The 71,799-nt window shown below is 41.0% G+C and overlaps 3 protein-coding genes across 3 annotated transcripts; 1 reads left to right on the forward strand and 2 right to left on the reverse strand.

Moving 5' to 3' along the window:
• Positions 1–12,872: 12,872 nt before the first annotated feature.
• On the reverse strand, positions 12,873–44,835 carry LOC101170271 (tumor necrosis factor receptor superfamily member 16). The gene is made up of 6 exons (XM_011477846.3): positions 44,258–44,835; positions 42,150–42,312; positions 32,299–32,661; positions 22,607–22,835; positions 19,692–19,891; positions 12,873–16,153 (listed from the first exon to the last, which is right to left on the reverse strand). The coding sequence occupies exons 1-6, from the start codon at positions 44,390–44,392 to the stop codon at positions 16,101–16,103; spliced, it is 1,143 nt and encodes a 380-aa protein (XP_011476148.2). The 5' UTR covers positions 44,393–44,835; the 3' UTR covers positions 12,873–16,100.
• Positions 44,836–60,241: 15,406 nt separating this feature from the next.
• On the reverse strand, positions 60,242–67,226 carry LOC105354517 (GTPase IMAP family member 8). Its single transcript, XM_011477847.3, has 5 exons — positions 66,479–67,226; positions 65,678–66,364; positions 63,653–64,366; positions 62,911–63,567; positions 60,242–61,317 (listed from the first exon to the last, which is right to left on the reverse strand). The coding sequence occupies exons 1-5, from the start codon at positions 66,501–66,503 to the stop codon at positions 60,620–60,622; spliced, it is 2,781 nt and encodes a 926-aa protein (XP_011476149.1). The 5' UTR covers positions 66,504–67,226; the 3' UTR covers positions 60,242–60,619.
• A 927-nt stretch (positions 67,227–68,153) lies between these two features.
• Positions 68,154–69,461, forward strand: mien1 (migration and invasion enhancer 1). The gene is made up of 4 exons (XM_004071195.3): positions 68,154–68,289; positions 68,472–68,569; positions 68,661–68,737; positions 68,817–69,461. The coding sequence occupies exons 1-4, from the start codon at positions 68,261–68,263 to the stop codon at positions 68,898–68,900; spliced, it is 288 nt and encodes a 95-aa protein (XP_004071243.2). The 5' UTR covers positions 68,154–68,260; the 3' UTR covers positions 68,901–69,461.
• The last annotated feature ends 2,338 nt before the right edge of the window (positions 69,462–71,799 follow it).

Raw genomic sequence — 71,799 nt, forward strand, 5'->3', positions numbered from 1 at the left:
CTCCTCTTGTTTGAGTTTGGTGAGGGTGCCTTCTTTGCAAGTGCTCTGTTATTTTTGGGTTAGAAAAACAGTGGGGCGATTCGCAACCGTTTCCTGATGGCATTCGGTGCTGCCGTGTCAGAAGCGGTGTCTCCACGTATGTGCCTTGCATAAGCTCTGGTGATATCACTCTGCAGTAACACGTCTGTATGATGGGGGTGGGGAGAGAAAGACCATTTGGAAACTATTAGATTTCCAGCTGTTACACATAATTCATGTTCAAGAGATCCCACAAAAACCTGACTTCAACAGGTTTTCTTACGGAACAGATGTTTTTACCTGTTCATGCATAGTCATGTCATTGTGAAATCCATGCACCATGTCCTCCCCCCCCATTAGTTATCATACAGTAATAACAGTCTGGTCGTGGAGGTCCCTGCAGGTTAATGTTGCCCTGTGGTAAGTCAGGGGTCTTCAGTTACTCTCAGATTTTCGCATAGAGGCCTCTGGGAAGCAGTACAAGCAGAGCTCTTCAGGGATCCAGTGACTCTTTGAGAAAACAGGGTGTAAAAATGGATGGGAACACTAACCTCACCAGGCACATGTGTTGATAAGACCTCTAAAGGAAGAGCTTGGAGAGGGAACCAGCAGGGAAGGGAGAATCTGAGATGTGGGCGAAAAACTGGAAAACGTTGGAGGTTACAGATAGTTTAAGTTGCAGGTCGGTCATACTCTGACAGCCTATCCCTTCGTCCCGCCTTAAATTAGCAGCTGTGTGACCCACTCACCACGGCTCTGATTGATGACCTCAACTGGGAGTTAACATGATGCCCTTTGTGTCAGCCTTTCCAGCTACACTGAGCTTTCGTATTGTCCTCTTTGCTCGAATACCTCACCTGCCTGCCAAACATGACCCACTGCTCCCTGATCTCTGTCAGCCTCTGTCACACAGCATGGGATGCTTCTCCTGGCCAAAAGCCAGTGCTGAAGGTCTTAATTTGATGAAGACATCCTGTGTTAGATTCTTCAGTGAGGGAGAGGCCGCCTCTGCGAGGCCTCGTTGGCTCCCAACGCACCCTTGTGGTGTTAATGACTGCTGGAGCTCTGATTGATGACTGAATCTTTACTCCGCTGCTCTAAAGTTCGTGATCTACTGTATACCGGCGTCCTCTGAGACGACCTCATTTCCTGCCCAGTCACAGGGGCTTCGTTTTTCGTAAAGACATTGGGAAAAATGTTCTGTCCTTTCGTTCTAGTGCTTACTTTCTGGCCCTCCTTGTTGTAATCGCCACTTTATCCCCCATTAAGGGGACTCAGCCGTTAGTCAGCAGAGGATTTGAAGTTTCGTATGCATTCCGATCATTTGAGTGAAATCCAACATTACTTCAGGGTAACTTTTGAGAAGAATAAAAGCTATTGTGGTTGGTGTGTGGTTTCATCCAGGAGAGGCAATTATCCATTAGATGTTTCTGATCTGTTGGATGTTCTCTAAATGGTTGGTTAAAATGCATGTGATGTATTTTTGTTTTTCCCAGCGTCTCCGTACAATGACTGATATTGCTTCATGACCTGGCCACAATTTCAGATCAATTAGGTTTAAGTGGAGCACTCTGCTTTCTGCCCTAAGTGGGGCTTCCTCTTTAAATATAATGGCAATTATTCTATGAATGGCATTTATTATACTTTTTATTCTTTTACATTTAAATAAATTGATTTAAATTTCAGAGGCAATTTGGATCTGCCATGAGATTATTCATAGATAGTTGTGATTTTATGTCTGAAAAAAATTATGCGATTGCATTTTTACCTCAGTTCCTCCATTTTTTTCCTCCATTTTTCTCTGAAGGCAGCGAGTGTGATTGTTTTTGTCAAAACACTGAGGTGAGTCAAATTATTTCAGGCATCAGAGAATCAAAAATGGTTTCGTGAAAGTTTTAAATTGGCACTGAAAGCCACAAAAGAAAAGATGACTCACCTTATAGAGGACTCCTGTCGGTGAAAACCTTTAAAATATTTTCATACTCTGAACCTTTTTTTAAATGTGAATTATTCAGAGCACTGCGGCAGCCTGGCGATATGTCTAGCGTCTACCTCACCTTCACCCAACAGCAGCCAAGTTAGGCTCCGGCAAAACCGTGACCACAAAAGGGATTAGATAGGATAAGAAAATGGATAGAATTATTTTTGATGAAGAAAAAAAAAAAGATCATTCTATTCATGTTAAATTTTGCAGACACACACATATCTAATTTCCCAAATTGTCCAGATTTTGGGCGCCCAATTCAATTGTTCCATTTGATTGCAAGAAAGAAAACAGTTGGCTAATCAATTTATTAATTTAGTTTATTCAATATTGTTATGAGGAGCCAGTTTAGCTCGTGCTGGTTTGCGGCGCCTTCCATCCATGAAACCAGGGTTCGACTCCGGGCTGCTCCCTGTTCCCGTCTCTACCTCTGTGCCGGTCCCAAGCCCGGTTTGAGAAGGTTGCGTCAGGAAGGGTATCCGGCGTAAAACATTGCCAAGTTTACCATGCGACTTGTTCGCTGTGGCGACCCCTGATGGGAGAAGCCGAAAGAGGAAGAAGATTCAATATTGTTATGACCAAAATTAAGACATTTATAAGATTTTTCTAATGTGAGCAATTTTTTTTTTCTTGTAAATGTGATTTTTCTCTAATGTCATAATTAAAATTGCACAGGTATTGCACTTTTTTGTAAACATTGAAAATGAAATCCTTCTTTTCTTGATACTTTTGTTTGAAATAGATTTATTTAAATTGCAGGAATTTGATAAACTGCTTAGACTTTGACACTTTTTGTGGATTTATGATGTCTTTTTACAAATAAAAAATGAGTTCAAAATTGTTAAAATATCATAAGTCACACACAAAAGGTAGCTTTGAGAAGTTTTAGGAAGATGGCAAATAATTTTTTTTGGAACTTACTGTAAAAAAATACTTGTACTGTAAACCCATCATCAACATTTTCGATTGAAAACAAATTGTTACTAAAACCTTGTACAAAATAACCTGAGTTATACTATTTTTTGTAGTAAGTGCAAAGCTTTTTAAAACAAAGATGACTTTTTTTCATTTTCAGAATTAGGTTTATTTAAAATAATTATGTTAAGACCCACTTAAATTGTTAATTCTTTATCCTAAAAAAAAAGGAAAATCTTAAGAATTGACACAAGTGAGGAGAAAATTTCCTGGTTTTTAAAAAGATACTGGAACTTGAAGCTTTGAGATTGTGTTGAAAGCGCACAGACGGGAAGTTTCCAGAACATATCCTCCAAACATTCTCCCCCCATGCCATCAGTGGCACCCACCTCCACAACCTGCACTCATGTGTTTGCTCCTCTAAACTGCAGTGGTGCCTCTCACATGTATGGGGTGCATGATCTGCTTAAAATGATTATGAACCAGTTCTATGTGTTACATATTCTTCAAACTGCAAACAACCTCTGTTTAAAGGTCAACACGTATCACCATTCATTCATTCATTTGGTCACACAGGCTAAAACTGCACATAAGGTCCCAAAATGCTTCCTGAATCTACAGCACTGATATACGAAAGATCTGACAAAGTTTCCAATACTATAGGCAGAAAGTAAATACATAGTTTTGCTCAAATGTATTTGCACTTTGTTTTGGGTTTAGCTGCAGAAAACGGGGTGTAAAAAGAATTGCAAGAATTGCTCCAGAACATTTTTTTAGAATAAGGTCCAAAGCTATGGCTCAGCTTACTTCTACTTTACATGCTGTCTGTTTTTGCTTCATTGGGCCAATGTTGGACCCAAGCACAGATCGGTCTCAGCCTCTGTCTCTTGAATGTTTAGTCCTTCAGTAGCTGTGCTGACGTTCCAACCACGTCTCTTCTCACCTACTATCTAGAAGTCTAACTTAGTTTACTTTAAGGTATCTTCTGAGCTGACGATCTTCTTCCAATCAAACCAATAGGTAAAGGGCTTTTTCTCACTCACTTTTTATTAGTTTTCTTTTCCATTTTCTAATACAAGAACAACCCTGAAACAGTCTGACATGAAACAAAACACCAAAGGGGGAAGATGAAATTAATGAAATGTAAAAAAAAATAATAATAATAATATATTTTTTTAGAAAGGGTACTGGTGACAACAAACGATCCACTCCAAGTTGGACATTGAAAGCTACACAAGGTTGTTATGCGACACAAGTGTAAAGGATACCAAAACCAGGGTAATCGGACAATAACAATCATCAGGCATCTTTTTATGCTTCCAACAACTTTTAAAATTTTTCCAGAGATCATTTTTCAAATTTGTTGTTCACCTTTTGGCAAATCCCTTTGGGGGTCGCCACAGAAACTCAGCTTTCACTGAATTGTACAGGTGGACTGGCAGAGATTTTGTTCTATATGGTCCTTCTGACACAACCCCATTTTTATCGGGGCTGGGGACTGGCACAGGCAGACCAACACTTGGGCCTCTTGTGGTTTCAGTGTTGGGCAGTGGCAAAAAGGACCTTACCCAAGGACCCACACTGGATGGCGCTCATTAAACCTGCTGGGAATCGAACCCTGGTTTTCCCATGTGCCAGGCTTAACCAACCCAGATATCCAACCACTAGAGATTCTTCTCGGTGCTACATCTAGAAAAATATGTGGGAGACCATAAGGGTCATGAGACGGTGAAAAATGTGTCCTCTGGTTTGAAAACTTATTCTAGTCCTCTTCCAACATTCACTTTGATGTTTAAAGCAACATAAAAATAAATTTTAGTTGTAGTTTGCATCTATGACTTTTCGTTTGATCACATGTACAAATCAAATAAAACTTGTCAGAATTTATCAAATTGACCAAAAAAATTAATTTTGATCACGCAGACTTTCAGAGGAAAATAAAGTGTGAAGAACTTTGATGATTTAGGGGGTTTCTCTTTTTTTCCTATTTCCTTTCTAAAAAATAATGCAAAGGTCAAAGGAGGTCATTCCTAAAAGGAATAAGAGAACAGCCATCTCAACGAAGCAGGTGAAACAAGTCCCATCTTCTTTTCCATGAAGTTTAAAAATATTATAATTGGACACATTTTGTGAAAATGCATTTATTAAAAATTAAAGGGTTCATTTTTTGTCATAAGTCTTTTTTCTGTTAATAAAAAATGAGTCATTCAAGGATTTAGTGGACATAAAATTGGTTGAGAAAAATTCTAATTAACGAAAGTCTTTTCCTTTCTGCTTCTATAATGGATGTCGTTCCCAACTGAGATTAGCTAAAGTAGAAAAGACAAATTGAAAAAAAGTCTCTCCTCTGTGATGCAGCTTTGATGTTCTTTTGAAACAGCCTCTATTCTAGCAAAAGCAGGTGATGATGCCTTATCAGAAAACGGATTTTTAGGTGTATTTGCTGATGTATTTTTGCTGTATGCTTTGTGGCAGCTTTGAAGCCGTAGATGCTCAGTATCTCCAGCATAAAGGGGATGACCGACCCACAGTCTGCAGTGGCTTTCATCTATTTTTCTATTGCAAAAAAACATAATTTTCTCAATTTCCTGCATTCCTGTTCTTTGTTCAGCAGGTTCTTTCTTCCTAAGTGGCCCAGAAATCCTTTCCGCACACAGGGATTCCATTTTTCCCCTTAATGCATCTGCTGGTGATAGTCCTGTGGTGCATCTGCTGCTGCAAAAGAACAAAAAAAAGGACAAACTGTGAACGAAATCTCAGCGAGAATCCATGACGAACTGCAGGCTGCAAAGGAATGAGCAAATCCTGAAAGTTGGATTGTTTTGAGTAATGAAAACCAGGAGATGGAGTTCAGCGCAGTGGTTTAAAATGTCAGGCTGCTGTGATGCTCCTGATGGCTTTCTGTTTTACTCATGAGCCCTGAAGTGAGCTGGAAGCAGCTCTTTGTAAAGAAAGACTTCCTCTCTCCTTGCAAAAGTTTAAATAAATGTTTACCTTTCTTCTATTTTCCCAGTCAGTCCTTTTGTCCATGATGAAAAGCAAAGATGATTAGAGGTTAAAAAAGGGTATTCGCTTGTAATCAAAGGAGAAGGTGTATTTTTAAAAATTAACACAGCTTGCCTTGTGATTGCTTTCATCTGCCAGTGATTAAAAGCGTCATTTGAGAAGAGCCATCTCAGTGAAGCACAAACAATTCATCTATGGCGTCAAAAAAACTGGTGGAAGTAGGAAACTTTCACAGCGTGGCTGTTCAGATGGAATGTTTTTACTCTCTAAATGTTCTAACTTGTGGAATACTTTCTTTTACTTGTCCCTGAGCAAGTAAAAGAAAAAAAAGAGAAAGCACATTGGCAACAGAAATGTCCCCCGTCTTGCTCTCTGATGCTGCTGTTTGATATCTTCACGGTAGTATTTCAAAGTAACTCAAGACTTATTTACAGGCAGAATCATTTTCAATCCTTTTTTACTTATACGTTTCTCTAATTATATTATAAGTACAGATCAAATCAATTACAATAATGTCAAGCATGAAAAGTTCTGCTTTATCCACATATGTTTTTTAGGGAATTTCTTTTAAAGCACACTAAATTACTATAATTAGTGTAACACAAACTGCAAAAAACTTAGGCCAACACACAAATATTAAAGAGCTGTAGCCTTTCGTCTCTCTGATTTCTTATAATCAAATCTGCGTGGATGCGTTGAATTCAGCACAGTTTTAATGCCAAAGATGAACCTGATTTCTCGTTGGTTTTGTTGGTGACAGATCAGCTTTTTTGGGCTTTCCCCCACACGATTGCTGCCCTCCCTGCTTCTCATGAAGTTGGGGCCCGGGCCCCCAGCTTCGATTAAAACCTCCCCACTTTCTGTCTCCCTGTCAGTTTAGGGTGTCAGCATTTTACAGCCAGATACCTGGGTTCAAGTGCTGATTAGACCTTTATTTACACTTCTTCTGTGGTAAAAGCCTGAAAGAGAAGTTCAAATTATTCATCCCTGTCTTGATTTGAAGTGACAGGCCGGCTTTGTTTGGAGGCAAACTGAATCCCCAGAGTCTGACACTGGCGTTCCGTTAGTCACCTCAGCTGTCCACGCTGCTTTGCAAGGGTGGAGGATTTAATCAAACCACATCCACGCTTCAGTTGCCGCATTAGAACGGTGCAGAGAGATATTATTGTTGTTTTAGTCAATACAACAGCACACTGCCACATGAAATGGAGATTTTTACGTCAGCTGTAATCCATCTTGCTGGTCACTGGAGGCAAAAAAATATCTAAAAATAAAAGGTGCTTACTGTCTTGATGTGAAAATACTTGCAGCTTGATTTATGGATTTATTAATGAAATGCTGTTCAAAAGCAGGAGGCTGGGGTTTCCTGACAGAAACTACATTTTCTGTTGTTTTCTCTGTGCTTTCACACCCTGCATGAGAACAAACGATGAACCTGAGTCATCGATGAAGGTCTGTTGTTTTGGTGGGAAGTCGTTTCGTGGTGAGATTCTATTTTTCTTCCATTTCTTTTTCTGTTTTTGCCGTTTTATTCATAAAACTGCATGAGATGGGATGGGGTGGTCCTTGCATCTGGGTGCAGGCAGATGGAGGGGCGGCTCTGGTTTGGTTGAAGTCCTCATTCACTCCTGATCTGCTGGAGGTTTTCCTCATGAGTGTGACTCAGAACGCAGAAGTGGGCTTCAGATCTGATATTTCTCACCATGTAGAGACTCGTAAGAACTCCGATAAGATCAGACATTTGTTGAATTGCAAGGTTTTATTTAGATTTGCCTGTCACTATGGAAGCGATTATGTAGCATAAATAAAAAGCAAAGTCAAAACCAAAAATGCTTTTTCATTTTCAAAATTAAAAAGCATTTTTTGACTCAAAAATATAATGAAAAAGCAAACCACCAAAATGCTTTTTCATTTCCTTCCTCAACACAGCTTATTCTGTCACTTAATTAAAATTAAAATGAAAATGGTATTTGACATTTCATTTTCAAGACGTTCTCTGGTAAATGTGTAGCATAATTCATTTAGAAATGTCTAATTTGACATTCAAAATGGATTAATTGAAATGCTTTTTAATTTTCAAAATGAAGCTGCATTTTTTGACTCAAAATTAAAAAGAAAAAGCAATATTTCAAAATGCTTTTTCATTTCCTTCCTCAACCCAGCTTTTTCTGTCACTTAATTAAAATGATAAATAAAATGGTATTTGACATTTCATTTTCAAAAAGGTTCCTGGTTCATGTGTAGCATAATTCATTTAGAAATGTCTAATTTGACAATTAAAATGGATTAACAGAAATGCTTTTTAATTTTCAAAATGTAGCTGCATTTTTTGACTCAAAATTAAAAAGAAAAAGCAATATTTCAAAATGCTTTTTCATTTTATACTTAAAACCGCTTATTCTGTGTCATAATTAAAACGAAAATGCAAAGAGGGGATTGCATTTGCATTTTAACATCCACCCTGGGAAACTTGTAGCAATATTCATTTCTTATAAGCATTAGCAAAGGGGAGGCGGGGCGATGACGTCACTGCTTTCTCCTTGTGTACGGCCGCTGTCGCTGAGAGACCTGGTGTGTCTGTGTTCGCATTGAGATCACCTAAAACCGGGTCCTGTTCACAAACCGCTGGACCTGGACTGCTCAAACCTGGATTCCTGGATCTTAATGCGAGAAATGCGGCAGAATGTTCCTTTAGCTCCCTCGCGAATCAGAAGCTGTGAATCGCAACCCAACTTCTTCCATCAACAGACAGCAGATTTCTCGATGCTAAACGTTGCTGGTTGGACCAAAACACTCACTCAGCGCGTAGCTGCAGGAGACTATCTTCATAATGTGCTTTTATTACAGTTATGCTAATATTTTACGGCCTGCTCTGCTCGATAATATGTTTTTAAATCCGTGCGGTCAGACGACGCTAAAGTTGGCTTACGATTCACAGCTTCTGATTCGCGAGGGCACTAAAGGAACATTCTGCTGTATTTTTCACATTAAGATTACGTAAAACCGGGTCCTGTTCAAAAACCGCTGGACCTGGCCCGCTCAAACCTGGATTCCTGGATCTTAATAAATCAAACAGCAAATTCACCGCAAAGCTGCAGATAAATGTGTAAATATGTGGGAATCAGTCTTTATTTTGTTCTGGACACCACTGGAAACACAAATTCATATGATGGTTTCTCAGATCGCAGCAGCATTTCCGCCTTCAGCGATCGTCGGGAGCTTCGCGCTCCGCTATGCGAAGGCAGCTGGCGGTCCGAAGAACAAAAGCTTGTCCGCGGTGCGTCCGGAGGAGGACCGCAGAAGAAGGACATGCTGCTATGTAGTCCTGAGAAGCTGTGGAAACTCATCAGAAGTTCACAATCATCACAAAACCCTCGTCTCTGCCGCTAACACAGTCTGCTCCTGGTGCGTGTGTGTGCGTCAGTCAGCAGCCGGACACACGGAGAAAGCAGTGACGTCATCGCCCCGCCTCCCCTCTGCTAATGCTTATTCGAAATGAAAATTGTGACAAGGTGCGCGGGGTGGATGTTAAGATGCAAATGCAATCCCCTCTTTGCATTTTCGTTTTAATTATGACACAGAATAAGCGGTTTTAGGTATAAAATGAAAAAGCATTTAGAAATATTGCTTTTTCTTTTTAATTTTGAGTCAAAAAATGCAGCTACATTTTGAAAATTAAAAAGCATTTCTGTTAATCCATTTTAATTGTCAAATTAGACATTTCTAAATGAATTATGCTACACATTTACCAGGGACCTTTTTGAAAATGAAATGTCAAATACTATTTTATTTATCATTTTAATTAAGTGACAGAAAAAGCTGTGTTGAAGTATAAAATGATAAAGCATTTTGAAGTATTGCTTTTTCTTTTTAATTTTGAGTCAAAAAATGCAGCTTCATTTTGAAAATTAAAAAGCATTTCTATTAATCCATTTTGAATGTCAAATTAGACATTTCTAAATGAATTATGCTACACATTTACCATGGAACGTCTTGAAAATGAAATGTCAAATACCATTTTATTTATCATTTTAATTAAGTGACAGAATAAGCTGTGTTGAGGAAGGAAATGAAAAAGCATTTTGGTGGTTTGCTTTTTCATTTTATTTTTGAGTCAAAAAATGCTTTTTAATTTTGAAAATGAAAAAGCATTTCTGGTTTTGACTTTGCTTTTTATTAATGCTACATAATCGCTTCCATACGTCACTGCGTGCATCCGTGTTTTGAGTTTCACGCTAACTTCTCTTGTATGTTTGGGACGTTTTTTCGTTTTGTTTTTTTTGTACATAAACCTGGTTTCCTCAGACAGCAGAGTCCTGCATTCTTCACTGTGAGGGAAAACAGTTTAAAAATATCCTCCTTCACGCTAAAAACTCACATTGCTCACAGATGTAGAGGCAGCTGAGGGAAGCCAAAGCGCTGCCGTCCAGATGTTTCAGTCAAGAAAAGGTTTTTCAATCCAAAACCGAATGGCAGATTCTAACACTTGAAGTCATAAAAATAATAATACATTGTTTACAAATCTGCTGCATTTTTTACCTCATCCTGAACAATCGGATTAAAAGAAATTTGATCTAATTTTATCATCACACAGTGCAATCCAACACCAGAGTTTGCACAGAGTTCCAATACACACTGACAAAACATTATTCTTTTTTAATGTTCATCTTGGTTATATATACACAAAGATTTATTTGCAGAAAAGACTAAATGTATAATTTTTTTAGATAAACTTTGCTGTGATTGTCAGAAAATAAGTCAAAACCTAACTGTGCAGGTTATGTTTTGCTGCACAGCATCATATTTCTGTAGATGCTTTGACAATATCTTTCTTTTTTTAATTTTCCCTGTTTTCTAGAAGACTCATCTTCTGTTTTAAAGATGCAGGACCCATTCTGTTCATTAATAAGTCAGAACAACCTTTCTCTACAGCTTTCCTTCATTTTACGGTAAATCTTAGCAGTAAAAATCTTCTTTTTTTTTGTTATTTGTAGCATATTTAACACTTCCTTTATTTCATTTAATGGGGGAACATTAAGCACATTCCTGCTCCTCTAAAGTTACTTTGAATGTTTGTTAGTTCAGTCACGATCATTATTTTAATCATTGTTTGACTTGTGCTTTGGTTTAATGAGGCCATGGATCTATTGGATTCCTTCTCTTTGTGTTTCCTCTTACAGATTTTACTGAATCCGTCAAACGCTTCTTTGGAGTTTCAGTCTTGATTATATTTTACAAAAAGAAAAGTGTTTTTGATTTGTGCCTTTCTGTGTTGATTAAATGGAAATTCTGCAGTCCATCTGTAAACCCATATTGGTCTGTTTAGCTTTTCATGTACAAATAGGTTGAACAGGAAAAAAACAGAAAAAATTCAGCCAATTTTTTTTTTTGTAAAACCACTTTAGCAACATGTGTGGGGAAACTGCCAAAAGCGTGTTATGAGGCTCTTTCTCTGAGAATATATTCATTCATTTGAGACATTTGAGAAAAAGTCCAACTGGACTCACCTTATAAAAGTCGTGATAAGACTGCAGAGAACCGCATTCTTGATCTGTTGGAACGTTCCACATGGTCCTGCTTTGTACTGTGGTTTGTTTGGCTGCCGCTCCACAACCTCATTCTTTGTGGTTTAAGCATTTTCCTCTAGTTTAAAATAAAAAAAAAAAACTTGCACCAGTTTCTGTGTAAATAAGAAAAATAAAATCCTTAAAATCCTCCACACACTGAATAATAATAATAATAATAATAATAATAATAATAATAATAATAATAATAATAATGCTGTTTGAGTTGTTTTTGAACACATTTTTCTAAGGACACCAGCTTCATGTTGCTGAAGTTGTTTTCAGGCTGATGAGTGAGTGAAGCTTTCTGCTGGTGATGCAGCTCATGAAGTTTAAAGTCCTCATGTACTAAATCAGTTATTGCAGTGATTAATTAGAGACCCAACATAGACATGACAGCTCAAAGAGGCTATAACAGACCTGAATATGATCAAACTTAAGAAATGATTTTTGTCTTCAGTCTCCTGTCCAGCAGTTTCTAGATGTTCTTGGTAATTCTGTCTGCATATCACAACAGGAGTTACTAATTTACTTATTTTGTCTTATGACAGATGTTCCAGTACTTTGGGCTTTATGTGTTGTTTTTTGTAATAAACCTATCTTAGACAAGAACAAATTTGGCGTTTTTACACCTTTTTAATGATTAAAGCTAATCCAAGTCATAATTGTTATTATTTTATGTATAATTGCTGTTGTCACATCATGAATTTTTGCATGCACTTGTTTTGAGTTGAAGCTTTAACTTTCAGGGGATAGACGGAAAGGAAAATGACGTCATCATTTTTATGTGAAATAAAGAGAAAAAGTTCCAACAGTTACTGTAAACACAAATTCCATCAGTCTTCTGTTTTAAGCTTGACAGCTGATACGACAAGAGTACTTGCTTCAGATAGTTTTTTTTAAGTACACATTCAGATAGTTGTGTTTTGGTGTTTTTAACATGTTCTTATAGCATTTTTCATGAAGGAGGACATATATAAAGAAAATTAAGCTTAAAATTGCCTTTTGAGTATTTCTTTGTGAATCAGGAGCAGATGAAAAATTGCAGTTTGAAAATAAGCATAGATATTGCATCGGATGGGCCAAAAGCTCCCTGGTCAGAGCTTTTAGCAACGTGGAGGAGAAGAGGGAGCGGGGTTGCTCGTTGCAAACGTTTTCGCGCACAACTCAATGGTGAATCTCTACTCAACTACTGCCACTCTGCAGACACTCTATCCTAGAAAACAACACTTTTTGGACAAAAAGAGCAAAATCATAATTAAAAAATCACTGGGAATGCTTTGAAAATAGATCAAAAGATGATCAGAGTGGGACTTTGAGGCAAAGAAAGAAAAAGACCAAAAGTCAAGTAATACAATTGCATCTTTTTTTTTTTTAATTATTGATGTTCATTTCACTTTCACACATTTCTGTCTTTTTTTTAACATTTTATAGTTTATTTCGTATCAACTCTAAGAATGCATTTAACATTAGTAGATAACTACAGTTGACATTCAGCTTCTATGGGGACCAGGTCCTGAAGAGTCTGTATCAAGTAAAATCCCACGTTGACAGTGAAACTCCCCAAAGGCTTCACTGTGCTGCACACTACACGTCCTGCTGCCTGAAAGCTACTGTACATGCAACACATCTGTACAGTTGAGCTGATCTCTATTGACATATAGCTCATGTAGGTTTAGAAGTACCTGATGGCATGTAAATGTTTTACAACGCTACATGAGCTTTTATTTATAGCATGTTACATACAGTATGTGTTCTCTGGCATTCAGGTTTTAATGTAAAGCTTCCTGCATGGTTTCTGCATTCATTTGTGCAAACTATTCTTACTAGCGTCTGGTCATTTGAAGCTTCTCAAATGTGTGCATGTATAAGTCCCGGCTCAAAAGAAGAATCGCCGTTTTACTTCTTGCAGATGAATGCAGAAACCATGATTTCAACACAAGACTTTACATGGGAACCTCTTTTTTACAGCTTGCATGAGTCTCCAAAGGTTTAGTTGTGACTTCAGTTCACGAAAAGCCTTCATTGCATTAAAAAATATTCTGTTAAGACACAAAACACGTGGTAAAAAAAAAAAAAAAAAAAAAAAAAAAAAAGAGCATAAACTTCTGAACTCAAAAACTCTGGGTAATGCAGGCACTTGAACTGTGGTACACTCTTTGAGTGAATTCATATTATCTCCTATAAGTGCTACAAAATAACATCAGTTAGAAAGTAGTACAATTCATAGTATAAACATACAGCAAAGAAAGAAAAAAAAGAGAAAATGCTAAAGAATAAAGTCAGACGTAGTTTGTGAACGCGTCTTGCATATTTCCTGTTTGTTGCCAGGCGTCACATTCTCATAGTTTCTGTCTTCACAAGCTGGAGGAGAAGTAGAGGACCTCAGCGCAGGGCGGATGAGCGCGCTGCTGGAGGGCTGATTGGGCCTCAGGGGGGAGATGGAGTTGAGGCATTTCAGGGTTTTTTTCTTTCTCTCCCTTCAATTCAACTCTGGTCACTCACAGTTGAGTCTGCTTTAATGTCACAGCCAGGATCAGGATGAATCACACTGGCTCACTCGGGAGAAGAGTGAATCATACACTCGTCTTTGTGCGCCCGGTCACGTGTCCCCACCACAACAGCCTCGGAGCTGTTAGCATCCGCAGAGCCGCGCTTCCATTTATCACACTGGAGCGATTGATGAATCACAGCGAAAGAAATCGCCAAGCTTCGGTGGCCGTGTGATCGATGCAATGCAACGCAATGACTCATATTCCCTGCAACTTCCTGTCTGTGGAGACTTTTTCTGCTTAACACTGAACTTTAAAGAACTTCAAACAAGTGAAAGTGTCTTTTGAAGTATTCACACCCTCATACAGAGTCCTACTGACTATAATTTCAGGCCAATTTCACTGTTCAACCAATCAGATAGCGAACACAAAGCTGCAAAAGTCGTAAAACATCCACATCTCAGCAAATCTTGGGAAAATGTTGCGTTCAATCTTTACAGCAGACTTCTGAATCGATCCATTCCTGAATGATGCATGAACATTGACTCTCTGTATTTAGAAACAACATCTTCTTAAATATTTTTGTAAATATAAGCAGAGCACGTCTGTCCCATCTGAGCTGGACCACCACAGAACCAACCCCTGGTCAGTTTTAGCCACTAAATGTAACATAAAAAATCCCTTTCTAAAGGAGCAACCTTTTTCTCAACTATCCGTCAGGTCAGAGGTTTTCTAGAAATAAGAATCGTAGAACCTTCTTTAAAACTTTTAGATTAAAGTTTGATAATTCAACATTTACATGATGTTTCAGGTCATGAGGGAATTCAAGCCTGAGAACTTCCTTCTTTCCCCCTCCGTCAAAGTCTTTCCATTTTGCAGTTTAAATTAGCAGCTGGAAGGTGTCTTCTACTAGAAAGCTGCCCTCAAGCTTAAGAAGTGACTGCTTTAAATCTCCATAGCGATGGAAATGCCAGTCCCCCCATCCAGGCTGTGACGTCTGCAGCATCCATCCTGCTGGAAGTGGACAGGAGGGTGAAGGAAGCTTGAGCCCATGAGGTTATGTGATTACCTTTGTGTGAGGACGTTTCCCTAATGGGCTCGTTGTTGACATGAGTGCCAGTGACAAAGCCTTACAGTCAGAGGACACTCTGTAAAACAAAGTTGGTGGGAGGGAGTGTATGCATGTAAAAATGTTTTTATCTCCAGAGGGGAGTCCCTTTTTTTCCACTTAAAAGATGGGATTCCTTCAGGCAGATTTTACTCTTTTCTTCAGTCCAAAATGAATTTACACACCTGTGATGACATCCCAGCTCAGATCAATTCCCTTTTTTCTCCTCACACACCTGAGGTTCTCCTCTCCAGCATCCAAAAAGAAACGTGGACTAAAAACTCAAGCGACAAAGCAAAAGCAAAAAAATAAAGCAAACATCTAGCTGAGTCACCTTAAGTCCAGGAAGCTGTTAAAATAGAAACTGTGGAGGCACTCTGAAGAGATTAGTGGAGTTGAAGAGGATCCAGTTCCTGATTATCAATCAGAAAAAGTTGGGACTGAGTCCGACTCCCCTGCAGCATTTCTGTGCTGCTCTGACAGTTGGTGATTTGCAATGCGCCTCACAAAGAGGGACCAGGATTATCTGAGAGCAGGACACCAAAGAGGAGAATATGAAAGGGGCTGCTTCGGACTCTTTGATGCTGGGAAAAAAGTAAATACAGACATCAGAGTCTGTCTTTTTTGCCTTTCAGGCGCTCGTGAGCCACAGCAGCTGATCATACGACTGAAAGTAAAATAGGAAACTTCAAAAAGGGAGGAAGATTCTAAAGTGGCAGCGAATGAGAGTCGCATGTCAACAAACTGGGATTTTCCCTTAAAATGAACTGGCATGTGTCCGTTATTACCTGTCTGTGGTTCAGTGATCAGTATTGCCATTGGTTTTGTTTCCAGGCAAAAGACAGAGGTGGACTCAGAGTGTCGGATGAGTCACACTGTGGCCCAAACGGAAGGTCCACAAAAGTCTGTTTTTAAAGTCTCTCTGTGGCGCCCCCATGTCTCCACTTTGGTCCTTGGTAAAGTCCTCACATCTCTGTTGCCAAGTCCTCAGCCCCGACACCTCCTCTTCCTCTTCAGACATTGGGGGGAGGTGAATTCGGCTGGGAGCTGCCGTCCACCCTGACCACTGCAGAGACAGGAGACACAAACGGGAATCATTTTCACTGAAACCAGCAGCTTCTCGTGATAGCTTTCTTCCAAAAGTTCATCTTTGTGAGAATAAAAAGACAGTCCTTCCTGTAGGGGGCCCTGTGGGGCCACTCTCCATCTGACCTGGAGTTATTAGAATGGATGCTGTTTTCCCTCAAACCTCTTAACCTGCTGTCAATTGAGGAGAGCCATGGAAACGGCTGTGGAATGCATTTATGAGAAGACACTTAAGTCCTGTGGGTGTTTTCCAGCCTTGATCAATGCAACCAAGCCTGGGAGTGCAACAGGGTTTATCACGCAGCTTTAGGTGGATAAAAGGAGTTTTTTTGTGTCGCAAGCCTCATCGCAGACCTCAGAATTCACATTAATGATCCAAGCTTTACTGTTTCCTCTGTGCGCCTGCACTGAATCTGTCCGGCGACATGCGTGGTCTGCAGCGCTCCTCTCTCTTCCTCATTTCGTAAACAGTCACGACCAATGACACAGAGCAGAGACGGAGCCATCCACACACATCCGCCCGTGCACAGTGGCTCACACCTGTACCGCTGCTTCAGCCCAACCCCTCCCGGGATGAGATTGCACCTCATTTCAGAGGCAGCACTGCTAATAAGAACCATATGGCCAGCTGATGTTTTATGGGGTCCGACCTCGTTGTAAGAATCAATGGAAGCTCTCTTTCCCTGAACCACAGCAATCAGGTCTCCTGTGAAATGTGAACTACCAATCAGACCCGAGCTTTGTCACAGACTCTTTTTCCTCCTTCTTTTATTCTCATCTATTAGCACATTTGCAGCATGATTGGATCATCAATATGGACCTGGAATTTGCTGCTTCAAGAGAAATACTGAGCAGTTTTGTGATTGTGGCAATAACTGGAAGAATAAAATTTCAGCTTATTTCAATTTTTAATAGCAAATTTTACTGGAGACATGAAAAAAACCTGTTACATCCGCCAAGTCAACCCAAATGTGCCGCACGTGTATTTTCATAATATTGAAAAACCTGTCAATTAAGTGGGTTTTCAATCATTTTATTAAAACTCATAAATTGATCCAAACAGTGTGTTGTAATGTTTAATTTTTAAATTTTAAAAGGAATTAGGTAGAGACAAATGTAAGATCGTAAGGAATAGAAAATAAGCGGCTTCATCCTGTTTGGTTCTGGTTTCAGGTTCTACCAGCTGACTGTTTTCTGCAGATCTCAGAGGTTTTGAGACCCACCAGAACATCTGAACAGTAAAAGCCTTTCTATTAGGCTAGGATTTGAAAGCAGAAGCAATGCTATCTAAATTCTTGTCAAGACTCAAGATTTTTTCAGTAGGACTGGTGAAAGTTTAGGAAACAATATAAATGTATTTTATTTTGGCTGAGCCGCGTTGTCATGTCGCCCGAAGCGTACTGCCATCAGACCAACCTTCCAATCCAAACTCCAAACTCATCTGTTTAAATCTGCACTTTCCCTCTGATTTTACTGTTCACTTTCTGTCACCAGCTATTCGTTGGGCTTTTATTGTATACCGGTATTTTCTGGTGATATTATTGACTCCTCTCTTGTACAGTGTCCTTGAGTTTCTTGAAAGGCCAATGTAAATAAAACAGGTTGTTTTCATTAATATTGCTTAACATCATTGCCGCTTAAATTACGTTCAATGTAAACAAAGCTTTATGATGGAACAGTTTCAAATATCCCAACTGTGTTCAAATGCACTCTTGTTCAGTTTTTGTTGCTGCAGTGCTGTAAAAATCACAAGAGTAGAGGAAATGTTTGCCGTCATGAGTCAGTTCTGCCTCAGTAATCTATCAGGTGACTCAGCTCCTCTGTAAGTGTAGCTCTGTAATGTGACACGAGAGCTGCTGCTACTAGAAGAGACCAGCAGAGCCATCAAAGTTTGTGGTCGTTTAATCGAGTTTGATGTAGGACTTGGAGATGTCAGCCATGTTTATTTTGAGTTCACTTTTGCTGTTTTGCGGTCGTCGATTTGGTTACTTTGGAAGACCTAACTTCAAATCCAGCCCTCTCAGAGTCTAGACTTGAACCCCAAAGACTCCTTTGTGGAATTCTATAACAGTTTGGGTTTTTTGAGCGAGTCAGGTTTTTTACATCCCTTTGCGTGTTTGTGAGGGGGGAGCAGGAAGCCGCGGCGGTTGTGTGCGAGCTCCAGAGATAGATGGTTCTTTGATGAGCTGACAAAGACGAACCCCTCTTCATGAAGGAGCTCCCATCCCTCACAAGCCACTCTGGAACCCCCCCTTCAACGCTCTAAGCTTTCGTTTGTCAGTCTCTGTTCCTCAAATTTAGTTTCTAAAAGCATGCTTGACTTGTTTTCGGTTGAAATTCGCTCTCGTAAGTTTAGGCGCCAGTAATGCAGGGTCCACTTGGAAGCAGGAAGCTCCCTGCCATTTCATTGCATTACAGTGCACGACACCCCCCCACCCCCCCTCCACCCCCCGTCATGCACATCTAATGGGGAGCGGAACCGACAACCTCCAAGCAGATTTGTTGCCTGTTCTAATGGTTTTCACGCTGACTGGCTGTACTAATGCCAATTATAAGGAGCTAAACACGGATGCTAAACCGGGTCTGCAGAACGGTCCTGGATCCCGTCCTGCAACACCTCCTAATGAGCCAACGAGTTAGGAAAGCGACAGAGTTAACCAGGAAGTTCCTCTCTCCCTGAACCGGCGCCAGGTTCCTCCTACAAAAGACATTCTGTCTTTCCCTCATCAGCCGGCTTTGCATTTGTGGATGGGACGAATGCAAATAGGTGCTCAGATTAACCTCAAAATAAGCCTTTCCCAAGCCTCATTAGGACGTTCAGAACTGCAGGGCTGGCATGGACTGCTCAAGAGGAAACTACCCCACCAGTTGGCACATCTTTACCCCCGTCTAACCCTTTCTTAGACAAAATCAGAAATATAAATAAGAAATACTGTGATGTCTAATTAGTGAGCGTAAAATGCTTTGAATGGGATTTCAATTTTTGGTTTTCTCTCTACGCACTGAGCTCCTGCAGATTTTTAGCAAAACTGAAGCAAAGTTCCTATGATTCCTACACAAAGACCCGACTTCCTTCAGCTTGTTTTCAGCCATAACCTGCTTACTTCAGGTGCCTCACAAGGATGCAAGCATCAGTCTTTCTGTCAACTGATCGTTTTTCAATCTCAAAGCAAAAAGAAAAACAAACGTTTGTTTTGTTTCAGGGGGAAAAACTGGCAAAGGATCTGTGAAAACCAAATCTCAGTAGGATATCATGTTGTAATCAGTCAGGATGTTCTTTGGCAGTTTGAATATCACTGTGAGCAGAAAGCAATATGTGGTGGTGAGAACTCTGTCATGTCATGCCAGGCTGCAATGCAGCTTAAAGCTACTTGGTGCAAAAAATACCTTTTTCACTAAAGAAAAACCAAAGTTTCGGTCAAAGGAAATTTAAAAAGATAGTTTTAGTTTTAGGTTGGTTTTTTTTGCTCATTTTATTTACCTTTTTTGCTTCAATATTCTCATGAAAGGAATCGTACCTATCTGTTCCTGGGTGTGTGAGCGTGACGGCTGAGGTTGGACTTCAGCCTGACCGTGCTGCTGCTGCTCCTGCAGGCTCTGAGTGTCCACTGAGATGCCGCTGTCGCTGTGCAGCTTTTCCCCCTCCGGCGTCACCATCTGGTTGTTTGTCGCTGCACGATTGTTAGCTGCCTGTTTGTTCTGCTTGCAGCTATTCCACCTGAGAAGAAGCAGGAATAATTTACCAGTATTTTATTAATCTGCAAAAAAAAAAGAAAAATCCAGTCTGTTTTATTGTTATTAAATGTTTATGTCTTGTAAAAAAAAAAGCAATATTCAAGTAGACTTAAATAAGCATCTATTGGCAAAGTGACTGCAACTGACTAAAATACAGCTCTTCCTTAACATTCCTTTTTTTTTAAGTTAATGCTGTTCAAGCCATCTAGTTGTGCCAAAAGAAAGTACACCTTTTTTCTTGCTTTAAAATTAAAGTAAAAACATCTAATTAGTGACATAACAAATAAAAATCTTGTTCATCCATTTGCCACCTTAACATGATTCATCGTCAATGTGTCATGACAACTCAAAATATTAAAAAGGTTAAACTACTAAAAAGGAAAATAGTAAAGTATAAAATAAGTGACATAGTAAATAAAATAAAAGACAAAACTAATATTATCGTTGCTTATTTATTTTTTTCTAAGCTTTGGTATATATATATATACACACATATACCTTATGCGTGGGTATAACAGTGTGCATCGTATGTATGGAGTCTGTTTGTATTTTATCCCACTTGGTTTTTATGAGGTGTTGATGTGATCAGAGTATTTATATCACAGGAATCAGAATAGAATTTAATGAAATGCATAAAAGTCGCCGCCGTTTGACCACAAATGAAAACCTGGACCTAAATCAGATTCTGCGTGAAAATAATAACGGTGCAGTTTTAAAAATATATTGTTAGTCTTCTTGCCAGCATAAAAAGTCAAATAAAATTAAAGCTGCCTGTGGTTTTGCCCTCACGGTCCCCTCCGGACCCGCCTCCCTGGCTGAGCTGCTGCTACTGGCCCCTCACTCTCCCCCTTTGCCCCTGCTACCCTGCTCAGAGCTGCATGTGAAAAATTGATGGAAAAAAACACTCTTTTTTCCATAGTAACCACTTTGTTTTTTGACCGCCTACTGGTGACCAACAAATGTCTTTACTTTTTAAAATAATCTGCAAAAGTAAACTTTTAAATTTCCTTGGTAACAGGAAATGTAATTAAACATTACAACACACTGTTTGGATCAATTTATGAGCTATGGAAAACAAAAATTGAAAACCCCGATAAATTAACAGGTTTTTCAATATTCTGAAAATACATGTGCGGCACATTTATGTTGACCTGGCGGATGTAACAAGTTTTTTTTTATGTCTTCAGTAAAATTTGCTATTAAAAATACTCGGGCAAAAAAAAAAAAAATGGACGAGCAACAACACTTTTTTGAGCTTGTTACGCTAGCGCCATTCAAAAAACTACGACTTCTAAATCCAGGGGATAGATTAAAATCCCTCGGAGGAGTTTAAATTTGTAGCTGGTACTAAAAGTGCTTTGTTTTGTTTTTTTATTTAAGATTGTGTCCTTCCAGAGGTCAAAGGTCTAAGAAACGTTAGTTGTTGTTGGAGACTTAAGCTGTTGAGTGGTGTTTGAAATTTTGTAAAGATTACTCAAACAAGTTTTCTTTTTTTCTTTTTTGTGAAAATCACCAAATTCGACTCATTATCAAAAAATGGCCATCAAGCTAAGGACCATCCTATAAAAGCTTCCTGTGAATATCCCTAACACCTGTGTTTGGGTTTTGTTAGTGGATTTTGAAATGATTCTTCTTTTTTTTTTTTTGAGCTTCATAATAGAGTTTGGCCCCATTCTTTTTTTGACGATTTATCTGCTGTGATGTCATCATTTTTTGGGGGGCAGGGTCTTCACTATCCCCCAAATTCTTTTACATCAGGTACTAGGTGCGTGGAAATTCTGGTGAGTTTGTGAGTATGTGGCGAGGGTCCAAGAAGAATTGGGAAAACAATCTGGTCCTTGCAGTCCAGAACTGTTACTTAACATAACATTCTATTTGATTTTGGGTTTTGATTGGCGGAATATGATTTTTAGTTTGACATGTTTGCAACGGACTAGAATGAGGAATGTTGGTGGTCTCAAACAGTAATCATTAGGAAGTTCCATGTTTTCTATTTTTTTTCACCCTCTGTCTTCTGTTTAGGAGAAGCAGCCCAACATGACACTGTGTGGAAAGAAAAAATCCTGCTGCTGTTGCCGCCGTTTATCAGCACAACGCTGTGTATTAAGCTCATCAGAAGCAGTTTAAAATAAACTCTGCCAACCCTGGAACATAATTGTCCATTACTGTGGTACATTGCAAACATTGTGATGAGTGTCAGGTTGTAGCAGGAAAAATGCTGGTCGTTTGAGTTGTTGAGGTGTTTCTGTTATTGCTCTTCCTGTTAAACATGAATGATTTTCCTTTAAGACTTGCAGAAAGTCACATCATTTTTATTGTGCTGATGCCTGGCAAGAAGAACATGTGGATTATTAGCCAGATGTGAGTGTGACTGAGCTGATAAGTCTGCTTCTCAAATTTCCTTGGTCGGCGCTCTTCAAACAATCAATGCCACTAATGAGCTTGTTTACTTGCTTTAAATGTGTTTAGCTGCTGTTTGTATCTGTCTGTGGGAGTGTGTGTTCTCACTAATGTGTTTTTGTCGCATTAAATGTGGTTGTTTTTCCTTTAAGGTCTCACGATGGTGTGTTTTTAAAGGCGTTGAAGTATTTTATTTTATTTTTTTGGTGACATATGAGCCAAAGTGGCTTCGGAAAATCTTTTTGTTCTTCCTTCTTGGAGTAGATCAACAGCCACATGTGCTCCATTTTCAGCTGACCTCTTGAAGACGATGTAAGCCATCAACCCCACCACCACAGCGGCCAGGATGGAGCAGTAGATGGGAATGAGGTTTTCATTGAAGCCGTGGCCCAGGAAGTGAGGCGAGCCGGCCCTGGGTGTAGTGGTCTCGCTGCTTGGCCATGGGTTGTCCAGGTTGGGGAAGTCTTCAGATGGGAAGGTATCTGTCATGTCAGAGGTTGGAATGACATCTGTGGGGGCGTTGGGATCTGTAGGACGACAAAATGAAATATTTTAGAGTTAAATTAAAAAAATAAAAAACATTTGACCTGCTCAGAACAGCCTAAAGGTCCCCCTGACTCACATGTTCTGTCAACAACACCCACACGGAGAGCTGCAACAACAGTGTCTTTAAAAACACTGCTTATCTGAATTTTCCTTCATTTGCAACAAAATATAAAATTCATAAAGCACTTAAGCAGACCTAATTATTTCTTTGTAAAAACGTCAAAGTAAAAGAAGTAAAAACAAGTCTTGTGAAATATGAATTGCTACTGAGGTCATTGTTTTTTTCAGAAAGCTAATTAAACATTTTTTGCTGCTTGTTTTCTCATATCCATCTGTTTTTAGGATCCTTCTGTTTTATTAAATTTTGATGTAAAACTAAGGTGCCAAAAGTTAAAAAGTAAACTAAATAGATGCCATAAACAAGACAAAAATCAGAGAAGGACCAAGAGGAAAACCCAGGTGTATGATATGAGAGCTCAAATGTCTCTTATGCAGAGTAATAACTTCTGGAAGACTTTGAAACCCCCAAAAAGAACTGCATTTGTCTTGTTCAGATTCAGATATGTCACTTTGATGATTTAAACCAAACATGTTTGCATGATTTATTAAAAAAAACAATAACAATAATCATAACGGCTTCAAAGCAGGCAAAAAAACTAAAGGAGGGTCCATCAGGTTGACTCATTATCTGAAGTTATACAATGGTACTGGTGAATACTTGATTGGCTGCAGGATGTCCATTAAAAAATGATAACGGACACCTTAAAAAAAGGTTCCCGTCACACAGCCTGTCAGATTCCACAGTTTATCACAACAGCCAGACAGTAGAAAAGATCTCTGTCCTTCAAATGTCTCTTTGTCCTCTGTCAAATGTTACCGTCAACCGTAATGTTGTCTTCCATTGGGAATTGTTTGCTGTCTGCCTTTCTGTCTTGCAGAAGAAGAGTAAATATGTGTTTAAGATTAATTCTATTATAAATTAATTTTAAAAATAATTTGTTGGTCCACATTTAATGATCAGAGTTAATGTTGGATATTTCTTCAGAAAAAGCGATCTAGAAAATGACTTGTGGACTTTGTTTCTTTGACACAAACTTGTATCACTCAGCATGACATTCAGTATTTACACACCTTTTCTCCACTAGTGGCTGCAGTAGACGGAGAGGCAGGTTCTGTAGCCGTTACCGTGACAACAGGTCATACCATGTATTAAAAAGTCTCCTTCTTGTAAAAAGATATTTAAATGTATAAAAAAACAAGTACTGATAGTTTATTTCATATGTATTTCTTTCATAAGTGACCATGGTACAATTGAGATAATGCGTCGTCCATTAATTTCTGATAATGGACATCTCGTCAGGCATTGTCCCTATTTGAACTTGGAGTTGATCTCAGAATGAAGTTAATGCAGCCCCATTTACCACATCTATGTAGAACCTCTGGATAAAAACAATCTCCTTACGAGGAATCTTTATTTGCAGAGCTCTTGTTTTCTAGGGTGTGGTTACCAGATAGCCTGCACACATGCTGCAGCTGTTTCTGACAGACAGATGGGTTCTGCCTGGATCGCTGTGTGCAACAAAGGAAGAATGTATGATCCTTAACCAGCGAGGCAAAGTTCTGCTGCTTATTTCTCACCACATCCTTTGTGTGGGTGATGTGTGCTCATTGCGATCATTAAGAACATCTTGAGGAACAGGATCTGCTGCTTTAGTGAGGTCACCTTTTGCAGCTCAGCTCTTGCCGAGGACAGAATGATGATAGTTCTCTGTGCTACTGGTGGGTCTGGTTTCCATCACGGCAAAAGGACGTACAGACATTGTTTTTTCATACATCTGCAGATTTCCTGTTGGTTTGTGCTTCATTAATGACCATTTCCCATCCTGCATCAGCAACGCGTCTTTTCTGATGAACTGTTTAAATCACCCAATCCATCAGACCTCGCTTTTGTAACGCTGCTGTTCTAGGGAGCAGTTACTAGTTACGTCATTATTCTGTGAGATGATTAGAAACGAGCCGAACAGCCCACGGATCCCTCATCCTCTTAGGATTCGACCAAGCAGCCAAAAAACTCCTCTGAGCACAGAAATGTGCAGCTCGGTTCGGATCCTGAAACTCTCAGCAGAACCTCAGGCTGCTGCTCATTAGCTTTGTCGCAGGATTAACCTCACGGGGACCCCTGGAGCTTCTTTTAAGGCCAGAGACGAGGGGCCTCAACCCCAAATTCCTTTGGGATTGTTTCTAAATATTAGCATTTTTGAGGGCTGTGCACAACTTTCCCAAATCAGCACTTAATCCATGCTTTACAGCACTATAATGTGCAGTTATGAGCAGACATATTTCAATTATGAATGTTGATTAGGACTGTTCCCATGAAGACCCCATGCTGTTTAACTGCAGCAGTTTTAATATTATGTATGCAAAAAAGATTATAGTGAGAAGTCAGAGCAGAGATGGACTTATTGCTTCATTAATAATATATATGTGTGTGTATATAGCTGTCTGTCTGTCTGTCTGTTCATTAGGATGCTTACACAATTTACTAATTCAGAATTTAACTCACCATAACTCAGATTAGAAACGCCTCAGCGTTCTCTCAATTAAAAGTCACTGAGAGAACAAACGTTTCGTATGAACTGATTAAAAAAGATGTTCAGGCATTTAGGTTAATAACTGAAATCTAAAAAACTGGTGTTAAAACTCAAAATAAACACCCGACTTTAAATTATCCAATTATCTTAAGTTTGATACTTCCTTGTATCGAAAACTGCTGATTTTATTGTATTATGCTTTACTCATTCTTTGATTGCTTGAACCATTTCAAAATCAAATTTAAAAAAAAGTGAGTGATGATTTCTGCAAATCAAACCTTGATTTTTTTTTCTGTTTCAAATTTTCTGTTTTTAAGTTTCTAAACTGAAATTTTCACTTTCAAATCTTTTTTTCCAGTTTCAAATCAGAAATCTTCAGTTTCGACTTTAGGCCCCTTTCTGGCACGTTGGGGTGGGGCTTAGAAGACGGAACAATCAGAATGATGTTGGTGGGAGTTTCAGGCTTGGTACATTCACTGACAGTGGAAACCAGGCAATTACTAGTCAACTGTCACTGTCTTAATCCTGCTAGACCTGAGCGCTGCCTTTGATACTGTTGATCATGGGATCCTTTTGCACAGACTCCAAGACTTTGTTGGCATCTCTGGATCTGCCCTGAGTTGGCTCAAGTCTTATCTAGAAGACAGGAAATATTTTGTTGAAATTGGGAGTTGTGTCTCAGACTACATGGCCTTGACTTGTGGTGTGCCCCAGGGATCGATCCTGGGACCCCTTCTGTTCAACCTCTATATGCTGCCACTAGGGCAGTTAATACGCAGTAATAACATATCTTATCACAACTATGCAGATGATACTCAGCTCTATGTGTCACTGACAACAGGTGAATATGGGCCGGTGGATTCACTCAGCCACTGCCTCCAACAGATCAGTGCGTGGATGCAGAACAACTTTCTCCAGCTAAACTCAAACAAGACCGAAGTTATTATTTTTGGCCCACAGAAACAAAGAGAAAGTGTCAGCAGCTACCGTCATTCTCTGTCTCTTAAACCCTCAAATCAAGTCAGAAATCTAGGGGTAATCATGGACTCTGACCTAAACTTTAACAGCCATATCAAGTCAGTAACATCAGCGGCATTTTACCATCTGAAAAACATTGCCAAAATCAAAAACATAATCTCAAAGCGAGACCTGGAGATACTTATTCATGCATTTGTCTCCAGTAGGTTAGACTACTGTAACGGCCTGCTCACCGGCCTCTCCAAACGAGCTGTAAAACAGCTTCAGTACATCCAGAATGCTGCTGCTCGAGTCCTGACCAGAACCAGGAAGTATGATCACATTAGTCCTGTGCTCAGGTCTCTGCACTGGCTCCCTGTACCTCAAAGAATAGACTTCAAAGCAGCTCTGCTTGTGTACAAGTCTCTCCATGGCCGCGCACCAAAGTACATCTCTGACATGTTAGTGCCATATGAACCATCTCGTACTCTGAGGAACTAAACAAGGGGAATCAGCGTTTCAATATTCTGCTGCTAAAATCTGGAACAGCCTCCCTGAAGTCGTAAGACAGGCCTCCTCTGTGTTCATGTTCAAATCTAGAATTAAAACATTTCTGTTTAGCCGTGTGTATGACTGAAAGGTCCTATCTGCACTTTTCTTTCTTTTCCTTCCTTTATTTTTAAATCAATTTTCAAATTTTTCTTTTCTTTTAAAGTAAATTTTACGTTGATTATTTCTATGATGTATTGTGATTTTAATGCATTTTTCTGTTTTGTGAAGCACCTTGAATTACTTTGTGTATGAATTGTGCTATACAAATAAACTTGCCTTGCCTTGCCTTACTACCAGAAAATGAAAACACGATAAACCCGTTTCACCCGATAATCCAGAACGAATACGGTTCCTGTTCAGACTATGGAAACTCGGAAATGAACCCAGAACAACTGGAAAGATGGGTCAGAGCGGTGGTCTTGGTTCTTTTCCATTCAGACTGAGCTTGCTTCATTTTTAAGTTCCTCAGTCTGAATAGGCTCTGTGCTCAGGATTGGAACAACTGTGAAAGTGAATATTTGAGTTTTGAAACTTAAAAACAGAAAATTTGAAACAGAAAAGAAATCAAGGTTATATTTGACTTGCAGAAATCATCATTCTCTTTTGCAAAGTTGGTTTTTCTTTTTCATTTGTTTTGAGTTTTAACACTAGTTTCTCAGTTTTAAGTTGTTGTGTTTAGGATTTCAAAACTGTTGGCCCCAATTTGGCTCCATGATAATTGTTGTTTTTTTTCTCAACAGTTTGAAGCATCCTCCTCCTAGATTTGCACCTCCACCCTCATGCATTAGGGGAAAATAAAATTCCATGTGTGGTGCTCCCAGCACCTCAGATATCACATTTTAATAATTTAACAGCCTATCCAGAAACGATGTCCTGATTATTCTGAACAATCCTCAAAGTTTTTTGACGGTTTGATCTGAGCTGCTCTGAAACAAAGAAAAAGGAGTTGCCGAGGATTTCTGGGGAAAATTCTGTAAATAATTGAAAAAACTTACTTTGAAATGGTCACAAACTTTTGTTTTAAAAGATTCTGTAGTTAAACAGAAGAATCCCTCATCATCAGTTGGGGCTTCTACTGAAGTAGGAGAGTCAGGAAGTCTAGTTTTCTCTGGATGCAGTGCAATGAAGAGTGAACATTTTGCTGTGCTTCAAACTAAAAGCACTCAGTGTTAAAAAAAAAAAAAAAAAAAAAAGCACATCATGAATTAATTGCTGAAGGCTAAAACAGACATAAAGAACAAAGTGGAGCGTTGCAGCCAACGGCACTTTTCTCACGTGGCAGATAGTCAAGTTTCTCCACATTGATCCTCTGCATAATTGAAAAACAGTAACTCATTTAAAAAAGGCCAGAGGGATCTTCCGCTTATGTGGACATTCTGGAGACGTCTGTTTGTTTTAAAGGGTCCGCGTGGCGATGACAAAGCAGTCCTGCCTCTCGTTGGAGTCTTGGTTTACCGTAACGTTAGAAAGCATCTTTCAGAAAGATCCCGCACATGTGCACGCCATACATAGAAACACGCAGACTGGAGACACGGAGCTATTTAAAGCAGCACTATTGATTCAGATCTGTCTAAAAGGAGGAAACGTCGGGAGAACGCTGGAACATCGGCGTCTGTATTACATGCGTTTCTTGACCTTCCCTCTGATGTAGTCAGGTTTCCTCTGCTCCGCCATACATCATTCGCCCCATGCAGGCCTCACTAATGGTATTAGCAATGCAATATGAGCTTGCAAATGGAATAAAGTGTGAATGGAAGGTGTGGGGAAAAAAAGAGTTTACATGTGCAGATGGTCAATCTAAGAAGGCGCTGGATTATCGGTCATCCCACAGCTTTATTGGTGCTCTGTGAAGCTCTTCCTCCACAGATGTACTGTATATTTCCATCAGTCGGTCCCACCTCAACAAAAGCTGTAAATTGACCTTCTCAGTCCTAGCTGACGGTTCTCCTGAGGGTAGCCTTCATATAAACTTGACTCAACACCGAATGCAACACCTCTATTGTCTCTGGTTTCGGGCCTGAAACGCAGCCGGCTGTCTGGCGCACCTGAGCTGCAACAGAATATGAGCTAAAAGGTGAAGGTGGACCTTTAACTGTTCCACTCAGGGTTTGAAAAAAAACAGAAAAGCAAGCCCCGACCTTTACGAGAGCGGACAAGGATATGTTTGATGGCAGGGTGAGGACATGACGAGGAGGTCAGAGGAAAAGTTTTCATTTTTATGAGCCACTCAGGTCTTCGCATGGACGCCAAACCCCCCCCCGTCCCAAGCGCACCCGCTTATGGTTCAGGGTGGAGATGAGCGACTATCATGCGCAGCACATGCACAATGACCTCTTTATCAGCCGCCAAACACTCTCCCTCTGTCTCAGCTCGGCTTCTATCTCCACTGCCTGTCGCACACATCCATCACACACACACGTCCTGCCAATTATTCAAGTGAGCGCTCTGTCTTCTGTTGAGGGGAGTTAATAGGAAGAGCGCTGGGGGGTGGGGTTGAGCAAAAAGCGAGGGGGGGGGGGGGGTTCAGAGGAACAGAGGAGCTGCTGTAAAGTGCTCTGATTAGCACTAGTAATTATGCCGCAGTGACGGAGGCGTTGAAAGCACACTGGGCACCTTCCGCCACCTCCACCCGCCCGTCCACTTATGTGTGTGTGTGTGTGTGTGGGGGGGGGGGGGTGATGAGCACCGTCTGACCAGACAGGAGTGATGTCTGTGTTTTTAATCTTTGCCTCTCTGGCTGCAGCAGACAAACACGTGCTAAACATTTCCAGCTGAAGCGGAGCGTGAACAGCACCTCCTGGATAAACAGCGACGAGGCCAAAGCGGACAGTAACCTGAAGATGAAGGAAAAGACGGGAAGGATTTTCAGCATCACATCAAAGATGCTTTAGAGCTGCCTGGATTTCAAGAAAAATCTGGAAGAATTAGACTAGGCGGGAGGAGGCACTGCATCGATCTTACGTTCTCATAAAAAATTGTTTTGTGCATCTAAAGCTTGTCAGCGTGTGTGCATCTTGCAGTCATGTGTGGGAGCTCATAGAGGTCACTCAGCGAAACCTGAGCGTGAGCAGAAGAAATCCCAGGACTCATATCGACCCCTCAGCATAGAATACCAGCACAGCACATATGCTGCAGCTCTCTGTCTGTTTGCACCGCTCTGTCCCTGTCATTGTATCTCGTAATTGACACTTGCTGACAGCTGGATATGAACTGGGGATTTGGGGAATTGTAAACTCCCCCAATCAAAATCTAAACTAAAGTGGGCTGAAAAAAGAAATGCTAATAAAAAAAAAAAAGTCTAAGTGGGAGAAATGCAGAATCCCAGGGAGGAACATTTTTGTTCTGCAGAAAACAAACCGATATGAACATCCATCAGAGACCACCATGGAAGCCTGGAAACATCACCACTCCACCACTCCATATGTCAGCAAAGCCATTACTGCACACCCAGTGGTGCTATCAGACAGCGCTCTCCGTTCATAAAGTCACTGATGACGCTGTCCCCAATCTGCAGCATTACTGCTTCTGTGTTTCTGTGTCTCAGGACAAGGCGGGTCAAAGTTGAGCTCCTTGGGTGGGCTCTGGAAGAGCAGCAAACAGCTGTGTTGTTGGTGCAGTGAGCAGATATCCGTGAACATCTTGCGGTTATTTCAGAAAGCATTTACTGTATGAACATCATCTGGCGAGTCGCAATGTAAAACGCAGTCAAGAATGAAAATGAGCCACATTTCCGAGAGCCTTGTTTATGTTCACAGCTACTTTGGTGGTGATTTTCTGATGAAGTTGCACCTCTGAGGGGGTTTGGCTGCACGCAAGGAAAAGTTGTTGAGTCATTAATGATTTTATTTGTTGTTTTTCTCTTTCATCAATCACTCCAAGTCGTATCACTCAACAGTTCGTGGCGTTCAACACCCAGAGAGGCTCCTGGAAGCTAACACAAGCATTGGCAGATCTTTTTATGGTTGAATACCGTAACAGACTCACATGGAAGCTAATGTGTGAGGCCTTGAAACCCATGGAATAATATGGCATTTTTCTCTTTATGAAAAGTGAGTGTAAAATGTAGATTTTTACAGGACTGTCAGTCTGATCTCAGGGTCACTCTTTGGCAAAAGAGGCTTCTGAAGATGAGCGTTGAACATTTCCCACTGTGTTTTTTTTTTTGTTATGGCTTCAAGGGCAGATTTTTATCTTGGATATCCAGAGAGATGCCAAACAAAGCGAGGATCAGATCAATTTCATGCCTGGCCTGACCCAAAAAGATTTACAGCTTCCTTGGGCCCTCCACTGTCCGACATGAGCAACTCAGGCGTGTTCGCTGGCCGAGCGCGTTATTGATCGTCTCTGTGTTGACTCTGCAGCAGGCTGTGACCTTTTAATGCTAAAACTTTCAACTCCTGGTTGTTTGAAAGTCTGACCAGCTTGACCTTTAGCCTCCCCGGTCACCCCCCCAGTGACTTATGTATAACGCCTCAAAGCCAGCTTGAAATAACTTGAATACAGTGTGCAGTTGGTGGTGCTGAAGCTGCTGGGGTCTCCGCTGAAGGTTCCTGCACGCCTAATTTCTGCTCTTGGTGCAAACAAACTCATGCTCGGTTCAGGTATTTAAACACTGATGCAGACCAAACAACAACATTCACCATCTTTGGCAGCAGAGACACATCACTCTTTTCAGGACATAGTTTGCAGTTGTTTGGATTAAATAAACTTAGAATTTGTAGCTGATGAAATCTTTTCAACTTTTGAGTGCTTTGTTGTCGTTAAATAAAAAAAAAAATTTGTTCACAAATAATGACGGAAATGAGCCTGAACCTAATCCAGCTCACAGAACTCATAACCTCTTTAAACCGCTTTGCAAATTCAAAGTAAAACTGCCAGAATTCTTTTTTTTACTGTTAAAATATTTTGTTATTTAACCCTGAATTGTCCAGTTGAGCCTGATGTAATTAATGCAAAGATAAGTGCACTTCTCTGCCCCTAGTTTAGTTCAAAAATTGCGTCCCACCTCTGCATCAGCGGGTTAGGTTGATATTTCAGACAAACTGTGCATTTTGTGGTACAGGCGGCAAATTTGGCATGGATGTACCTTAGGATCCCCTCTTCCAGAAAAGCGCATTAGCCACCAGAAAAATCCCAAATGGCAGCCATTCGTAAAGATGCTGCCCATACACTTGATTATTGCATAAATATTCATTGTCAATCTGTTTGCTGTTTTTGAACAAATCAAAGGGGTGGATAATTTCTTTCAACACTAAATCGGTGACTGTCATGTTAAAACGATTAAAAATTCCTGCAAAGGTCACTTGAACGGGCATCGAAGTGACTAAAAGTGCTGCAGACTTACTAAAGCACACAGCGTCTGTGGTGGGTGTGCACTCAGACTCCAGTGTCTCCAGGTCCTCCTCACAGATGGTGCAGGGCAGGCAGGGTTCCACTGAACTGTCCTGATCGGAGTACGTCTCATCCACGCAGTCCTCACAGACCGTGTCCTGGTCATGATCACACTGGGAGTACACGCCCTGACCCCTCGGGCACACCGTGCACCTCTCACAGCGATCGGACAGCGGGTTAAAGTAGAAGTTGTAGTCGCACTGACATTTTGCGTCACTGATGTCGGTGCAGGGCGCCACCATCCGCATCAAACCGACACACTGAGTGCATGGCATGCACTTCTCTGTGAGGCTGTAGCTCTCTGAGAAGGTCTCACCTGCAGAAAACAAGATCAGGAAAGCCGGTGTTAGAGAGAAGATGACACATTGAAGGAAATCCATAGACCAACTACGATGAAAAGGATGTCTTTGGCTTTTAACATTTTTCTGAGGATGGAGGACATATTAAAAAATTAGCTCACAATTGCATTTCTCAATACTTATTTATTCAAAATGTTGTGAATCAGTGGCGTTGCTGTGCGCCAACTGTTTCACCCACAACTCAGAGCTGAATTTCCAGTGAACTACTGCCGCTCTGCAGACACTATGTCCAAGAAAACAATACAGGTTTTGGGATTTTGGCTAAAAACAGAATAATCTTAATTAAAAGACCACTAGGAACACTTTGAAACTAGATCAAAAAATGTTGGGAGTGGGACTGTATTGTGAGCAATGATGATAATCCTGTTTATTGGTTGTTCATTAGGAGGCAGCACTGACTTTTGCTCCTGTATGAGTGCCGTACTCTCACTGAGGCGTGAGCTGAAAGCTTGTTTTCCTCATAACTTTATTGATTTCTGTGTTTGTGCGGCGCTAAGTAAACTGCTGTGATCTGAGAGAAGCGTTTGTGCACTCTCAAGACTTTTTACATTTTCAACTGCTGCTGGGTGTGATATATGTTTATCCTGCAGCAGAAACAACGAAACTCTAACTAAGAAGGAATATTCTTGTTTATTCTGTTGAAATGGACACTTTTAACGTTTTCAGACAAGCTGTTGTTTTCAGAAAATATCAGACTCACCTTTAAACTTTATTGTTTCTGGATATCTGTAAGAACTATGATATTCTGGAACAGATCCTTTAATGAATATGACAAAAAGATCCAAAATTAGTGCATCTAGTAGGTCTGGACCCTCTGCCAGCTTCAACTTGGCTATAACCCTGATGGTTAATCAGTGATGGCACCTCATGAAAGATCCTCAATCTCAAAAGCAGATATCTTCTGACAGGCACAAATAATTTTGCAGAATTTCATTAAATGTATTTAAAGATTTCCATCTCAGCCAAACTATATCTGACTGAAGCTGTCTGCAGTCCAGGACAGCAGCCCTTCCTTGACCAAAAGAGTGAGTCACCTCTAAATTCTGACAGCTTGTTTCCTGAACCTCCTCAAGAAGTGATGAACTCTGCAAACAGCCGGTTCATTTTCGAGCTGAGCATTAGACACAGAGCATTTTATAGATTTTTTTCGTAGGGGTTTTGGGGGCAATAGAGATTTAGCCTCTGACTTTGTCCAGATGAGCTAAAAGCGTTTGGTGTCCAGTTGCTTGCTTCCTTTCAATTACTGCAGGCTCTTTAAATTTGCTCTCCAGGAACATTTTGTGTCAAGAGGTTTTGGAAGAGATGACCTCAAATTAGCTTATTCCTGCACTAAGAGCTCCTTGGGGCGAAACACATTGTATTGAGGCTGCGTTTTCATCTAGAATTATTGTCAGATATAATTGGAAGCCCTCTGAATCACGCATGCTGAGATAGTCTGTGCATGCGTGTTGGTAGCAGTTGACGGGGTGAAAAGAAACAGATTCATGGCAGCATCACTATTCTCCAAAATCCAACTTTCATTTTCTGTGACGAGCTGCACGGGAGAGCGTCACCTTTCAGGTTTTGCACGGAAAACCGAGTAAATCATGGCATGAAACCAAAGCTGGTGTTAAAGCTTCCCAGCAGGAGATGAAAGCACAAGAGGGTTTGCAACTGCATTGCTTTTGATGGCATGCAGTAATTTCTTGCAGGCTTGTTGTGTGAAAAGGTTTTGTTTCATAATTTACTGCTGGAATTCTAAATAAAGCTGTATAGCTGTATACGCTTGGGCTCCATTGAGCAACTCTTATCTGTTTCTCCACATGTTTCTGAGTTTTCTCCATCCGTCAGAGCTGCAATGTCCTGGGACGCGCGTCTGCATTGTATGTAAACAGTTGCACCAACCAAAATGCTTAACACCTTGTAAACAGCTGTAGAGCCAAGCAGCCGACGTTGAGGCCTGTCAAATCCTACAGGCAGCCTGAGCGCAGCAGATGGAGCCGACGATATGGAGACAGGTAGGAAGGAGGCAGGACAAGCGGCTGGCAGATGCTCGATGTGCTCGAGTGGATCTAGAGTGTTTGTCGCGGCGTAATTGAAGCAACAGCCTCTGAGGGTGGTCTGTCGAAATCTAATCTAAAAAAGCTAATTTTGTAATCAAAGAGTTAAGGGAGGGCAGTCGAGCCACTGGAAGGGGAAATGGATCAACAAGCGTCTTTTTTTTTTGTGTTGTTTTTTGTAGGTTCTCCTTCCTCCAAAGCCATCAGATGCAACTTTTTCTAAACTACCCTCTGGCGGCAAAGGTGGGGAAGGACTGACTGAACACCTAAGACTTAAACAATCGACCTTCAAGGTAGTGCGAATTTAAAATATGTGAGCATGAAAGTCTCTGTTTTCTCCGATCCACTGCAATAGAAATCTTATTTTTGGTGTTTTTAACGTTGTGGCATTTTTCTCACAATGGAGGAGTCATATGGTACCAATTTTGTCTCTCTTTGGATGTTCTTACAATACTTTTAGCATGTGTTTAACAAATAACACACATATTTACTTGCAACCAACACACAGAACATCATTCCAACTGTCATCAAGTAACACGTGACCAATTTGAAGGTAAATAAGATCAAATAAAAAATCAACAGCAATCTTTGATAACATTTTGTCAGCCAAACAAAAAAACATTTCCTGTTTTAAACCAAACTAAAAAAAAAAAACATTTCCTGTTTTAAACCAAACTAAAAAAAGAACATTTCCTGTTTTAAACCAAACTAAAAAAAGAACATTTCCAGTTATCTCTTCTTACACACGGTAAGTACCATGACACACATAAACTTACCGTGTACCGGTATGTTCAAGGGACTATACGTTTTGTGTACTTGCTCTCTCCCTACACATGGTAAGTACCATGAAACGTGTAATACAGAGCTACAAAAGTAAGACAAATAGCAACCACCACTATGTGAGCAGCACATGGGTACAACGCAAGTACAATGTAAATATTGTATAGGTACCTCACAGGTACAACGCAGGAAACAAGTAGATACCATATAAATACCCAGTGGTACTGTGGCTATAAAAGGAAACATTGTGGGTGCTTCATGTTCCATTTCTTAGTATGTATTTTATTCAAATTGTTATGAATTAGGAGAAAATGCTGTTTGAAAAAGAACGTATTTGTGATGAAGAATGTCCGCTGGGCGGGTCACAAGCTCCCTGCTCCGCTCCATTCTGATGCAGCCACCTGTAGACGAGTAGATTCATGTACATGTTTGTTTTCCTCTTCCGAGCTGGCATCTAGCTCAAAACTGTACAGCTGCATGGCTCCAGGGAGTGTAAACAGATGGATGATGGGAAGGGGCGGGTTTGTTCCGTGCCAACAGTCCCACCCACAACTCAAAAGTGTATTTCTAATGAACTCCTGCTGCTATGCAGAAGCCATGTCCTAAAAAAAAGAAACAGGTTTTTTTGGATTTTGGTACGGTGGCCCAGAAGGGTCACAACACAACACATTAACTTTATACACAACACACTAACTTTACACACAACACATTAACTTTACACACAACACATTAACTTTATACAAAACACATTAACTTTACACACAACACATTAACTTTATACACAACACATTAACTTTACACACAACACATTAACTCACAACACAACACAATAGCTCACAACACAACACATTAACTCACAACACAACACAATAGCTCACAACACAACACATTAACTCACAACACAACACATTAACTCACAACACAACACAATAACTCACAACACAACACATTAACTCACAACACAACACATTAACTCATGGCCCAGAAGGGTCACAACACAACACATTAACTTACCTCACAACACATTAACTCACAACGGAAGTAAAGCAGCAATTGAAGTGCTTTTATTCTGAAATTTCTACTGGGCTGAGCAGCTAACTACCTAACAGAAAGTAATGTCACAGTGAGCTGTGGAGGGAGCATGTTATTGCTACAAGAGAAGCTAGCAGCAGTGTTGCCAGAAACTTTGTCTTTACTACGGTTCTCCTTCCTCTAAACACACACAATATGAACACACACTCCACCCTCCGCTCTGACACCCCCCTCTGTCGCTGCACGCGCGCTCCTCTCCTCTCCTTTTTTCCGCTCCGTCCTGTGTGTGCGTGTGTGTTGGGGACTGCACGTGCCTGTGTGAGAGGAGAGGAGCGTGCGTGCAGCTCCCTCCACAGCTCACTGTGACATTACTTTCTGTTAGGTAGTTAGCTGCTCAGCCCAATAGAAATTTCAGAATAAAAGCACTTCAATTGCTGCTTTACTTCCGTTGTGAGTTAATGTGTTGTGAGGTAAGTTAATGTGTTGTGTTGTGACCCTTCTGGGCCATGAGTTAATGTGTTGTGTTGTGAGTTAATGTGTTGTGTTGTGAGTTATTGTGTTGTGTTGTGAGTTAATGTGTTGTGTTGTGAGTTATTGTGTTGTGTTGTGAGTTAATGTGTTGTGTGTTAAGTTAATGTGTTGTGTGTAAAGTTAATGTGTTGTGTTTAAAGTTAATGTGTTGTGTGTAAAGTTAATCTGTTGTGTGTAAAGTTAGTGTGTTGTGTGTAAAGTTAGTGTGTTGTGTGTAAAGTTAGTGTGTTGTGTGTAAAGTTAATGTGTTGTGTGTAAAGTTAGTGTGTTGTGTATAAAGTTAATGTGTTGTGTTGTGACCCTTCTGGGCCACCGTATTTTGGAGGGAAAAAAACGGGGTAGTCATAATGTCATAAAGGAAATGGAAACGCTTTTAGAATAGATCAAAAGAGGATCAGAGAGGGACTTTAAAGACCTCCTGAATTTGTTTCAGTTAGTGCTCAGCATACAGGCTTTCTCTGTCATTTTGAGCATCTTTAGGTCCCGCTTGCTGAAAAGGTGCTACTGTTTTATGCATCAATGCCTTCATCTCAGGCTAAAATGATAAAAGTCAAAGGCCAGCGAAAGACTGGGGGGGGGGGGGGGGGCAGTGTCTTTATTAATAAAATATGACCTTCTTTCTGATTTTCCACACTTCAGTGACGATCAGCTCTCCAGTGTTCAAGTCTTGTTGCGTAGAGGAGATGTGACCATGAGTGGGGGGCGTTTAGCACTTAAAAGGTGCCACTTCCTATGACTGATGTGCTTCAGTCCCATTAGTGTCATCAATAATGTAGACATGAATGGCCTTGAAGCTCCTCGATGATCCTAACAATCAGCACTTCCAGGGTAACCTTTCCAGGCTCCACGGATTCAGCTGCTGACCCTCAAGACCCCAAAGATAAATGATCAACATTCAAAATCTTCCACAAACATTTCTGTGTGCAATCACTGCCCACCCCCAGATTCAAAACAGGTGTTTTAGCATTATGATTAAGCAGTGGGGTCTACTCAAACAAAAGTCTCTAAAAATGGGGCCCAATGCCGCCCTGCTTGACACTCAGCATGAAGGGGTTGGACCACCAAATGCTTCCTGTGCGTGGCTCCCCCCCCCCAGGGGATGGGCTATATGCGGAGAGCAAATTTCACACACCTAGGTGCGTGACAGCTAGTGAGGTTTTAGCTTTAACTTCTAAAGTCACCCCAGTGGTCTTCTGCTTATGATTTTTCAGTTTTTAGCCAAAATCCAGAAGTCTATGTCATTTTTTTGTAGGACATAGTTTCTGCAGACCGGCAATAACTCAGTAGAAATCCACCTCTAAGTTGAGGGCGGGGACTGTTGACGCAGAGTAAGCCCGTCCCCTACTTACCGTCATCCATCTGTTTACACTCTCTCCCGCTAGCTCACACCCAAACATAACATCACCGGTGCAACAAAAAGGGCGACCGATTTTGGAGCCATCCGACCGGACAGTTTTGATCCAGATTCCAGCTCAGACGAGGAAAACCAAAACGTATATGAATCTATTTGTCAACAAGTGGATGCATCAGAGTGGAGCGGAGCGGATTCACAAATACGTTCTTTTTCAAGCAGCATTTTTTCTTCTGCTCCTGATTCACAACATTTTGAATAAATAAATTTTCAGAAACGCAATATTGAGCTAAATTTTCCTGTCATGTGTCTTCCATCATCAGAAAAATGCCACAAGAACAAGATAAAAACGCAAAAACACTGTTTTCATTGGAATGGGTTTTTATGGTTTTGACTTTTTTTGTGTTTGGATGAATCCTATAATGTCAAACCCCTCTTTCCCCCTCTTTGTGTCCCGACTGAACCGAAGTGAGGAGCAGCTCTTGAACGCTCCGCCTCAGCCCTCTACCAGACGCTCCAGGGATTTAACTTTCCTTCTCCCTAAAACTCCCCATGAGCTACCGTCCACAGCCCAGGGCCTCCTCTTAAATTCCATTCTGTCTCCTCAATCATTTTTCTCTCAGGTCTTCAGCCAGTTTTCAGGGCGAGCTCATCCGAGGGCTTTTCCCAGCTCATCCCTCTTTCCCTGACGGTGGGCAGAAGTGGAGGAGAACGATAAATATTTCATATCTGCTGAAGCTGCCACTTGTCCCCAGTTGGGAGAAGAGGACCATGAGTAGGTAAGGTGGGGGGTGGGGGTTACACCAACAGGAAGTGGGAAATTACTGGGGGGTAGTGGTAAATACAGACTTACGGTGGGACAGGAAATGGATGTGTTCAATTTTACTCATCAATTATTAATTTCTGCACTTTAGAGGATGTATTTATGGCCCCTGTTTTTTTTTTGGTTTTTCTTTTAGGTTAGGTCTCATTTTTTGACCTATGACCTTAAAAAACATCCAGCTCCGCCTCATAGTGCTCCTTCCATGCTGACCTAGGCAGACGAAGATGATATCCACTGAATCATAAACAGTATTTAAATATGTGAACATGAACTTGCACCGGAAATTGAGTGCAACCTCCCGGGAGTTTCAGCTTAATTGCTGAGTGTTTATCAGCGGTGAATACTGCTTCTGTTCTGCAGAGGAGGATAATTGTTGACTGTTGGGCACACAATAGGCTTTTCAATATGGTTTAATTAGCTGGATTAAACGAGCAGAGATTCACTGATGTGGCAGTATGCATGATAAATTTTGCAGATCGTGCCTTTTGATGGCCACTGCTTTAACACCATCTTATCCGCTAATGCAGGCGATGAGTCACAGCGGCTGGGAGGGGCCGACGCTGGCTGAGAAAAGTGATTAAAGGAGAGGATGGGGGGGGGCAGGACAGCAGTTGGTGGGATTTGATGCCACGGAGGAGTGGAGGATAAAGGAGCTGAGTCAGACGCATCCTAATCAGGACAGTCCTGAGGGCCGGCCCACAGTATGCAAAAACTGAGCTGAAGATTAGCATCTCCACACGATCTGCAGGAAAGTGACATGCGGGACAAATCCCACATCAAGACTAAGATTTATTCTGCCATTTTAGCCACGTTGATGCAAAGCATTTTTTACACTTGAATTCACCTTTCTTATTTGGCGACAGTTTTATGTCAAACTAAAACAACTTTAATATACTTTTTCATTTATAGCCAAGCTGCAGAAAAACATACATTTTCTGCAACTCCTTTAGAAATGGGATCTGAAATGCTTTTTTTTTCTTAAAAGTTGCATGCATTTCTCAAGAATTGATGTTCAAGTTCTCTTGAATAAGTTCTTGTAACAAAAGAGACGACAGAGAGCAGTGAAGTCTGATGATTCATCCTTTTTTTTTTTGTCAGCTCTGACTCTTTATCTGCTTTTTTGGCCACTGAGATGTTGGGATGCAGGTTCCTCCTCTTGCGTGTTAAAGTCCCCCTCCGATTATCTTTTGATCTATTGTAAAAGCGTTCCCAGTGGTCTTTTAATTTTGATTTTGCCGTTTTGATCCAAAAAAGGTGTCAATTTCTAGGATATAGTTTCTGCAGAGCGGCAGGAAGTCTAGAGAAATTCAACTTTGAGTTGTGGACAGGACTGATGGCACAGAGCAACTCCGTTCCCCCTACCCCTCCCCGTTGCTTAGAGTTCTCTGTTTACATGCTCTCCCACTAGCTTACAGCCCCTCACAACCACAAACTAACATTGCAGATGCAACACAAATGGCGGGCAAATTTAACAGCTTTCCAGCTTTTCATTTTTGAGCCAGAGGCCATGTTAGACGAGGAAAAAGAAAGTAAGTGGGTCTGCAAATGGATTCATCGGAATGGAGCAGATCAGGCTCTTTTTTAACACCATTTTTTTTTTAACAGCATTTTTTTTTTTTTTTGCCTGCTCCTGATTTGGATTAAGAAATACCCAGAAATGCAAGTTTAAGCTTAATTTTCTTTATAAATGTCCTTTATAGTCAGAAACATGTCACAAGGACATGTTAAAAACACCAGAAACAGAGCTGTGAGTAAAATTTAAACCAACTGCTTAAATCAAACTTATGAATATCTCACTTACTTTCATTTTTATTAAATCTTGTTCATGCAAATGTAAATAGGTAGAGCAATAATCAAGCTTTATTTAATGAGTCAATGTATAAATAATGAACATTTTTAAACCTTGAAACAGACATTAGGAAGTGATGTTTCTACAATTTAGTGACAAAGTTATTTTGTAAAAAGGCAAAGTTTTGGTTCCTGTTTCTAGTTTCAGTTTCTATCGGTGCCAACAGTAAAACCTGCTCACAGAGATGTTGCCATGTATGTAACCATTGTCTGTCTCTTTTCTTGTGCTTGTTCAGAAGGGTCTGGTCTCACATCTCATTTTTCTGAATTTATCTGCTGTTACCAAAAAATGGGTGTCCAAGAAACACTGACGATGGATTGAAAAAGCTGCAGGACTTGGGAAAAAACTCCCAGTTTTTGGTGGCAATGCTGATGTCAAACTGTACCAATCCTCTGTTCAAAGTTTAGCTCACTTTTTTCATTGTATTCATGTAGTAATGGATAGGTTTGTTTTTTAGAATTCTAGTAAAGCTTTAACAGTGTTATCTGTCATATTTTAGGAACATTGGGATGATGGACCACCTTTAGAATGTGGATCAAATGAGCCAAATTTTGTTTGCTGTTGTTTTATTATTAGTCGTTCTATCTGTGGTCCAGTAAACAGAAACAGGAGGCCCATCAATTGCAGATTATAATGGCCGGATGAGACGGGCCGGATCCGACGCAGACTGATCTATGGTCCAGCTGAAGACCAGCTCTGGTGTTTTTGCTTTGCTGTTGGCTGGGATGAGTTTGTGGAAGGCCCCACCGACTGCTCTCCATGTAAATGGCTGTGGGTTTGACTTGTGGAACACCACAGGATTTTACACAAGCCGGCAGCTTTTCTCATCCTCGACGAAGGGCTAATCTAAAAAGCATCAGTCTCTGATGAGCACGGCTATTCATCACCACATCTACTGTAAATCTTGCACAAGAGATGTTTCTTTTAACTTGACGGCAGAGCTGAGAGTGCTTAGCCTTCACATGCATGAGCTCAGCCTGATGAGTTTGGTGCGTGCACGTGTTGAGGTGAGGTGCAAACAATGAAAAATCATGACTCACTGTCCAAACACTGAGAGCAGACAGTCTGAGTGGCGCCACATTCCCTCACCACTCCCTCTCCAGGTGGACACTCTTCGCAGCACTCTCCATCTTTGGTGTACCGGTCGGTACCACAGGGCAGATCCAGACCTCGCTCCGTCTCGTTTGCCTGCGCTAAAGTCACCTGGCACACGGGGGACAGCGGTTCAGGAAACGGGATGAAGATTACTGCAAATTACAGGTAAACACCCCTTTTCTAATAACCTGAATTCATCATGAGTCACGTCGCTTCCTCCTACTTTGGAAAACGTTTCAAACAGAGCTGCTGCCCAAACGGTCCTAATAGCCCCCCTGCAGGTACATCCGCCCCAGCCGAGGCGGGGACCATAAAAAATTGCACATAACAGTTCACACGTGCCCATCCCAATCACTGTCCAAAGGTGACGGCTGCCTCTCATCTCACTCCCACAAGGACTCCCATCTTTATTGGACATCTCCTGACTTTACAGCATGTTAGGATCCATCCATTAGCATACCTGCATGCAAGTGAGAACCTGCTGAGCTGTTGCCACATTCCAAAAAGGTTCACATAGATTCAAACACGTCCTCACAAAGATAAAAGCCTGAGTTTTCTGGTGTTTGGCTGCAGGTCATTGCAGTGATATGAAGGAGCACACCAGAAAGAGAAAACACATTTTCTGCTCAGGCAGTTTTTTATGTAAAAAACAAAATGCAAGTTTGCATGAATGCATTCTTAAACAAGCTTTGAAGTTGACAATTGTTCCTCTTATCTTGTCTATTTTGTCATTTATTCCAGCCTCTCTCTTTCGTTGTTGCCTCAGCCTCGTCTGATTGATGTAAATGCCAAAAAGCTCACTGGCAAAAGAACTGAGGCGTCCTCTGCTAGTCTGTGTTCGCGTCGAATGGTAAAAATTTTTTCCAAATGTTTGAGAACAAAGAAAGTCATTATTCCATGAACGATGGCTTTTATTACGTAACGAGTAAAACCTCATTTCCACCTAATTCACATTTGCTGAGACATCATTTCATCCTCTTCTCCTGCTCGTGCCTCCCTCTGCCCCTCCCCTGCCTGCTGTCCCTGCTTTCATTCAGAAACAGATGTACCGAGGAGCCAGCAGCTCCCTCTGTCATTCCTCCTTCCCAATCCCCTCCCAATTATATCCTCTCCCCTTCTTAAAATATTGTCCCTACCCTGCTTCTATCAGCACTTCTTCCCAGGTCTGTGACTTTAAGTCTTTTGGATTTGTTTTTCTTGTTTTAGAAGCAGCCTGAAAATATGTTTGCTTTGGGGTTTCATGTCCCTGCCGGCCAGCTCATTTTCCTGTAACATCCACCTGGAAATTCATTCAAACTGAAACCGATGGTAAATTCAAAGCAAACCCACCTCTGTAAGCCACACGTGTGACGGATCGGGGTTCTGCTCTCCAGGATTTCATGCTCAATTTGTGAGTTTATTTCCAAATTGAGTTCCACTAAAGTGCACCCGACTGTCGCCACCCCTTCACACCAGCTGTCATAACAGAGTGCCGCCTCACATACAGGACTGAGCCCTGCAGCCCAATTAGACCAGCTGCTGTGGACATGCAGGTTACCGCCAGGATGAAACCCTCTGCTCTGAGCTTCATCCTCTATAATCGGCATTTGTGTGCAGTCAGGGAAAAAAACAACAATGCAGCTATAGGTGAAAACTTGTTCAATTATCTGAGATAACCGGTGGAAAAAGATTTACTTGTGAAGTCTACAGCAAAGCGTCTGCAGGCAGAATAGCAATATGAGGCTCAAATCTCAACTTTGCAGAAATCCCAGCAGCAGCAGCAGCAGCAGCAGCAGCAACTCTCATCCCTGTCTGAAAAGCCAACAGAATGGATGATGGGCTGAACATCACTGACGTGTAAAAGCAAGAGATGTTTGACTGAAGGACAAAACAGCCAAACTTGAAATAATTCAAAACTGCCACACAAGTTTTATCCAGAAAATTTAATTTTCGGGAGATTTTTAATTTTACTGTAAATCTTTAAATAAATACATTAGTTGTCCCAGACTGAAAAATAAAACATAGACTGGAGATGACTTATGATGAGGAGACACATTCAAGATGCATCACTTACCAGCGCGCACAAAGTCAAAACCGATGAGACAGAAGTCATCCTGCTTCTGCTGCTGGACTCACATGAAACAGATCTTCTTGAGCAGAGAACAGGTCGCTGTGAGGAAGAGCAGAGCCCCTCAGCAGGACATCTCATTATAAATCCAGCGGCGCGGATTTTCTCAATGAGTCCGCACGACCGCGCGTCAATCAGCCCCCGAGCAGAGCAGAGCGCACGCACCGAGGCGCAGAGGAAGAGGAGGAGGAGGAGGAGGAGGAGGAGAGCGTCCTGCGCGGAGTTCAGCTCAGCTGCAAGTGCACTGCGGAGGAGCCGAGACACAGAAGGAGGAGAGGGGCACGTCCAGCCTCCGGTTTATTGCCCTGATAGTTCCGCAGTACAACCTGATCCTTGTCCTGATCCGCGCGCCCTCCTCTGTTTCCGCCTCACGTGAAGCCTGCTTTATTGCAGCGTCAGCATCTAATTATAGGCATCTGTAGCATCCAACAATGAAAACATTCATTTGTCCTCATTAAGTGATTCTCCATCCATTTACTTTTTAATGAATCACTATTATTAAAAAGGTAAAAAGGCGGAAATAAACCCAAATTATGTCATGTAAAGTTTCCTCAGGAGGATCTGACCATCCCTGGTGAAATTTACGCATTTTATGATCCCAAAATGAAGCTTAAATACTTCCAAATGAGATTTATACAAAAAAGGATGTTTTAACAATGATGCAACATGACTTCAGAGACTAAACCTAAATCATAAAAAGATGCGGAAAAGCGAAAACATATGCAAAACGAATGAAATCCCACACGAACGGAACGTGAGCACAAATTAGTGTGAAGATGCAAAAACCGATTCCCAGTGACCACAAAGCAACCGAGAAGAATTCAAATTAGAACTTAAAGGGCTGAAATGGATCCATAATGAACCAAACAGCAAATGAAACCAGCGGCGAAAAAAGAGCAAAAAATGCCTGAAAAGCACTGGAGAATGCGCTGCGACCTTCTGGAGTGCATTATACCAAAGTGTGTTTCTAATGTTTCTACATGCATGCGCTATTACAAAGATCTGCGCACTTACAAAACAAACCCACCACACACCTATCCACTGAAAGGAGTTGAATACAAATATTCATTTCATTATAAATATGTCATCTTTCTCTTTTACTTCTGTCAGATTCAGAAAAATCAAGCTTTTTTCCTGACTTTAAAGTTCAAGTTAAACCTGCCATGCTCTTTATTGACCACAGGGGGGCGACTCAGCAATTTGTGATGATCACAGGCAAACATTTTTTTAAATTAAATCAATTTGATAGACATTAATTAAATCAATTGGATAGACATGAGGTTCTTTTAACAAACACAACCTATCATCACAACAGTTTTCACTTCTTAAAAAAATGACTTCCCTTTTAATAGCAAAGTTTTTGGTGTGATTCCACGATTTGCTGTTTAGCTTAATATTTACATGTGTTTTAGTTCGTTCATAACATTTTTCAATAAAAAACATAAACCTCTATTTTACATTCCCTTTAATCTAATGTTTTTAAGAGTTTTTAAACTGCACTTTTTTAACCAAACTGCATAGTTATTATGGTAAAAAATATTTCTCCAAAAAAAATCTTAAGCCAATTAATGAGTTTGGTGGTAGAAAGCTGATAATTTGGATATATAACCCTCAGGAATACAGTTTGAGCCAGGACTAACAGACAAAATTTACAAAATTACAACTAATTCATCACAGAGAACAGAGAGAACACAAATTTATTTGAATAAGTCCTAGCATATAAACAAAAAAAATCTGAATTTTATTGACTTCTTTGTTGCATCCTGGCTGCAAAGGATAAACGTATCTGTGTAAAAATAACAAACAGTGATTGTTTTGTTTGTTTGTTTGTTGCTTCCTAGTTACTTTGAGCTGCTTTGACCCCAAATAGTGCTTTTTTTAAAGAAAGAACCACATTTTTTTCTTTAAATTTTTACCACACAGTTCAGCGTTCGTCCTCCGGATGTTGCCACTTCCTCCTCCTCCTCCACCCGGATCATCCGTCGATGTCCCTGAAGCAGCAGCAGCAGTTGAGGCCACAAGGTTATTTAGTTCCACTTCTGAGATCTGATGCTCTCCAGTATTGATCTAAGGACACATCAATTTTTCCCACTTCCTACATCGTCCTTTGAGAAAACTATTCTGATGACTCTGGGCAGCACTTCTTTCCAAGCGCGCAGCTTTCTATACTTTATGTTTTTGCATCAACAGGACTACAGGTCATTAACAGCAATTGTGTTCAACAGTAAATGAACCCATTTCTCATGAACTTGTGAAGAAAGACTCTCAATACTGAAGGAAGAGCATCCATCCTGCAGCCGGAAGCAGAAAATTGTCCTATGAAAGTTATTGGAATCTCCATCAATATATAGATAAAGGCTAAAAAGGCCTTATAGGAAACAGATTTACTTTCTCTATCATGTTTCTGTTTTATGATTTGTCAGCCAAAAAAAAGTCCAGATTCTAATAGCTCACATCCTTGTTTGAAAGTCGTTTCTCAGAGATGACAAGATGTTTCCTGAAATCCAGCTCAGGTTCATTCATGTTGATCACAGTTTTATTTAAGCTTTCAAATGAACAAAAAGCAAATGAGGAGCTCAAACTGAACTCCACCTTCCTTCTGGTCAGAACAGGAAAGAAAGTTCTATTCCACCTGGTGAGATCTTGCATGGATCTCCAGGTGGAGGAAGACTACCAGGTGTCAGTGATCTTGTTTTTCTTCCATTTTCTAATGATTGCTCCAACACTCGATCTCTTCTCTCAGGCTACTTGTTTATTACTATTATTATTATTCATTTCCCTTTTGGGCTTCTCGTGAAGTTGATCAGCTGATCCTAGGCATCAGTTTATTGTAGATTGGTTTCTCCCAGTCTTTGTTCAGGTCTACAATCTTGTTTCTACTTGTCCATTTAAAGGACACAAATAACGAAAATTAAGCTTAAAATTGCATTTCTGAGTATTTCTTTATCCAAATGGTTGTAAATCAGGAGCAGATGAAAAAAGGCAGTTTAAAAAAGTGCTTATTTATGACGTAAAAATTGCAATCAACAAAAGCTTGTCACTTCTGATGCATCCACTTATAGACGACTAGATCCATGTTGGCCTTCATTTTTCTCATCTGAGCTGGAATCTGGATCTAAATTGTACGGCTGGATGGCTCCAATATTGCTCGCCATTTTTGTTGCGCCGGTAATGTTAGGTTGGGGGTGTGAGGGGCTATAAGCTAGCGGGAGGGAGTGTAAACAGATGGGTGATAGGAAGTAATTTCCATCCTGAAGTGCATTAATTAATAGTTAGAAATTAAAAATGTAAAATAGTTCAAGCTCTGATACCTTGATGGTTAAAACAGACAGGTTTTAAGTCAGGATCAACATTTTTCTTGTTTTACTTTGAGTCTCCCAGCTGCAATGGAGGCAAATATATCATAAAGATGTCAGCTGATACGCTGACATGAGCTGCAATGACTTGTTAAAATGGAAATCTTCTGCAGCGAGTGTGTCCGCCCTCTGAGGATCAGCTGTGTAAATACCCTCGCTGACCTGCAGGTCCGGCTCCTGCTTCCGAGGGGTCACGTGTTTTACAACCTGCTACATTCACGGAGCTGTGTCGGCACAGGGTGGCAGCAGGGGATCTGAGGGGGCATCTGGATGCAAGTATGCCTGACCCCCCCCCAGGAGAACAGAAACACTGCAATGTTTTATTTCTGATTTCACTTCGCCGTCATCCAGGAATGCAAAGGGGATTCTTCCCTCTGAAACGCTGGTGCCGGCTCGGATTGGGTCACTGTAACGATGTGAACCGTCTCAGGAGCAACATGACACCACTCAGATGTTCTCCTGCTGCATCCTCTGTTTGCCTCAGACCCCCCCCCCCCCCCCCCCCCCCCACACACACACACACAGAGGATGTCTAAGCTTTCTGATCAGATCTGATCCTCCTGTGTGTGTCCAGGTCACACTGAGGAGATAATGGTTTATAACCATCTTCATGCTCTTCTGTCTGCTTTTAGACAGAGTAGCGCCTATTTCCTCAAAGGACAAGTTCTTAACAGTCTAATATTTACTGTTCTATCAGCCAGAATCGTCTGGCATCTCTTTGTTTTCATTTGTAAAGAGTTGGCAAGCTCTGTTACTCAGACAACATGTCTTTTTCTTAGAATTGGCTGCAGAAGGCGTTTTTCACTCCAGAACACTGTGGAGGATGAAATAATAAATCAAAATAAAGAAAATCCTCTGGAGGCCTGCTGTGATTTCACCAATCTCCTGCTATGAGAAACAAAGAAAACATAAATCCACAGAGGTAAACATCTCATTGCTGGGAAATCTGCTCCAGAGCTTAAAGAAATGCAGTGAAAGCCACAAGTACACCACTCTCCACTGGTCTGTGACAATCACAAAAACTAAAAAATGTGGATTAGAAGACTGAAACGTGGCTGCTCTGTCTTGACATTCACACTCAGTTCATGGTGACACTGACCGCTGGGATGTTTCCTCTCTCCTTCGTCTCTTTGTTTCTGCTGATAAATTTGATCTGAGATGATTTCTTTCTGCGCCTAACAGGACATTTTCTGTCCTGTCAAGTGGCTCTTTTTCACAGAATTAACTGTAATGACGCGATATCACCCTGCTTTTGAGTACAAATACTCAAATGTTCTCTGACGTAACAAAAAACTCGACTTTTTGTTGTCATTGAAACACACAATAGCAATGATAAAGAATTGGGTACAGTAGTGGGTCCTAGATGAAGATCATTGACCGTATATAATTACTGGACTGAGTGACCCCTCCCTGGTGCTCCAAACAGTATTTGCAGGCTCCAAAAAGCCACAATCCCATTGACTTTTATAGAGAAATAAACAACCATTAACCCGTCTTTCCATTGTGTGTTTTTAAAAACCCACTCAAATTAAACTAAGGATTTTGGTGTTTAAAACATGAGTTTGTAGAATTTTTCTCCCGATGGAGGACATATATTAAAGAAGTTAGGCTTAAAACTGCATTTCTGTGTATTTTTTGTTCAAACTGTGATGGATCAGGGGCAGATTAAAACCTTCCATTTGATAAAGCTCCCAGTTGTGACGCAGCAACTGAAATGGGCGGGCCCCAAGCTCCCTGCTCTGCTCCATGCTAATGCATCCTCTTGCAGACAAATAGATCCATGTACGTCTTTTTTCTCTCTCGTCTGAGCTGGCATGTAGCTCGAAAGTGTACAGCTGGATGGCTCCTATATGGCTCACAGTTTTTGTAGCCCCGCTAATGTTAGGTTGTGAGTGGCTGTAAGCTAGCAGGAGAGAGTGTTAAACAGGTCGTGGGATATCAACATATTACTTTCATGACAACATTCCTGCCCACAACTCAGAGGTCAATTCCTGATGAACGTCTGTGGCTCTGCAGAAAATGTGTCGTTTTTTCGTTTGTTTTTTTGGCTAAAAACTTCAAAATAATAATTAAAAGACCACTGGGAATATAGTTGGAGTGGGACTTTAACACGTTCTTCATAATCTAAAAATTTTTCACGATATTTTTTATTCTATGGGTTAGCGATAGTGGTTGCCATAGAAATAATGACTGAGACCAAATTGTACCAATCACTGCTCACTGACGTTGTCTGGCTCCGTATTGTGAAAAAAAGGTGACTGAATTGATTCATTTTGGTGGAGCCAGAATTAAGCCATTTCCTATGGGTGACCTCACACTCACTCAATCTAGTTCCATTATACAGTCAATGGGCAAAACAAAAAGTCAAAGAAAACTATATTTTAGTATGTGTTTATGTTATTTATTGAGGTTCAGAGCTCCTCAGAAATGATATTTTGCCATTGAGACCTTATTTCATGAGTCAAGCAGCGTGAACGAGCGTCCGAAAGGTCTTCCGGCCCCAAAATGAACATTTTTTTCAAGTTCATGTCCATCTGTCCCTCTGGTCTGAATGTGCATGTTGCTGCAGGTTTTGCTTGGCCGCTGCTTTACCCAAAGAAGGTTCATCTGCTCAAAGGGTTAGACAGTCAGATCGTCTCGCCATTTTCAAACGATTGACTTTGGTTGGTGTGTCTTGATTACTCTCTGTCTAGTATCAATCTGGAGTTAAGGTTACAAACCAAGCCACAACTTGGTTTGAAGCCTAAGTACTGACAGGAGCCATTTATAGGTTTAAAACACCTCAGCCAGCCACTTGAATGAACATTCTTCCTCTAAGTCCACGATCAAAACCCTCCATCCTTAGAACAAGCTGTCATTTCCGACCGCTAACCAAGCCGTGGTCTTTTCATGTCTGGACTGCCTCAGCATTTAAAATGGCTAAACGTTACCATCCCTGCTTTGAATCTTCCGCCTAGAGGGGCTAAACATGATGGGAGGTTTCTCCAGCAGTTTGATTTTTTTCAGGAAACCCAGACCTCATGTGGACACAGCTCATCTGTCCAAAGAACAAAGTTCTTCTGGACAGAATCTTCTTCCTGAAGGTCTGTTTTTCGGCAGACGAATCTTTAGAACTTCCTCTAAGTTCTTTATCTGTTCTCTACCACTCAGACATCATTTCATGTGTTTTATAAGTACTGCCTAATTGTTAAAAAAAACGTTTTCCATTAGATGGTCACTAATTTTCTACTTCAAGAATGTGGAGTACATGCTCACCAGCAAACATGATGCTGCCGGTTTTAAAATCGCTGCATTGGCTCCCTGTGTGATACAGGATTGATTTTAAAATTCTTTTAATGGTTTCTAAATGTTTTTATGGTCTTGGGCCTTCATATTTAAATGATATTTTTTTTAAATATGAGCCCTCGCGGACCCTGAGGTCCTCCGGTGCTGGCCTCTTAGTTGTTCCTAAGGTGAGGACCAAAGCTGACGGGGAGGCTTCGTTCTGCCATTACAGCCCCTCGCCTGTGGAACAGCCTGCCGAAAAACCTAAGGGCCGCAGAGACTGTAGAGGTTTTTAAGAAGAGGCTCAAGACCCACCTTTTTAATTTAGCTTTTAGTTGATTTTAACTGCTAATTTATTCTATTGGTTTTGCTGGGGCGGCTGGAGTCTAACTTTGCAGCCTCACTGCAATAGGTCATGGGTCATATGTTTTAACAGAGTGGAGTGGGAAGGGTGGGTTGGGTTTTTACTGTAATATTGTGTGTTTTCTGTTTTTAATCTTAAAGCTCTTCGAGCTGCCCAAATGCATGAGAAGCCCTATTTTATAAATAAAGAACATTTTTCAAAAGCAAAAAAATATAGTTTAAGAAAAAAATGTCATAAGAATAAGAATTCTTGGTAAGTTTTTATTTTTATTTTTTTAACCCGTTTGGCAGATTTTTATCAATTTATAAAAAGAAGTGTTTTTAAATTTTGGGAATTTTTGACTTATTTCCACAGGTGGCCTGTTTTTGCAGAAAACACAGAACATATATCACCAAAAAACGAGGCATAAAAATGTACAGATGGACTCTGCTTAGCGGAAACCAATGTATAGTGTATAGAACATAAGAATGAGTAACTGAATACCGAAATTAACGCTGTAATTACCTTCAGAAAGTAAGTGTGAAGCCTGCATGTTTCATCGTACTCAGTGAAGAGAAGCGGTCAATAATCCTTGGCTTAATTCAAAATAGCATGGAGGTAATTTATACTTAAGTAACTCAATTAGCATTGCTGTAAGTGTGTAGGAAAAACATATTCAGTCATGTTAAAGTAATAAAAACAGATGTTGGCAGGAGCTGACAGACGGATTTCTCTAAACACGTTAGCAGCAAACACTTAAAACCAGTGATGACGGCTGAAAAAAGAAAAGCAGAAAATAGATCAGGCGCTTTTTAGGATAAAAAGGATGTTTGTCTGCTTCACATAAATATGCATGTGGTCCCTCTCATGGAAACATTCTTTGCAATGAAGGTCTTAATGTTAATCTGACTCAATCACCTGCTTAAAAAATACATTTTATCCCTGTCTTTGAACTTCTGATGTTTGAGAGCAATGCGCTGGACACAGGCCATTTTTCACCGCCAACGTTTACAGCAGGAGGGGGGAAAGTAACAACCGAAAGACAGCCTGCCAGCAGGAAACCGCGTTCTCCTGCAGCTCTGGCCCAACTCCAGCCTCCAACTTGTGGTTTGTATTTGCCAATGATTTGCAAAGAGTGACAGCATCACCTCTTCCATGTTGACTCATAGTAATAATTCTTGTTTTTAGATCTGTAACCAGTCACAGGTGAGGCGCTGTCCCCAGCTTGAGTTAAAAACATGTGGTGTCCTTTCTTCACCTCTCCCACAGCAACAAAAAACAAAATTTAAACAGTGATATCAGCCCCAATATTTCACCTCACTCACAGAAAGATAAGAAGTGTGACCCCGGTCATGCTTTCTTGAAGGTGAAGCTGAGCTGCTCCTTTGTTGTGAAACGCCTATCTGTGTGTAAGCAGTGCAACATCTGTGTTTTATACAGTCTGAACACTCGCAGGTTTCCCTCAGATCTGCAGCCACGGTGCTGACACTGCGCTGCAACCTGTGCGCCATTTGCCCCATTTATGCAATCAGGATGTGAAGGAGAGCAGAGGCGTGATTGATAGTGTGGATCACTTTTACACCGCAAAGCCAAAAGAGGAAAACGGAGAGTGTCGGGCAGCGTTTTGGGGAAGGACAAAGCAGGGGAGAACATCAGGAGGTTGTGAGAACATGCTGTTGTAACTCTTCAGTGTCAGCACATCTTTGATTTTTCTTTTCTCATTTTTGAGTCATAAAACCATTAGATGTGTCTGACTAGGAATGGTGTCAGAGATCTTCAACAGCACTTACCAGAGGAAATATCATTCTTGTGAGCTTTTTGTCCCAAAGACGGTGATTCTCTCACATCTGCCGAGTCATGTTTGTGGGGCAGTACTTTAACTTGACCATTAAACCTTGATCAGTCCATCTGAGTTCAAAAATCTCTAATTTAAGGTAAAAACATAGGAAAACTATGAACAATTCATGTAAAACATTTTTTAAAAGATTTCAATTTTTGCATTTTTTTCTGTGCTTTTAGTTAAACAAAAAAAAGCCCTGCACGTCAAATCTCAATTTACAAAATTTGAATAGTCTGTAATAGTTTGGGCAACTGAGAAAGAACATCAGCAATGGTCAGAATTGAGCTCAGTGATCCAAGGATGGAGCTTCTCCATTGGCGTTCCAAACAGGAATTGCACATTGGCCCCAAAAAGCCTAAATCCCATGGACTTCTATTGAGAAATAAACGGCTATCACTCAGTCATTCTATTTGTCAGAATTACCGTTCTTGCTCTGCTACTTTTTTTTTTTAGCATCCTCTTGATAGGATATTTTTTCCTGTGGTGCAGGTTATGCAAGTAATGAACTGACCAATCAGGTGCCTCAATATAAGTAGCCTGCTGGTCCCCACGTCCTTCCAAACCTTTGCCTTCAAGGGATAGGGGTGTGGACTTCCAACAAGCTCAATCCTGATTGGAGAGAGTGGTTGCCATAGAAACAGTGACTCAGGCCGACTCGGACCAATCAATGCTTGAAAAAATTGCAGCTTATCTGATTAGCCAGAATTAAGCCATTTTCTAAGAGTGACGTCACATTCGCTCCATCCAGCTCTCATTTACAGGCAATGAGTTTTTCCTGCAGGAGAGCTCAGCATCTGCATTAGAATTCTTCCATTTCACTTGTCGGTTGTTGCTCAGCTTCGCCTCTTGAAGTTGACAAACACAAAGAGCCGTTTTCAAAAACGGACCTCAGTTTTTGTGGAACTCCAACAAACCACAGTAATCATCTAAATGGATTAGCTGCTTCACCCTATAAGGGCTGTTTTTCATTAGACTGTAAAGCATCCGAGAGGAAACTGTTTCTTCACCGTAAATCAAACAGAAATGCTACTACTTCACCACACAACTGTTTTCAATCCAAAAATGCTGCATCTTTGTTATTGACACAAAGTACCGTCTTGACATTACAAGCACTCCCACATCAATCAATCTATTAAATAATGATGAATAATGAGTTTAATGATGCTTCTCCATGCAGGTTTGTGAGCACTATGTGGTACTTCCTCCTGATTTGGCTGTTTTTATTGGCAGTTTTGACCGAGGCACCCGTCCGTCTCTGCGTGTGTTTGTTAGGTGTGCAGCCGTCCTCTGTTTCCATCCCCATCATGCGTTCTGTCTCGTTGGCTCCGATCAGACGCCAGAACTGGTCGTGCTCACTCAACCGTTTTTTGTGGCTGGCTTCAAATGTGCTGGAAATCCTCAACACAGAGTCAAAATAAACCTGTGTGTGTGTGAGTGAGTGTATGGACAATACTCATTGCTTCTTTAAATACGTGTTTGTTCACCTGGTTTCATTTCCTGTCCTTGTTTTCTACTTTATCTCATTGTGCAGAAGGGCTGGTTATATATCTGTGGTTATACAGCGTGCATCCCAATAACCTCTTTACATCCCTTTATGTTGTTGTCATTCAGGCTGCGAAGCTCAGGCTTTCTCTCAACCATCTATTCCCTTTTCCAGGAAAGACAAGGCTGTATAAAAACCCCAGCTCCATTCACAGCTCCTGCCGTGTCTCGGACAACCTCAGTGGTGTCGCGCTAAATAAACACTTTATTTCTTTGAATTGCAACTTTTGAGATTATATCTTAAACTAAATGACATTTTACTCTGAAAGGTGAGCCATGTTTTCTAAAACCTATTTAATCTTTGAATTCTCTTATTTCTTAAAACGGGAAATGAAGCTGTGCGGCTTTCTGCATCCAAAGTCTTCTCTTTTTTTTAAAAGAAACGGTGGTATCCGGAAAAAACATCTCTCAAATAAGTGTTTGTAAAAAGCTGCACAGTTATCTAAATTTGACTCTAAGGTTTTAGGCCAAAAGCACAGATTATCTCTCCTGAGACCCCAGTAAGGAGCGGTTAGCAGTTCTCTGTAGTGATCTTAACCAGAATGGAGGCTTTGGTGTCCCACAACATGCCAGAACTTCATTGAACGCAGGTGAGGCAGCTGTGCACATGTGTCAGATGCTGATTCCTTAAAGTGTCAGATGTGTTTCAGGCCCTGTGAGGTGCTGCAGGCTCACTGCAGTGATAAAAGGCTCTGTCTTTGTCCACAGCTGAGATCTGTCTGCATGAAGGTGAGCTTAACTTCATCATGGAAGGACTACAAACACGGTAAGCCCACGCTGATTTCTCCAAGGACTCCCCTCTCATCCCTCCCTGCTCCTTGTGAAGCAGATGGCGTCGTCATTTCTAACATGCACCGCGTTCCATTTCCTCTTTTGTGGCCTCCATTTGAGGGGTTAATGATTTAACGAGTGAGGAACAGACACATTTCCAAAAAAGTGCTGGAATTTGGTGGACTGGTGTGTAGTCATTTTCCCTAATTGTTTCCTGAACTTTGCCCTTGAGATTCCCCTCGACCTGGCTTTGTCCTGATGAGGCGGAATGACAGACGTGGATGTGGGAAGATGGAATACGGGAGCGCGTTTGGTTACTGGGGTTGTGTGTTTGTGTTGCTTCGGCCCAGGTGGTACGAAACCCAAATGCACCTCATTTACTTTTGACACACACTCCTCCATCACCTCAACACCCGATGCCTGGATTTGTTCAGGCCACTCCTGAACGATTCCAGGGAAATTGTTCCCATAGGTTGAATGAAAACGAGCTCTCAATCAGGTCAGTCGTTCCCACATTATTTATTGATTTGTTTGTATTACCAAGAATATTTGTGAAGTGAAGGCTTGGACTGATTTTTCCTCCGTTTTCCATCCAGAAGGATGTTTCCTTTTATCCATTTTTCACAACCTCCAAGAAAATTCCAAAGCTGTTTGTCCATAAAGTCTCCTTTGACTTCATAAAATCCTAAAGCAGTGGCACATGGCCACTTGTCACTATTTATCAAATGTTAGAAATGTACAGAAACGACAGAAAGAGCCCCGGAATGGGATGCAGCTGTGCACTGGAGTCTGACCGGCAGAGCTGCGCTCGCCACGTTCACAACGTCCGTGTGCTAAAAACATAGATGAAGCAGGACTTGAGCTTTACACAGATGGAAATGTGTTTTTTTTTATATATAAAACCAGAACACAAAAGCCCCAGTGGTCTTTTAATCCCGATTATGCCATTTTACCCAAAATCCCGTGTTGTTTTCTAGGACATAGTTTCTATAGAGCGGCAGGCGTTCATTAGAAATTTCCCTCTGAGTTCTGGGTGTGAAGTAATCCCACTGCACTTCCCATCATCCATCTGTGTACACACTTTCCTGTTAGCATACAGCCCCTCACACCCTTAGCCTAACATGAGTGGCGCAACAAATATGGCGAGCAGTATCAGAGCTATGCAGCCGTACAGTTTCTGGAGGAAAACTGAGACGTGCATGGATCTAGTCGTATACAAGACTCCTCCCATCGGGACGCCATTTTGACAAAACCACCCGCCACCAATTATGTGTGTGGATTTTGTAATTATTAGGTTTTACACCGGTTTATGCTTTGTCTTTGTACATGAGAGAATAAGTTACTGGGGGAGATTCCATGTATTTTCGCTCATACTTGGCCAATAAAGCTGATGCTGATTCTGAATAGAAATACAGCATTAACTGTCAGAAATGCAACGTATGGTTTTGGATTCAGTTTCACGCTTGACTGCTTCTCAACACCTTCAGTGTGATAGATTAGTGATTCAACAGAAAGCAATTTCTAGTTATAGCTTCATCTTTTTTTTGTGTTTCTGTGGGACAACGGTTGAGTTTCATTGAATTCATTATTAAGAAGTTATTTAATTGTGCTATTAGAAGAAATGTGCAGCTCGTGTCTAGAAAACCGATGCTGCAACAGTAACTCATCCCAGGCTTGAGACATCCACATTTTCGTGTCACCTTTCATTAGTTTGCCCTGAAAAAATCTGGGAGGGTCTCAGTTTAAACTCAACCCAGAAGTTTTTCTGAACCTAAAAGTCAGAGTTCAGATGACATCAGCTAAGGTGACAAAGCAGGTGTTTGTTTCGAATTATGAAGCGACTAAGAGAAAAAAAAAAAACTGGTCAAGGTTTGCGCTCAGAGACGGAGAAACTAAACATGGACACCGTCAAAACGTAAGATCTCCCAGTAAACCAGGAGCAGGTGTGAAGACCTATAACATAAAAGAGGGAAGTTGCAGGAACATGACTAACATGAACTTTACTTGAGTGAAAGTTCACGAAAGTCATATGCGGGACAACATTTGCACCAAAACAGCTGAAAAATAGATGCACTTCAAGAAACCATTTCTGCTCCACAAAACCATCATCTAGTTTAATCAAATTAGATTTTTTCATGTACTGAGAAGATTGCCCCCCCTCCCCCCATGAAGGCACACACTCCACTGTGTCCCAGTCCTCTCCTGTGGGATGTCGTAGTACGGCGGCTTGAAGGAAAGTGGAGCATGGATGGTTTTAAATTGTCCCTCCTCATCCTCCGTCCTCCATCCTCATTCTCTCTGCCCGGCTTCCCTCCTCCACCTGAAAAAATAGTCAGCAGTGAAAGGCGATCCGGGGCATCCAGTGGGGGGGGGTCGTGTCGGTGGCTCTGCTGATGGAGATGGATGTGGTCTCAGAATTGTCTCCTGAACAGCCTCCACAGCACCAGGGGGAGAGTGGGGGAATGCATTTCTCCTGCGCCTCCTCCCTCTTTACAGACCTGCTGTAATGAGCGGGGAGGGCTCACGACTCGATTTGAGGGAGGCGGGGGGGCTGCAAAGAGGACAGGGTGGCAGAGAAAATGAGCGTCGGGAAAATAAAGTGGAGCAACGACACGCTGACAACAGAGGAAGATGGGTTACTTGACGGGGGGGGGACTGAAGCAGTAATGATGCTCAAGAAAATATCATGCAAAAAGAGCAGCGGCAAGATGAAGACTGATGGAGAAAAACAGACCATGTTTGCACAATTATCTTTGCTTTAGAGCCTCTCCTGAGTCCCTGCCTGAGGTTCCACACAGATTACATTCCTTCCCTCTTTATCTCAGTTTTCGTGGAGGTTTTTGAGTTGAAGGAAATTTCTTTGTTAAGAGGAGAGCAATGCCCGGCTGAGAAAAAGCCGGTAGACCCCAAAGATAGAGGCAGCTGAGAGTGCAAACGGTCTCCTCTGCAGTCCTGAAGTTTGCTGTACTCCAACAAGCAGAGTTGGTTTGCATTCGTATTTCCAGAGGTTGCTTTGTGGAATGTCCCTCTTTTCAAACCTCACACGTAAAAGATTGTATGCCGTGATTATTGTTGTTTATATCTAACTCCAGTCACGCCTTAGTTCCTTTTAACTAAGAAAAGGAAAATTGTGAGTTCAGGGAACCAAGCTTCATATGACAGAAATGTCTGCGACAACAGAGCCTCTAAAAGCTCTTTCTTCAAACAAATATTAAAAGAAAATTTCAGTTTTTTGGACCCAATCCACCTACCGTAGTCCACTTTGCTATGTTTTTAATTAAATAAAAAGGGTGGGGGGAACTCACAGGAAGGAACTCATTATTTCATCTAACACTTTCAAACTTAAGCTCACAGTCTGCTCTATAATTACAGGGACCAGAAAAACCCAATTTAAACTGGCAATGAAAGGGTTACACTCCTCACACTCCTGCCTTACATTTGCAATTAAGGTAACTCGGCCATTAAAGCAGTGGACTGTTGAGTCTACCAGTCCTTCAAGCTTATGAATTATTCTGTGTCTGACTTGTTTAACAGCCTTTAATGGGGGAAAAAATGGTCTTAAATAACTTTCTTTGTTTGATTTTGTTTTAGAAATGAACTGAAATGCAAAGTGACCCTTGAGTGGAAGGCAGGTGTGAGGAAGCCACCGCTTCATTTAGTGAATGGATGTATGTAGAACAGAGACCAGCAGTCCCTGTTCTTTTTCTGAACAGGAAAGTTTAGTTTGTGTTTTAAGTAAAAAATGTGCAAACAGCTCTTTCTACTTTGGTCTGGTTATAGATATTTGGTTATGGATCCTATAGATACTGTAAGGTTAGAAATGATCGTCTATACTAATTTTTGAGTTTTAGTTTGTTTCTTTCTGATTTATTTCCTCCTGGATGTATTTACAGGCAGGGGTGGGTGGGGTCACTTCATATTTAAGCAGGTTCTGATGATGAGAGAAAAATGGTGAAGATGTGTTTCTTAAACTCTACCTGCGTGAATTTTTTAAAGAGCCACTCTAATGACAATGGGGGGTTTTTTTTAAACATGTTTTTAGCATTTTTCTGATGGTGGGAGATGTATACACAGAAAATGAAGCTTAATTTCTTAGTATTTCATTTCTCAAATCATTGTGAATCAGGAGCACAGGAAATGCGCACACGCTTCCTGCTCCGTCCTCTCAACAACTGGCTCTGCACCAATAAAGCCGCCCACAACTCAGAGGAGAAATTCTAAGAAATTCCTGCCACTCTGCAGAAACAATGTCCTAGAAAGATTTTTATATAAAAACAGCGTAACCATGCTTAAAAGACCACCAGGAACACATGTAACCATTGTGCTATCCTAGCCACTTTAACATTGGGAGTTGGGTCATCTAGACCCACCAGACAGTGTGTTAAACCTTTTTTCTTGAATGATTTGTGGTCTTCACTGGTGTCCATGGATTACATGAAATCTTTCCACCTTTGTCCACCTTTGTCATGGTAGGGAGAACACGTCAATGGAAGGGTGGGGTCATCTAAGATTGCACAAGGGTTAAAACAGATCAAAAGATGATCAGAGACTGGGTTAGGTTCTGTATTTGTTAGTTCTTTAAAAAAAAACGATTTTATTCTTTAATAACAGATAATCCCTGTTATTGTGCTTATTAGCTTTAATGTGCTTTGTCATTAATGTTTGCCTGTTTTTTGAACAGATGTTTCTAGTCTGTTTATTTGTACAGAGAAAATTATTGTATTTGTAGATTATGCATTAGTCCTGCTGGATTGCATTTATTTTAGTTAGCATTTTTTTACTTTTTCTCATTGGTTAACACACACTGACAAAGGTTAAAACATCTTTCATTTTATTCAACGCACCAACATTTTCTAATGAGTGCAGTTGCTAATATTGTAACTTGCAATGAAAGTAGCTGTCATTTTAACAAAACCAATTTCTAGTCTACAGGAAACCCATTCCATCTCATCTATTAGAGGATTTCTTTTGATTTTAGACAGAACTAAACCATGTAGAATGGATCAGAAGAATCTTTTGAAGTTGTAATAAAAAATGGATGAGAAGAAATTCAAACACATCCACTCCTAATACAACAGTTCCCTCTTGTGGACAAATATATTTACAAAATTCTCACCTCTCAATTAAAGGAAGGATTTTAATAATTAGACAAATGAGACGACAAGGGGATAAATGAAAATGTTTCTTCCTAATTAAAGCTCCTTGTGTCCGCTTTTTTTATCAGAATCCTTTTCCCATTTTTCTCCGAGTTGTTGTATGGCTCTCCAGCTGCTCTCCAGATTCTGCCTCAGTTCTGCCACATCATTCCTGATCTCCTCCAGGATGTCCAGCTTCGACAGTTTCCTGTCGATGGATAAGAGAAGCTCTTCTCTTCCAGTTTCTTCGACGGCAGTGTCCGGCTCTGTGCTGAGGCTTTCGGGTTCAGACGAATGAAGTGACTCCATGGTTTGTTCCCAGACCATCTCAAAATACGAGTCAATGAAATCTTCCAGCTCCTTCAGACTGCTGCAGCCCCACTGGTCGATCAAACCCTGCAGGTTTCCAGACTCAGAAAGCCTTTGGAGGGTGCGACCCCTCAGTGCAGGATGGCAGAGGGTGCGTGCACTGATGGCGTCCGCCTCCAAGGCCTTCCTCTGCTGAGTCTGGCATGAAAAGACAACCATGTGGTTTTCACTGATGAGTCTGAGCTGTCTGTGAGGGGCCAACAACTGGAAAGGCAGATCAGCAGCTGGCTGCCTCAGTCCCTGACTGCCTTGTCTGCCATAGAACAGTGTAGCCATGTAGGACATGAAGGCGTCCCTGTCCACAAAAGTCAGTCCAGCCTGTCGTCTGGCTCCTCCTGCTGGTAAAGCCACAACCAGAGCAGTTTCAGCAGCTGCTGCTTCACAGGCTGCAAGAGAAATGGGAAGTTATGTCATTTCATGCAAGTCAGGCCTGTTCTTTAACCACTGTCTCCACCCAGTTATGAGACATACATGTGATTATCTCTCTTTGCAAAGGCAAAGTCCCCTCTTTAAATGCCATTGTAAAAAAAAAAAAAAGTCTCTTATCCTGGGTTTTACCAGAACAGACTTCTTTGTAATTTTTTTATTTTTAATCATCTACTATTTGTTCTTTTCAGGTTAATTTGCAAATAATACTTTAATAGTTCAAACCTTTTCTAAAACAAAACTAACAAAGACTTTTCATTGCATTTATCATATATTAGTTAAAATTATGTGTGAACAAATGTTGGCGAAATTGGAAATATTTTAAGAAACTGTCATTTATGGTGGAAATCAAACTATTTATCCTTAAGTTTCTTTATTTTTTTGAAGAAGTTAAAAAATAAAGAAAATCCATGTTTCCGATTTAAATCATTTGTCTTCTCAACATTTTGTTCGTGTCTTTAATGAAAATTTCCGTAGATGCTTTTCACTTTTATGGTGATGGAAACCTACTGATCTGAATCTTTTTCCCCCACTTGGCTGCACAACGGCACAGTGGCACAGTTGGCGCTCTCGCCTCACAGTGAGAAGCCCCGGGCTGGAATCTTGGCTGGGTTCTTTTTGTGTGGAGTTTGCATGTTCTCATTGTTTATGTGGGTTTTCTCAGAGCACTCTGGCTTCCTTCCCACGGTCCAAAACACAAGCTTCATAGGTAAATTGGTGACCCTAAAAGGCCTCTGGATGTGCATGTGAGTGAGTGTTGGGACCTGCGACAGACTGGCAACCTGTTTCATCCAACAGTAGCTACGCTGGCTACAGCAGCCCCATGACCGCTAAAGGATCAGTCATTCTTTGATCTATTTTAAAAGCGTTCTCAGTGGTGTTTTAATTATGATTATGCAATTTTTAGCCAAAATCCAAAAACCTGTGTCGATTTTTAGGAACACAGTTCCTGCTGTTTCTGCAAATTAGCCATACAGTTTTCTCAGACGAGGAAAACAAAGACATGCATGGATCAGAACGGCGTGGAGCAGGGGACTTGTGGCCCGCCAATTGTGGGTTTTTAAGTCGCATCTACAAGCTTATTCAAACGTCATTTTTCCATCTGTTCCTGATTCACAACATTTTGAATAAAAAAAAATACTTAGTAATGCAATTTTATGCTAATTGTCTTTATAAATGTCATCCATCATCAGAAAACGCCACAAGAATATGCAAAACAGCAAAAACACGATTTTTTTTCTCACACCCACACCCATGCACACTCACAACTAGACAATTTAGATTAACCAATTAACAAATTTTTTTGTAACTCTAAAAAATGTCCCAAACCAAGTTTTCTCTGTATGCACTGTTTTCTGGTCTTTGAATGTCTTCTTGAGTGTTTAGTCAGCGAATTCCCAGACATCTCTGTGATTTTGACACGTTTGTCTTGATATTTGCTCTTGTTTATTAAAATTAGTTCACCCATTATGGGTGAGAACACGAAGCAGATGCCGTTTGTTCGTCAGTCAACATTGCTTGTGACCAGAAACCCACGTAAAAGGCTTACTCACAGTCATGAGACGGCGGATGTCCGCTGCTAAGATGCTCCGTTAAATCCTTTCCACACGCCGTCACATTCTGCTGCTGTTTTTCTGCCGAGATGCCTTTCCACATGTGATCGCCTCTATGGAGGTCACCCAACCTTTCCTCCACCAGCATCTCCTCCGCCAGATCAAGCAGCTCTCTAACCTGAGCTCCATCTCCCCAGTTCTTATTGTCCAAAACGTGATATCTGTTTCCACAGCGCTCAACGAGCCCCTGCAGCGGCCCTCCCTCGCCCTCGATCCGCTGCTCCGTGCTCGTGTCTCCCAGCCAGTCACCGTGACTGAACAGCACCATCGTTTTCTTCCACATCTGGGATCCTCCGTCCTCCAGCTGTTTCTCCAGGGCCGCCCTGTGGAGATCTGTGAACGAGGAGCTGATGTTGACAACCAGGAGGATGGCACAGGATGCTGTCAGGAGGTCAGAGGTCACAGGGAGGCAGCCGGGCGTGTCCAGCACCGACACCTTCTTGCCACAGATGTGGCCCTGCTTCTCGGTGCAGGAAGTAGTTTGGGAGAATGTGCCAAAACTGTCTGTGCTGAGAATGGTATTTCCACAGGAGCTTTTGCCCACTTTTCTGCCCCCAACAAGTATCAATCTGAGCTCCGGGAGAGGCTCCATCTTCTCTGTTGAACAGAAGTTTGCATCCAAATGTTAGAAACTCCGAGCAAACACTTCTGAAATGGTTTAATGACATGGAAACCCTCTCACCCAGCTGTGCCCTCGCTCTGTGTCTTTGCTGCTCTTTCTTCATCAGACGTTTTCTGACTCTCTCTGCTTCTCTTTTCATTCTCCTCTCCACTTCCTGCAGCACTTTCATCTCAATCTCGTAATGCCAGCTGCTGCAGCAGCGGCGGCTCATGGTTTCTTCAATCTTCCCAATCAGTTCTCGGACCTGAAACCCTTCTCCTTTGGTTCTGCTGTTCAGCACATGATACCTGTCGCTGCACCTGTCAACCAGCCACTGCAGCGGTGTTCCCTCGCTCTCGATGTACTGCTCCGTCGTCGTCGCTCCCAGCCAGTCTCCAAAAGTGAACAGCAGGATGACACGACTCCAGATGTGCTCGCTGATGAGCTCGACGTGCTCCTGCACCGATCTCCTGTGAGTCTCTGTGAAAGCCCGGTCCACACGGATCGTCAGTAAAAAGACATGCGGCCCTGGAGGGCAGAGAGACGGACTGAGCACCATTTCCCTCTGATCAAAGTGGGAGCTCTCATCACTGAAATAGTTCATCCACCAGCCTGGAGTGTCCACCACCGTCAGCTGTCTCCCAAACTTCACTCCCTCTCCAACCTGGCACCGAGCCGTTCTGCCGAGGTGCCGGCGGCATTCTCTGCTCAGGATGGTGTTCAGGGCTGAGGTCTTCCCTGAACCTTTTGCTCCAAGCAGCACAATCCGGATGTTAGTGATGGGTCTTAGCCTGCCTGAGAGAACAAATATGGGCATGAATACCTAAAGCTAAAGTGTTTTTTCAGAACTGCTCTCAGATGTGCAAACTGACAAAAGTCACAGTGAGTTTGGGATACTGTGGACAAACACAGCGTTTGTTTCACTTTGCAGATTTTTGGGATACAGAGGCAATTTTATTGTGGTGATTGACACATCCCATTTAGTTTCATCCACAAAGTGGTCTCACTGTGTCAACAGGGTTTGTTTTGGTGGAGGAGGAGCAACAGTCTGGGAAGGCATCACCAGTCAGCGCAAAACCAATTTGGTTCAGTCACTGCACATTCTTTCCTCAGAGACATCATAGAGCCACCATCATCCCCCCAACTTTCTGTTCATGGACGATAATGCTCCAGCACATGGTGCCAGAATTCTTACAGCTGGGAGTGCCTCATATGATGTGACCAGCAATGACCCCTGACCTGAACCCCATAGAGTACGTCTGGGACCCACTGAAGCAGAGACTGGATGATAGCACCCCACCACCAAGTGACCTGTCAGAACTGCACAGAGCATTTGAGGAAGAGTGGGACACCACAGAACAACATCATGAGGCTAGAGGGGAGACGTCGCTGTCATTGCAGCAAATGCTGGAAATACCCTCTATTGACATGGTCAGTGTTTGTTATTTGGGGCTGTCTTTATTATTATCTTTATTTAGGAATAATATATACAAAAAAATGAATCAAAATGGTGTTTCTTCTCATTCATTATTAGTCAAATCAAAGGGATTTTTTACACATTGTGTTTTCTGTCACTATTTCTAAGATAACCAACTATTTCCTTCAGCAGTTTTTCTCTTTAGATGAATTTAAAAACACAAAGCTTGCATGCAGTATCACAAATACTATGAGCTGGCTCAAAGAAGTAACTTCTTTCATATTTTATTCTTTTTATATATTTTTTTTAATCTAAGACCCAGGAAACATTCGGCAGAACATGCTGCTTCAAACTGGCAAATCTAAAGTTTTGGACACCAACTTTTGGAACCGGCCTCTTTTCAGTTTTTGAAGGATGGGGCCTGTGTCCTCTTGGTTTCCAGTCTTCGTTGGATATAAATATATGACTCTTGATGGGATAATCCATACTAGAATGTGAAAACATCTGGGGCTCAGAAACAGACTGTGGATGAGAGACTATCAGGAACCTTTCCTTGTTTTTTGTTCAAGACCTCATAGAAACTGTCTGAACTTAAACTTGGACTCAGGATTGATTGACACCTGTTGGAAAAACCTTGTATATATCTCAGGATAGTGTTTATTTGAGCTCTTTGGGAGCATTGAACCCACCTTTCAGCAGAGCTCTCTGTCGTTTCATCCCGATGAGCCTCAGATGAGCTCTCTGGTCCACGGCTCTCTTCTCCTCTGCAGCTGCCTGAGAGATGCTTTCTTCCACCTCAAAAGCTCTGTTTCCGTTCTCCGACATAAGTTTCTGTATCCTCAGCAGCAGCGCTGCTCCTTCAGTCTGCTCATTCAGAACAACACTGTGGCTCCTCTGACCACACTTCTCAGTCAGCCGGCGGAGGGCCGCTCCCCCTCTTTCCACGCACTCCTCTGCTCCTTTGTGTAGAAACCTGTCCGCGGAGGTGAAGACCACCATGCAGTGACTCCACACCCCATCACCCAGCAGGGCCACGTGCTCCTCCACAGCTCTGCGACGCCTCTCAGAGAAGGCCGAGCTCGCCTTGATTACAATCAGGAAAACATGAGGGCCCGGCGGGCACAGAGAAACGCTGCTCACGATCTCCCTCTTCACCAGCTGAGACGTGTCCCCGGCGCTGAAATCACACCACCAGCCTGGAGTGTCCACCACTGTGATCCACCGTCCAGCCACCACACCCAGCCTCCGAGAGCAGGAGGTCCGCTCTTTGGTCACAAACTCCTCTTTGCCCAAAAGTAAATTCCCAACAGAACTTTTTCCAGAGTTTCTGCCTCCAAGTAGAACAATTTTTAGCTGTGAAATACTCCAGTCATCCCCTAAGAAGACAACATTTATACAGAGGTATAGAAATCACAAAAACATGCATCATTAAGAATGAAAAGGGACAATCCAGCTTGGTTGTGAAGAAAAAGTCAGTGTTTAAAACTTACGTTCTGAGAGGTTGCTGGTTGCCATGTCAAGTTCAGCGGCGTCTCTGCGTTTACTTTTAACAGCTGAGCTCGTTTTAAATCCCCCTTTGGGTTTCTGTTCTCTGCTACTGTTTGCTGCTGAAGGGATTGCAGCAAACTCTTGAGTTTTATGGGTCTGTGAGTCTAAAGGTCGCCTGTAATGAATAATCAAACTGATTCAGGTAGCAGGAGATATGCCTCACAGCAGCGAAAACTAAACATGGACCAAATGACACACAGGAAAGAAAGCTGTTTGCACTAATGAGCAATCCCAGGAGAATTCAAAAAGAAGATGGGAACCTTTCATGAGAGATTTTACTCCTTACCAATGTTTACTAATGTTAATGCAAAAAATACAGCATCTCAACCATTCTTCTTAACTGTCTAAAATCTCTGAATGCCTGTCATCAACTACGAATAGCTCACTTATCTGTCAGTCCATCTCATGTCAGGCACTTCCATGGTAGAATATCAAATTCTGCATCACTTCCGTACATGTCAGACAACTTGCTGAAAACAATTCAAGCTCACAACAGCTCTCTTGTTTTCTGTTATTTCCATATCATTTCCTTTCCACTGTTTTTCCATTACATTGTCAAACTCGTGACAGTTGAGCCCCTTGTGACCCACCACCCTCAAACCATTGCTGTTTAAATTTAAACATGAAGAAAAGACAAAAAGCCCCACATTTGACAGTCGTGGGTGATCAAAATCTGTGAAATTTGTCCCAGGAAATTATTCTATAGACTAAAAGGATGTGACATTCTGCTTGAGTTGCTTTGAATTTTAAGAGTGGTTTCTATGAATCTCAAATAATGTATTTAATAAAATTAAATAAATGTTGTTAAAAATATTATATTTTTTACGTCTGGAACTACTTCAGAGGAGTATAAACAATGGCGTGGAATGTTTCTTACAGTTACAAACAGGCATAAATAACAGGATCTTCCTGGAAAAACACATGCCCTTTGTTTAGTTTAGTTTTTTTCAGATTATTAAAAGTTTCTTAAATGCATTCCAAACAAAAACAAGAAAACTACAGTAATTTATCAAAATATATCAAAAGTGTTGTTATTTTGAATTGTTTTTTGCCTTGCCTTTGCCTATTTTCTTTCATTTTTTTATGTATGCGCATTTATAACGTTTGTTTATCCAAACTCGGTTTGTATATGAACATTTAATTTATTTATTTTTTAAACAGGATCTTCCTGTATTTTCATCAGTTATTAATAACATTTAGTGTTGCCAAATCTAACAGACAATTTTAAGCCGAAACACAGTACCTGAAAAAAAAAAAAAACAATGTTCTACAAGCAAAACAGCAAAGACCATGTGAATATTTCACATAATGAATTTAGAACATTTCAAAACTTTAACATTCACTGTCTTTTAAAAAATTTATTTATCATTATCATTATCATTATTATCATTTTTAACAAGTACTCTTCTGGATATATGGATAACATAGTTGTGTGTCTCTCTGTGTGCAGCTCTTGGTAAAGATCATTTTACAACAACATTTGAATAACCCTTGTATTTCTTTTAAAAGAACGACTTTTTAAATCGACGTGAATCTTTAAAAGACCCTCTTTAAAGACTTTGAAATACGTCTAATTGTGATGAAATCTACTCAACCTGGCAACCCATTTCACGCTGATTACGTAAGACGTCATATAAAGCCTGCCTTCAGCGGCTCCGCCCTCCAGTCGCAGGTTGTTGTGTATCACTGCGCTGAAGTCGGTCACAGCCAGACAAACAGTGGAAATGGGGGTGAAAATTGATGTGGAATACTGGTAATTAGGCATTTATGTTTATTTTATTTTTAGTATAGTTAATCATCATTGTGTTTTAACTTCATAATGTTATTTACGTTGACTTGTGATACGTTAGCATAGGCTAGCTGACAGCTAAGCTAGCTCGTTTTTTTGCAGCTCGGTTTGATTTCTTCTCTCTGAATGTGCTCTGCTCCATGCAGCGGTAGATGAGGGTACGAACCCCGCTATCAGGATCTCGCCTCAACCGTCAAGGATGAGTTTCCCGAAGCGGAAGTGTCAGGCTTCGTGGGAAGAAGCGGTGAGTGAAGCAAACAAAAAGGCTCCCTAAGTAACTGGCTGATCTTCCTGAACCCCAAAAAACTGTGTGTCATCATTTCCTCAAATTCTAGGCAGCTTTGAAATCCAAATAAATGGGCAGCTGGTCTTCTCCAAGCTTGAGCTGGGAGGATTCCCATATGAGGATGACGTAAGCAATAAACACAAACACCTGTGTGTTTGGTTGTCTTTGTATTGATTTTTTTCCCCCTTCCTTTGTCCTGCCACAGGTCCTGAATGCAGTCCAGAATGCACACGATGGAAAACCTGTGCAGAAGATCACTAAAAGCCGGGCGCCGTGTGTCATCATGTAAATCTCAGCTGCCTCGTTAAAGGCTCCTCGAGGGCATTTCACCCAAAATCTCTTGGGATGCAGCTGTTTTCTTACTGATGGTCTGTTTCCATCCTCCTCTGCCTTGTGGCTCCTCTCTCTGCTCCCACCGGGTCCTTCAGACTATTGATGATTACTTTATCCCAAAATCTTACAGGGAATAGTATGATGTACTCAGTCCAGGACTTTATAGGGGACAGAGAAAGGGAGAACTTGTTGCAAACAGTTGGATGTGACGTGCTTTTATTTTGAAAATTTGTTCCATTGCTCTTGTATACGTGTACATTTCTGAAGTACAAATTAGTTGCGTGAGGTTATTTCACTCAAAATTAAAAGAATTCGTCTTTTCCGAATAAACGGACACAAAAATTAAGGGAACTCTACCAAGTCTGCTTCAGCTTTATATTTAAATTGAAAATCTCTAGCTCCAGTTTGTTGAGCTTACACAATTTGTCAAACTCTTATTCTGAAAGTTGTTTCAAGTGCTTTGTTCAAATATCAATGCAGATTTGTCAATAAAGGCAATGGTTCTATCAGAGCTGCCCATTTTTGTCCCTCAGTCTTGTTTTGAATGAATGCTGAACTCGGATTGGTTATACAACAAAACGCTTTACCTTCATGATGCTCTTAATCGTGTCTGCATCTCGCCAGGAGCTGGTATTTCAAGGTAAACTAGTTTGGTTTACCTAATAAAACAAAGTCTATTTAAAAAAAACTGGTCAGACTGAGATGTGTGCAAAGCACTGATATGCAAGCCGACGACGAGGACCGGTTTACATAAATCAACTGCTGCTGTGGACGCTGAAACGGCTGCACAAGAGCAGCTGTTTGCAGCTGGACCCCGCCCTTCTCATGTTCCAAAATGGGATGCCCCCTCGCTTCCTGATCAGATGCCACCATGCTGAAACGAGTCAACAGAGGGACTCGGACCAATCACTGTTGACTCATTTTGGCATATCAGGAAGCAACGGTGAGGGGATTTAGCCTCTTATTTTATTTGGGGTTTTTTTTCCAGACTTTTCTGACGACATAATACAACAACATAGTGAATGCCTCAGGGCCAGTGTACACACTGCATATATGCATATATATATATATATATACATATGTGTATATATATATATATATATATATATACACACGTTCATATATGGGGAAAATGAACGATTCAAAAACATTTGGGGTTTAATAAATTATACAATTTTCAAAAATCAAATTAATTCGAATTGCATTTTGGTTTTGCAGTTGTCTGATGAATTTAGCTTCATTTCGCGTTAGGCATTTTCTATATGTGACGTTACGCCTCGATTCGTCCATAGTTTTTACAGTCTTTGCTTGTTTTCCAGCTTTTGCTTTGTCATTTTTAGAGCTTATGAAATCGTTCCAATGTCCACAGGAGGGCGCCAAACTCAAAGGTTGGCCCTTGTCTAAAATCAACAAATGGGCCATAATTGATGATGAACAGAGTAGGTTTGTCATGAAGCGGCTCTGTTGCATGAGATAAACAATAAAGATAATTTGAAGAGTTACCTGAATATGCTTTAATTGGGAAAACAAGATGTTGAATTGATTTCTAAACCAATTAAAAATACATCAAACGTTGAAATGCTGCAGCTTGACTTGGACCGTCAGTGTTTGCTCATGAAGTTGTTCTTCTCCTTGAGCAGAGGTCCGTCTTTTGATTCTGGCCCGCAGTGATAACCGAGCCGCCTGCTTGTCGCTCCGTTGATAGAGCTCGTCTGCTGCTTTGGCTCCTTTTTTTCAATAGAAACATCAGAATCTCATTAGAGTCTCATCTTGGTGGAAAAAGCCTGGAGACCTCTTTAGAGTGGTCTCCAGCTCACGGCTGCATTAGTGAAGTAGATGAATGCATTATTCCTCTTTAGCTGCTGTGTGACTCTGATCAACTTTCCACACTTAAAGACCATTTGGGTTGATTTCTTACTGAGGACAAGCCAGTAGGAGCCACAACATCATACTTCACCCTTTAGAAAAATAAGACACCGATTTGGTTTTATGTTACTGTTGTGATTAATATTTCACCAATGATTGAGCAAAACAGTTCATTTTACAATTTGTGGTGCATCTCTGTTAGAATTTAGTAGATTTAACAATGAATGAAGGGAACTTTACCATCTTTTCGAACCATGGTGTGCAGTTTCAAATCTTTGAACTTGTTCAAAAAATAGAAAATTCACCTTAGAATCCATTGCCCCGTAAAGTTACCTGTATACCTGACCTCCAATTGATTCAAAATAACAATAATAATTGTGGTACATGACACATAAAATCTGTCAGAATGTATTCGTTCAATTCGTGATCCGGACTCCTTCAATTGTCTTGAATAATGTTTAAGTTCTTTTTTCTGCTTTACAGCTACCTTTTAAGATTAAAAACTTTCTTCTTTATTCAGAGAGCCACAATGAACGGGTGAAAGAGAGCCACATGTGGATCCGGAGCTTCAGTTTGCAGACCCCAGTCTGGAGTGTTTTATCTTTTTGTTACTCTTATTTTGAAAAACGGGATGTGCTTCACAGAGATTAAAATTTATAATTCGATTTTTATATATGCCGCACACATATATATATATATATATATATATATATATATATATATATATATATATATATATATATATATATATATATATATATATATATATATATATATATATATTACACATACATATGTGTGTGCGCGTGTGCGTGCGTGTGTGTGTATATATAATTCCATCTTATACATGTTTTTCAATGTGGATTTTTTGTAAATAACGTACTCCAATGTCGTCTTTACTCCAACAGAAATACAACTAAATAAGAAGCGGAGTGTTTTTTCTTCGAATGCTTGCGAAGGATTGGGTGTGCCTGCTTGCTGTATGAAGG

The sequence above is a fragment of the Oryzias latipes genome, chromosome 8, assembly GCF_002234675.1.
Source record: "Oryzias latipes chromosome 8, ASM223467v1".
NCBI classification, from domain to species: domain Eukaryota; kingdom Metazoa; phylum Chordata; class Actinopteri; order Beloniformes; family Adrianichthyidae; genus Oryzias; species Oryzias latipes.

Excerpts from the sequence above, each read along its gene's own strand:
- LOC105354517 (XM_011477847.3), bottom strand. The coding sequence starts at position 66,503 with ATGGCAACCAGCAACCTCTCAGAAC. Across the intron at positions 66,365-66,478 it reads AACCAGCAACCTCTCAGAAC|GGGATGACTGGAGTATTTCA; the intron begins GTAAGTTTTAAA and ends TTGTCTTCTTAG. Across the intron at positions 61,318-62,910 it reads ACATCCGCCGTCTCATGACT|CCTGTGAAGCAGCAGCTGCT; the intron begins GTGAGTAAGCCT and ends TTTCTCTTGCAG.
- LOC101170271 (XM_011477846.3), bottom strand. The coding sequence starts at position 44,392 with ATGAGATGTCCTGCTGAGGGGCTCTGCTCTTCCTCACAGCGACCTGTT. Across the intron at positions 42,313-44,257 it reads TTTTGACTTTGTGCGCGCTG|GTGACTTTAGCGCAGGCAAA; the intron begins GTAAGTGATGCA and ends CCCGTGTGCCAG. Across the intron at positions 19,892-22,606 it reads GCTTACATCGTCTTCAAGAG|GTGGAATAGCTGCAAGCAGA; the intron begins GTCAGCTGAAAA and ends GCTTCTTCTCAG.